General features: G+C 40.6%; 5 protein-coding genes across 6 annotated transcripts in view; 4 read left to right on the top strand and 1 right to left on the bottom strand.

Annotated features, from left to right (window-relative positions):
* MREG (melanoregulin) overlaps nt 1-5,722 on the bottom strand; it is a 13,589-nt gene extending 7,867 nt beyond the window's left edge. Inside the window, exons 1-2 of one of the 2 annotated variants that reach the window (XM_053471156.1) lie at nt 5,604-5,711; nt 3,083-3,157 (exon numbers count right to left, since the gene is read on the bottom strand). In XM_053471156.1, the coding sequence (XP_053327131.1) occupies nt 3,083-3,157; nt 5,604-5,670 (142 nt within the window). In that variant the 5' untranslated portion in view covers nt 5,671-5,711. Of the gene's footprint in view, nt 1-3,082; nt 3,158-5,603 lie in introns of both variants that reach the window. The other variant, XM_053471157.1, reaches the window with a different exon arrangement.
* Nucleotides 5,723-12,492: 6,770 nt separating this feature from the next.
* On the top strand, nt 12,493-19,614 carry LOC128501875 (putative methyltransferase DDB_G0268948). Its single transcript, XM_053471519.1, has 6 exons — nt 12,493-12,710; nt 14,724-14,884; nt 14,970-15,183; nt 15,767-15,867; nt 17,541-17,678; nt 19,229-19,614. Exons 1-6 carry the CDS (start codon nt 12,600-12,602, stop codon nt 19,314-19,316), a joined length of 813 nt encoding a protein of 270 aa, XP_053327494.1. The 5' UTR covers nt 12,493-12,599; the 3' UTR covers nt 19,317-19,614.
* Nucleotides 19,615-34,632: 15,018 nt separating this feature from the next.
* LOC128502226 (putative methyltransferase DDB_G0268948) lies at nt 34,633-40,600 on the top strand. The gene is made up of 7 exons (XM_053471983.1): nt 34,633-34,743; nt 35,726-35,728; nt 36,989-37,149; nt 37,247-37,460; nt 37,990-38,090; nt 39,393-39,530; nt 40,513-40,600. The coding sequence occupies exons 1-7, from the start codon at nt 34,633-34,635 to the stop codon at nt 40,598-40,600; spliced, it is 816 nt and encodes a 271-aa protein (XP_053327958.1).
* Nucleotides 40,601-46,511: 5,911 nt separating this feature from the next.
* On the top strand, nt 46,512-55,063 carry LOC128501695 (uncharacterized). Its single transcript, XM_053471263.1, has 6 exons — nt 46,512-46,737; nt 47,856-48,016; nt 49,093-49,306; nt 50,854-50,954; nt 53,670-53,807; nt 54,871-55,063. The coding sequence occupies exons 1-6, from the start codon at nt 46,627-46,629 to the stop codon at nt 54,956-54,958; spliced, it is 813 nt and encodes a 270-aa protein (XP_053327238.1). The 5' UTR covers nt 46,512-46,626; the 3' UTR covers nt 54,959-55,063.
* Nucleotides 55,064-60,669: 5,606 nt separating this feature from the next.
* On the top strand, nt 60,670-71,770 carry LOC128501694 (putative methyltransferase DDB_G0268948). The gene is made up of 6 exons (XM_053471262.1): nt 60,670-60,780; nt 60,917-61,077; nt 62,702-62,915; nt 64,630-64,730; nt 67,246-67,383; nt 71,563-71,770. Exons 1-6 carry the CDS (start codon nt 60,670-60,672, stop codon nt 71,663-71,665), a joined length of 828 nt encoding a protein of 275 aa, XP_053327237.1. The 3' UTR covers nt 71,666-71,770.
* The last annotated feature ends 319 nt before the right edge of the window (nt 71,771-72,089 follow it).

Genomic DNA, 72,089 nt, shown 5'->3' with positions numbered 1-72,089 from the left:
CTCTACTTGATTTCAATGGGACTGATTTCCTGCTGCTCGGTGATAAGAATCCTTACAAAGTACTAGACTTTTTTAAGAAGTTTTTTTAGGGGGCTCCTTGGCTCCTGTTAACCCCTTCATTCTAGTCATATATATATTCATTCTCATAATTTAAATCCTCATACTCACACAGTGTGTTTATTTCTAAATATTTTTATATATATTCAATATATTTATTTTTTATTTTCTATACAGGTAGTACATCTTGAGTAATATCTACAAAGATTAAGAACCTGTACTTGTATAATATGTGTTTTAAGAGATTTTGTTCCCCTAACTACACCTTGTAAAACAATAGCGTCCCTCTCTGTACATTTGAAATAATAGGATCTATGATCATGATATGATGTTTTAAGCTGTCAATACAAAAACTGTAGCCATAACAAACTATTTCTCGTTTTGTATTTTTCCAATAATTGTTTGACACTCGTGTCGATGCACCCCCCCCCACCGTCTAGTTTTGTTCTTGTTTCACAAAGACATGATACATTTCTAAAAGTGGCAGCATTCTGACAATTGAAGTCTTGTATTCCTGGTGGCTGTGGGCAGAAGGAAGCAGTGTCTGGCGGGTGTACCCAGTCGGGGTACGGGTCAGTCCCGTCATCAGTGCTAACTACCAATACGACGGTATTCAAATTACAATCAATAGGAAAAATAGGAAACACTAACAAAGAAAGTTTATAAAATGTATATTGTGGGGCTGCATGAACATGCTTACTGCCCTGCAATGTGCATATTTCCAAAGCATCCACAGTTAACCCCTTAATGACAATGCCCGTACATGGACGGGCTCAAAATGCATTGTTTTCAATGGGTTTAGGGACTGCCCATTGTCCTTAGAAGTGCCTTACTTTACAAAACATCTGTTGATTGGTGAGAGGTTTAACTCTTTAAGGTTTAGGTAGATAAACCTCTCATAATACAACTAGTTAAAGGTCAGGATGTTTCAAGATAATCTGCTTACCTACTACTTGATTCCAGTATAAGGAGGATCTCATCAGGCTTTGAACTTTACACATTCCCTTATTTGTGGAATAAAAATAGCAAATTCCACATTGTTCTTTCATAGTCTGCGTTTTGTAACAAGAAATCTGCAAAGCTTGTGCATTATTATAGCTAGAGGCACATTAATAGCAGCCACTTAAAACTAGAGAGTCTGAAAGGAATCTTTAACTTTTCCTTTAATCCACCGAGAGGTGAGCAGCACATTGTGAACTGCAAAGAAATGCAAAGCAGGTGGGTAGTAGCAGTGCTTACGCACATCTAAAAAAAAAAAAAAGAGGTCATGAGAACAGGTTACGTTTGAACCTGTTAACATTTTCTCTGCCTTAAGCTAGCTAGAATTGGTCAGGCAATAATAATCTTCCACAAAAGTTTTTGTAAACACAACCTAGAAATATCTATATAACAATGGTTTAATGAATAAAATATAAAAACTATATATATTTATATCTGAGAACAATCCCTCTTTCTCTCCATATGTGAAATTGTAAGGGGAAAAGCTGGACTGCATGTCATTTAGGGTGTCCACTGAAAGAAATGGGGCTAAATGTACCTAACTTGGCCCTATTGTCCTGACAAACAGCTGTTATACACAAATGTCTACATCAATTGAGTCACTGGGGTATATGGGGTAAATAATGAAATCCCTAAGTCTGCTGTTGCCTTTGCCCTGGATTTGACCCATCAGTACTATGCATTGTGTAGTGCAAGCTCAGTCCTTCTCATGGAGGATTTGGCCAGGGACGGTCGTTTATAGTGTGCAGGAAGGTAAAATCACAACTTTCCAGCTAACTCTTATTTTAGCGAATAAAATGAAAATGGTGTACTGTACCTATGAAACAGAAATCATTATTTATACTGATACTTCTAGTTATGCCTTAAAGGGACAGATACCTCCCTGACACCCTCCCTAAAGAAGAAGAATCTATATTATCCACTTTGCTCTGGAGCTGGAGCTGGAGCTGCAGCTCCTCTCTGGTCCGACTATCCTTGCCACCAATTAGTGGCAAGAAAGCACTCCCGCTGAAATTAAGAATATCACATGCAAGGAAATGTGTTCGGCTGAACAGATCTCTTGCACAGAAAAAAGCTTGGAGTGAGCAAAGGGGCAAATGCATATGGGGCAACAACAGCCCAGGGAGAAAGAAGAGCTGGTGCTCAGATTTCTTTAGTGTTCTATTATGCCCAGCTCATTATTGGTATTATATATTCGACACAACTGCGCAATGGGTTATCAGGACACAATAAGTAGTGCATAACATAACAATGTGGACTTACAGAAAGAAAAGGTAAGGAGGGCTATGCTCAAATGAGCTTACAATCTAGATGGGAGTAGGGCTATATTACACATGAGGTAAAAATACCAATGTAAACACATTAAATAAATAATACATCTGGGCATACAGTTGTGATCAAAAGTTTACATATCCTTGGAGAATTGGTAACGTACCATTTTAAAGAAAATAAGAGTGAGCAGGCAAAACACATTTATTTTATTTCTTATGGGAAATTCATAACTGTAGGTTATAACAAAATTGCACAATCATAAAACAAAACATGGCAACCAAGAAAAAAATGAAATGTTTGAAGTCTGCATACCCTTAGTTCTTAATACCGTGTATTTCCCCCTTTAGCATCAATGACTGTGTGCAGTCTTTTGTAATAGATGTCTATGAGGCCCCGAATTCTTGCAGGTGAAATGTAGCTGCCCACAAATATTACTCCCTCTTTTCACCCCTCGTTTTGTTTCAATCACCCCAACTACTCCCTTACATTTTAAGCTCACAAGTGGAGCCCTGATAAGCCCACCATTCCTCCCAGGAACTTTGTATAAACTACCAGATGGCAAGCTCACAGACAGGGTTCTCAACTCCTGATGTGTCTTTATGTATTAATGTATATTTGTTACAAATGTGTTAACTGCCCCAATTAAATTGTACAGAGCTGCGTCATTTGTTGGCGCTTAATAAAGGGTAATATAAAAGATAATATATATATATATATATATATATATAATGTCTCACTGCAAATCTGGACTCACCAGGAGCATCACTACGTCGTTGTTTGCTGATGATTTGCTTGGGAAAACCCAGGAGAGCATCTTGAAGGCTGAAACCTGGAAATAGTAGACCTGACGTCAAAACTGACCTTTAAGAAGTCTGAATTATTCTATTTTATGGAATTTGACAGGATATGTGCCATCTATTGTTATCAGCTTATATGTTTATTTTTGTTCATAGCAATATTTAAACACAATTATGTATCTATATATATCGACTGACTATGCATAGAATGGATACTGTTTCCATGGATACCAGCGAGCCTCAATATTTGTCACATACTGTGTTTTCTGAGCAATGCAGAACAATAGGATCCCTCTAGCTTTTAGCCTAATTAGAGGTCTGGACACTTGGTAAACATTTGACTGGAAATGCAGAGATGGAGGTAACAAACAACAATTATAACCCTTTGTTTCAAGATATTGGGAGGATATTCACCTATTTCACCATGAGAAGTACCTAATACATGTGTTTGCTACTAGAGATCTAGAAGCCTAGCAACATGTGGACGAGAAGTCCAGCAAAGTTGCCCCTTATTAAACCAACCTAAAACATATCTAGTAGTCAATATGCTCCATGCGCCCTTTCCAGTCCTGTCTAATGGTGCAGAAAAAAGCATCCAGTCATCATGCCTAAAGTCCTCTTTACTCCAGAGATCTAGGTGGCTATATGAAGAATTGCACAGAAAACCGCTCATTTGCAGAGAGGACTTCTACCTTCATCTGCATTCTTTGTGACTGCATAGGCAGAAAAATGAGTACCATGGTCATTTTGGATTATGTTATGCTAGTGGAAATAAAATATTCTTTGTTTAATATATTATAAATTCTACTGTCAGCATGTAAAATTTATCGGTGTGTCTACTCCTAAATTGTTGATCACTGCCCCGGTCATGATGATGAGGCTATTTCACCTTCCATCTCATGCCCTCACATACATACCATATTGTAATTCTCTATTCCATTCTGTACTCACACTCACCATCTAATGATCAAGTTTCCAACACTTCCTGAATCTTTTATTTATGAGGAAAAGAGATAATCTATTATCCCAAACAGCCTCACCAATGAGGAATGCATGCTAAGGTACTTAGTGAGTATTTTAGCATCGTAACAGGCTGAAGATGCTGCAGTTCCAGATATGAAGCGAATCGCCTCTTTCACTTTTTGACATTTGGGCCGTTTCCAGCCTATTACTCGGCTAAGTGCTCTCATTGAAATTCATTGGAGTACTTTCTGTGCACAATGCGCATGGAAATCTCAGCACTGGAGCTGGCTGATGGTGAGTACCAGTGCGTGTGCTTTACTGAGTATGAGATGCATGAGATGCATTTAGCAAAGACCTGTGGGGCACCATATTTATAGAGAGAGAACCATTCTATAAAATGTAATCCAAGATACTTCAAGGCTTGTAGATCTGACAGCAAAACTTTGACATAGCAGGTCATATCATGTCCTTTCACTCATTGTTACCACACTATAATGCAAACATTTCTACAGCTACTCAAGGCTATCTCTCTCTGTCCCCATCTCACACATCATGTGTACATGTCTCAGTCAACCTTTAACCTATCACATAAATAACTAAATGTACTAACTTCTTTACTGTGTGTTTTCATTCCTATGTAAAACTATTGTGCTCAACCTTGGATGATGGAGCATCTTTGTTACTACAATTATTTTATACTGATATTAAGTACTCCCGACTTAATGCAGGTTCAGACAGATGCCAGAATGAAGATGCGTAAGGATGAATAAAATGTTTGTCTAAAAATCCATATTCAACCGATATGTCCAAAATAACAGTTGTCTAGTCAGCACTTATTGGTATTACTTGTATTTTCTGTAGAGTTTAAACTTTATAGTAAAGATTATGAATTCATAGTACCTGGAATCTAACATTTGAGAGACCTAGCATTGGAGCATTATTTTACCATGAGCAGTCAGATGAGATGCTAGTCTTTTGTCATTATTTAATTATCTCAATCACTTTGGGAAAAAACAATATCCTCTGCTCCACTTGTCTCCGAAAGAGATCACAATTGTATTACAACCACTATATTGTGTATCATTTAAGCATCCATTGTTAATCTCAAACACACACAGATGTATAGCTATCCTGTAAATAAACGTCCATCCACACTGCTGGTTCTACATTAAATGAGTGGACATCGGAACACTATTGGTCCACATACATTTCAGATATTGACAGAAGCTAAATTATGGCATGATATGAATAATTAATCAGATCTTTACAAAATTAAGTGGGTGGTCAAGACACACTGATGATGTAGCTGTGTAGAATTATGCCAGGGAATCCTGTAGGTTATACTAAAAGGTTATTTCACACTAAAATGAATGGGATGTATGTTGCATTCCAATTATAGTATGCAGTGCCTGTGTTATGGAGGATGTATATGCTATACACATACAACCAGTCTATGTATGCATCTATCTATCTATCTATTATTGCTAATCATTATTAGATTGCATGCAATCATACCTTTAGATTTTGGATCAGAGACATCTTTCCGCAGAGCAGGAATCTCTGCAGTTTGTAAAAGCTTCATTGTTCCAAGATTGTACTGGTATCACTGATGATAGGTTTCTCTGCAAAACTGCACAAGCAGCAGCTAAAACCAACACAGGTGGGGAGAGGGAAGGAGTAAAATGACTGTGAGATACAGAAGGGCAATCAGACATATGGGGTGACATGCAGATGTTACCCAGGCTAATACAAAGAATAAGGCTGTCTGTTACATACAATTTAATAAATACACTGCTGTATTACAGATGAAATTTACATAATATTAACCAGTGAATGGGCTCTGATTAAAAACATATTCTCTTCATGTTACTACATTCAAGTCAACACACTATGATTATTATAATAATAAAAAAGCGTACAGCGTGTTTTTATACATTCTGCAGGGTTCTGAAGGGGGGGTTGTCTAATGAGACCCCCTGTTCGCAATAAGAGCACTTTCTTGAACCTGACTGGCTATGGTGTGGAAACAGTGTCAACACAACACGCAATGCATCCTGTGTCACGTCACTTGTTTAATGGGACCATCATCAAATCTGGACCACTGAAACAGTAAACATGACAACGTACATTGGGAAAGTGCATCAGGTGATTATTCATGTTGGCTAGGTTCGAGCTTCTCTGTTAATACTAACATTGGTGTTGCCATGGAAACACAATCCTGCACCTGACTGGCCTTCATGGCAACTTATTTTAACACCCTTCCTTCTGCACCACATACTCCCTGAGTTATTATCTAGATTCTTAGCCTACATTGGCTATTCCATACCAATTTAAAGATGTGCGATAAAATCAGTGATGGCTGGTTATTACAGCATCACCCTATGTTTACCCTACAGACCTTCTTCTAGAGTTCTCTGTCTTGTTTTGGCAAATCTACTTGCTGCTCCAATCTGGACGGCCCTTGGCAAATATATAGATGAGAAGCAAAGAAAAGACATCATCTGACCCTTCACTTATTCCCCTGTGGCTGGCATTTTTTTGTGTGCAAAGAAGGGTAGTTGGCCTTACTTTAACACTGATACTTCTTTTCCTAAATACTAGGCTAGGTACTGCCCCTGTGATTTCCCCTCTGACGAGGTCCACGAAGGCCAAAACAAAATTATTTTTTGTTCTTTTTTTCTTTGTGGAGAGGAAATTCGCCTTGCATTTTGAATAAGGACTGCCTTTATGGCTGAGCACTGTCCTGCTGATAGAAACGTTTCCTCTGTAATGGCACAAGTATGATAAAATATTGGAAATTATTTGAAGGGTTAATAAGGGATAATATTCAGGAATTCATTGGGAAGAACAGTGTTATTAGTAAAAATCAGCATGGTTTTATAAAACAAAGGTCATGTCAAACTAATTTAATTGCATTCTACGAAGAAGTAAGGAGAAGTGGAGATCAGGGTCTTGCAGTGGATGTAATCTACTTGGATTCTGCCAAGGCGTTTGGCACGGTTCCACACAATAGGTTAGTATTCAAACTGAAGGAAATTGGTCTAGATGCAGAGTACTGAGAGTTGTTATAAAAAGTAAATCTTCAAGCTGGACAGAAGTGGTAAGTGGTGTCCCTCAGGGTTCTGTTCTGGGACCAATTTGATTCGATATATTTATAATTGACCTTGCAATAGGCGTTGAAAGTCATGTTTCTGTGTTTGCAGATGACACTAAACGCTGTAGAATAATACAATGTGAGTAGGATATTACTTTGCTGCAGAGGGATTTAGACTGGGAGGCTTGGCACACAAATGGCAGAAGAAATTTAATGTAGATAAATGCAAAGTTATGCACTTCAGGGTAAGGAACGCACAAGCAACTTACACCCTAAATGGTAATGAATTAGGGATAACAACAAATTCCAGCACACCGAGGACGGAAGAAGAACCTCTCCAGGACCCCCGCTGCAGACCCCCGGCAGGAGAGACCGACGCTGCAACGGCCGAGGGCGGCGAAGAGGGTGATCCGCTGAGGACCCGACGGCGGGCACCATTGAGGACGCCCCCACCCGAGGGAGTGGGACGCGAGACGGACGCACGGCAGCAGCGGAGACCCCCCGGACAGACCCGCCGGCTAAAGGTGACACTCTGGAACCATGGTTGGCAGGTTTGATGTTATATTGCTTTTTCTTTTCCTGGGCTGTCTTCATTGTATAACGTTTTTCCTTTGCATTGTGTTCTTTGTGTAGTTTGCCATTTCGAGGGTCTTTGGTTTATTACAGTATTTTCATATGTGTATGGTAGTGGGATATCTTTCCAGTTTCAAAACCTTGGACTAATCAGTTCCACATCCTCTGTTTCTTTTTGTTCTTCCAGGTTTGGATTCAGGTTTGAGGAAGCGTTCTCTTCCCTCAAGAGTTTGCGGTTCTACAGTTGTGTTGAACTTTTCTGGATTGTGTTCCTTCACCATTTCCTGCTTTATGGGTCAAGTTGTGTAACAGACAAAGAAAGAGGAAGATTGTGGGTTGTGCTGCTTTGTATATATTGTTATGGTTATGATTATTATGTGGGAGGGTTTATGTATCCTCTCTTGTTTATTTGCTTTTTCCTATGAATGTTATTTTTTTCTTTGCTGCTGTTTTGAGTAAAGAAAGGGTTAAACGCACAATATTCGCCTCCGTATCTTTCATAAAATCATGACTTCACGTCATGTTTTAGTAAAATCTAATAATTATTCATACGACAAGTAGGGAGACTTGTGAAGTTGTTTTTGCTGCACCATATTTTCAGCAACTGTGTTTATTGGGATGTGCTTACACACACCTAACCTTGTTCTTTACGATTTTTTAATATATGCCTATATTAGGCTTGGTTTCCATTGGTTTTTTTTTGCTAAAAACGCCTATAAAAACGCCAATAGCGCCACCTGGAGTTTTTTTGTGAAAAACGCCTGCAGCCAGATGTTAGCTGTAATTCAATAGGAAATCGCAAAATGCCATTTCCACTTGGCGTTTTTCTGTTTGGCGTTTTTCTGTTTGGCGTTTTTTCAGTCCTCTTTGGCGTTTTTCTGCTTTTTTGGGCTCTGTGGCAGTTTTTCAAAACTGCAGCATGTTGACACTCTGGCGTTTTTTGCAAGAAATCTTGGCTTTTTTTCTCCAATAGAAGTCTATGGGAGAGAAAAAACGCCATGAAAAAGCCATGTGGGTTTATTGCCTTGGCGTTTTTTATGGCGTTTTTTCCACAGTTACAATGCAGAGGATGGACCCAGTATCTGTGTGTCCTACGAGAAATAGGCTGAAAACAAACAGTTTCACACAAAACAAAGTCCTGGACTGGTTCATATTGAATTTTACACCATTTGGAACAAACATGCCATTACAAACAAACATACGCGACCGGATCCTGCCTGCCAAAAGCAACAGCAAACAATTTGCACCATCATTTGGGGCCAATCTTCCCAGAGGAGCAGACATTCGAAATAAAGCATGCCTTACAAACCACAGAAAAGAGACAAAAGGGTCTACCAAGTAAATGACATCAGGAGAGGGCAGATACTTGCCATTTATCCTAATCCCTTTTAGCTGGGTGAAACTTCTAACTTGTAAAGGCTGGAAAAACTGCCTAAGGTCAAAAAAAGCAATTTCCACAGAAAGGCTAAAACGCCAGAAAAAACTGCAGAAAAAACGCCAAAACGCAGCTAAATGCAGTGGCAGTTTTCTTGGCAGTTTTCCTGGCGTTTTTCATCAAGAAAAAAATGCCGGACAAAAACCCAAGTGGAAACCTAGCCTAATTCCGGCAAAATGATGTAGTTATGCCTACCTGTAACGCAACAGAGATGTGGACCAACTTCTCATCAAACTTTAGTAACTTCCCATTAGTAAAGCAAATATCAAATGTTTGTATCACAGAATTCCTGGACTTTACACTATTAACAAACACAGTTAAATCTGCTTATTTGAACTGACGGGTCAGCAGTATAATTATAAACTTCATCACCTTGTATTTTCTGTTGCTTTGTGTGAGGGACACTGGAAATTTACTGTGGGTGTTGGCAAACGTGACGCAATTTGAAATAATTGACATGTACGTCTAGATGACTGACAGGTAAGCATAGTTTTTTCATCACTGCCTATATATAAAGTCCGCTTTCCTACACAGTTAAAGCAGGTTATCTTCCTTTTGCTTAAGGAACGCATTAAGCAGGTTCTTTGTTCCATCAGCTGGTATGTTCATTATGTTTTTATTTAAAATCTAAAAATGTACAATTTTTACTATGGGACTACAGACCATAATAAAGGAACTATTGCATGATTTTAAAGATATTTCATTTGACCGTCTCATTTTTAAAAGAGTGCCAGTGTTTGGTTATTATTTCAAGTTATTTTCATTGCAGGTAGTTCTACTTTGCTGAAGTTATCTAAGGTAAGATAGAAACTGACTAGAATATGGAGGGTTTATGTTATTGCGTGGTTACCGGTATATTAATAAGAAAAAATAGAGCAGTTTTTGGCAGATTATGTATTATTGTAGTTGACAATTCAACATAAATTAGTTTAATTAGTAGACATTGCAATCCTTTTAAAGCATCATCCCTACTGTTGAGAATGCTTAACTTCCTTAACCAAGTTAACAAAATTTGGCACAACAGAAGGCACTGACATGTTGTGAGAGGGAGAGGGAGAGTTGTATGTTTACATATTAGACATAAATGAGCTATCCTGCTATTGGTTAGTACTGTTTTTAAAGTGTTGTTTATACTACTGTAGTCTACTATACTAGATCACAGTGTATTTCTTTTAGAAAAGAGAGATGGTTTCACATTCACTGGCGTAAAAGTTTTAGTTTTCTAAATGTATCAATTATTCAAAGCTCAAGAGTAATAATATGCCCAGTTTGAGTAACAAATTATCTTCCACCCCTGATCAAAAACTTGAGTGGTGTAGAGAAAGTGATGTCACTAAACTACAGAAATAAAATATATGGGCATAACTGGAGGATTCTACTTGGACAATTTCCAGTAATTCAGGGTATCTTTTGTGGTCTTAATTTTGTTTTCTGCAACTGTCTTCTGGTGGTAGGAACATAAACATTAAAAAGTTGATTAAACCTGGTTATCTTCCTGCTTTACAGTTAATGCAGTCCCCTGCGTTTGTCATGCCCCATCCAGGGTGCGGAGCTGCATATCTCCGGTTTTCCCTTTTTCATTATAATCTGTCCCTTGATTTCCTTGTGCTCTGTTCTGTGCTTCTGATTCCTTGATTCCAGTTCTGTTCTTTGCTTCAGTGTTCCCCACCCCTTTGTTGTGTTTGTCTCGGTATTCAGTCTAAAGGTATGTCCTCTGTTCTGTGTATAGATGCAACGTTCAGTTTCAGCCTTTAGTTATTCTGTAGGCAGACCCACCAAATATTGGAGTACTTTGGCGTAGTGGTGGGCTCGACAAATCCCAGGCGCCAGGTCACCATGGCGACTGAGAATTTTGTCCTGGTGCCTAGGTGTTTGTCAGCCTGTTAAATCCCCAAACAATGTCGCCACAATCGTGGTGATCGCGGGGGCGCTGCTGTTGTCTGCCACCCCGAGCCCATCACAGCCACACAAGTGGGGGGACCTGACACAACATCCCCCTGCTGCCTGATCGCTCCATGAGAGTGAAAGTGCAGCGTTAACCCCTTCAATGCCGCGGCATTTTAGGGGTTAATTTCCGTTTTGTACGGGGCTCTGCTGCTGGTGGTCTGCCTGGAAGCCCAGGCAGACCAGCAACAGCAAAAACGACCCCCCACAAGCCCTTCGATGACTCCTGTAGGCATGGAAGCCTACAGGAATCACCAAAAAGACTCCGCCCTGCAACGGCTGGTCCAGCAATTGCGTCCCAGGCAGCTTCAGGGACAGGGGGAGAGGGTTCTCCGGTCTCCAATTGAGTGTGGAGACCAGCCCCAACCCTCCCCTGCTGCCTGATCGCTCCATGAGAGCGACAGTGCAGCATTAACCCCTTCAATGCCACAATTGTGTATGACACATTCGTGGCATTGTAGGGGTTAACATTTGTCCCCACAAGCTTGTGGGGACTACATATCAGTCAATGCTGTACTCCAATGGAACATCAGCATTGAAAGAGTTAAAAAAATAATGTATCCAAAAAAAAAAAAAAACAACAAAAAACAGCACTGATCTGAAAGTCCAGGGTGCTTCCAGGTCAAATGCTGTGAGTTTAGTAAGTGGGCTATGATAATCAGATCACTCCTGACCAACTGTTAGTTTAAAAAAACAACTTGCCTTGTTCCCTGTCCTTTGTTGTGTCCTGTACCATGTATGTATTGTCTGGTTATGTTTATTGCTTGGTCTCCCTGTTCCTTGCTCTGTCCCCCTTGCTCGCTCTGTTTCCCTTGCTCGCTATGTTTCAGCTGTTACTCTACTTAGCTTCCATACTCCCAGCCTGCAGCATCCTGCACATGATTCTAGTGTGATGTCTCATGCCTGATCCAGGGTGCCTGCAGGATATCACTTTGTTTTGTCGTGAACAACATCCGCTGCTATGTCAGGGCGCTGGTATGTGACTGCACAACCCTAGGTGCTCATCACCCGGGTGAGTGCAGTCGCCCTGCACCAGGTCCTGTGGCTCCGCTTCTGCATCCTGAACTCCTGAACACCATCTTTGGGTGCTCTGGGTCATTACAGTCGTCTGTATGGACCCAGTTCCTGACAGCGTTATTGGCCCAGTACCAGAATATTTACTCTCTTGTATTGATGTTACGCAGGCCTGTCAGTACCATGAGCCACAAGTGTGCAGTGTGCACAAGTGTGCAGGAATATGGACTAGATGAAGGGTCTTAGTATTTAAGACAAAGTACATGAAAGGACAAATATGTTTTGAGGTGAAGCGAAGAATAAAATCTACATTTACAAGTAACTAAGTGACTAATTAACTTATACAGACGTGTTATACAATAATAATAATAGTGATAATAATAAATGCCAACAATAAAAATATTATAAACATGTTAAATAATGTTTTTTATCTCAATTTACGCTTGATTAGATGGCTGTTCATTTATTTAAAAATGAGGAATTCTCATCTGTGTACAATAAGTACATGTTACCAGCCGCCAATGAGGTCATCAGTCTGATTTTATCATATATGGAGGAGAAGGTAAGGTTTTAATTTTTACTGCAGAAAGTAAAGAAAAAATGATAAATTGCTTGTAGATATATATATGTTTAATATAAGTATAAGCAAGAGTTAGAGTTTTATGGAATGCAACAGCCCCCTTAACATAACATTAAGTTATCCAAAATAAAATCATCTTGCTAGTCATTTCTCCAAGTCTTTAAGATTGTTGATATTGTAAATGTAGAAGAAATTTGGTTAGCCATTTTATCTCCAATATAATTTCCTTAAAATTGAGTGTAATATGTATTGGCACACTGGCCCCAAACTTACCTGATATGTCTCTTAAGAGGCAGACTTAATTCCTGCAGTGTGTAATGTGTAATGGGGGTCAGTGTGTATCCAGCTGGAGCCCGCATGTATGTAATTTCGCTGCCGCTGAACTTAAAGTGTCCAGGCCTGGGGAGTGCTGGTAGGGGGGGGCAAATCTAGTCAAGTGAGCCATTGCGCCATCGAATCAGCCCACCACCCATGCCCAGCCTGATTTTCTAACGCATATTGATGTAAAGTGATGGGATTGGAAGTCCATCAGTACACAAAAAAATGTCATCATACACAGGACGCTTGAAGCCACAATTTACTGCCACTAATCCTTTTAATAAGATTTGCAGATTGAAATAGAGTAAATACACAAAACCTTTACTTTTCCTCTCACTGATTTCTGGGGCTAGAAAGTTTTGTCTTCTGATGTGACTACAAATTCAGGAGGACTTTTTATCTCTAGATAAGTAAAAATTAAAAAGTTCAATTCATTCCTACAGTAAGTAAAGTGCCAGGAAACAGATGACCAAATATACAACCAGGACAGGCTCTGCCACACCGAAACCCAAACACATACATCAGGACAGGCTCTGCCACACCGACACCCAAACACACTCACACCAGGACAGGCTCTGCCACACCGACACCCAAACACACGCACAGCAGGATAGGCTCTGCCACACTGACACCCAGACACACATACGCACCAGGACAGGCTCTGCCACACCGACACCCAAACACACACACAAGGACAGGCTCTGCCACACCGAAACCCAAACACATACATCAGGACAGGCTCTGCCACACCGAAACCCAAACACATACATCAGGACAGGCTCTGCCACACCGACACCCAAACACACATACCAGGACAGGCTCTGCCACACCGAAACCCAAACACATACATCAGGAAAGGCTCTGCCACACCGACACCCAAACACACTCACACCAAGACAGGCTCTGCCACACCGACACCCAGACACACACCAGAACAGGCTCTGCTACACCAACACACACACACACCAGGACAGGCTCTACCACACCAAAACCCAAACACATACATCAGGACAGGCTCTGCCACACTGACACCCAAACACACATACCAGGACAGGCTTTGCCACACCGACACCCAAACACACACACCAGGACAGGCTCTGCCACACCGAAACCCAAACACATACATCAGGACAGGCTCTGCCACACCGACACCCAAACACACTCACACCAGGACAGGCTCTGCCACACCGACACCCAGACACACGCACAGCAGGATAGGCTCTGCCACACTGACACCCAGACACACATACCAGGACAGGCTTTGCCACACTAACACCCAAACACACACACACACCAGGACAGGCTCTGCCACACCGACACCCAAACACACGCACAGCTGGATAGGCTCTGCCACACTGACACCCAGACACACATACCATGACAGGCTTTGCCACACAAACACCCAAACACACACACACACCAGGACAGGCTCTGCCACACCGAAACACAAACACACACACCAGGAGAGGCTCTGCCACACCGAAACCCAAACGCATACATCAGGACAGGCTCTGCCACACTGACACCCAAATACAGGTACAATTATGTTGTACAACCCTTTAGCAACCAATACCTATTGCCCTCTGCTTTATACTTCCATGTAATTAAATATTGGACTCTTATGGGTCATAGATGCTATTATCTTAATATTTTTTCTCTATCTTGTCTCTGCAACAGAAATGTAAATCCTATGATATGGCAGTTGATATTGGTTGCGGTACTGGGAGATATACATTGCCTCTGGCTCCTCACTTCCAGAAGGTGCTAGGGGTAGACATCAGTGAATCTCAGCTTGATGAGGCCAAAAGATCTACTTCACTTGAAAATGTGACTTACCAGTGAGTGACTTGACAATATAATCAGCAGCAAAAGAAATAAGCAAGCAAGTTCTTATACTGATTCAGAAGAGTTTTTTTTCTTTAGAGTTTCTTCAGCTGAAAACTTAACACTAGAAGATGCATCTGTAGATCTTGTGACTGCTGGACTTGCTGTTCATTGGTTTGATGTGGACAAATTTGTGCATGAAGCAGTTCGGGTTCTGAAGCCCAATGGCTGTCTTGCTGTGCATGCTTTTTATCCAATCTATACAATAGACTACAAAGATTACTCTGAGATGCTAACAGCCATTATGAAAGAAGTGAGTATAGTCATGTGAAATAAAGGGAAACCAACTTCAAAATATAGATTTAAACACAGTATACAATTGCACAGTCCTCCATTCAAAAAATAGTTTTTGAATCAACCAAGTTTGCTCTTCCTCAGCATCCATTCACTGAGGGAAAAAGCAAAGTACTAGGGAATGAGTTACAGAGGATAGACCTGGCTGAAAATTAGAGGAAAAAGGTGTGTGGAGAGCACTGAAATTGAGGATGAGAAAGAAAAATGCTAGGCTAATGAAAAAGTACTATGGTTGGGAACTGTTTAAATGCTTGGGTGGGAAAACTTGAGTGGGCTATATAATGAGTTGGGACAGAAGGATATAGTTGAATTGAATGTCACAAGAAATGAAAGAATAGAGGAAATTGGAGGCAGATGGAATGGTTGGCTTCTGAATGTTCCCCAGGACCACGATTTCACCACAATGGGAGACCCCTGAAGGTTTCAAGTTAGGCCTTATAAGGAAAAGTGAATAAAATGCAGTGGTGAAAATACATAATAAAAGTTAGTTTGATTGTTTTCTCTTCTTTTTTGATGTTAAAATGCTTTGATTGCCTTTATAGATGATAGACACCACTTTCAAATATGCAGATGGAAATAATGAACTTTTGCTATCCCAGTATAAAGACGTATTCAATGCTGTACCATTACAAGAGAAACAGTGGTAAGTATGTTATCAGTGTGTTATTGTGATGATTATTTTATTCACTGGGGAATGTCTTATATTATATGTAAAGCATAATTCTAGTGCCGTGAAGTAAACAGTCCACTGTTTTTTTTTTGATGATTGCTCCACTTACGATACTTTTCGCCAGAACGGTTCTTTAGACATAAATCCTATGTTATCTGTTTGCCTAATAATTCCTTGTGCTGTAAGACAGTGGCTAAAATATTTAGCTGGGTACCTATTTGATGTAGTTGTGTAAGCATTGTATTCATTCTTTAGAATTTGTAGACTGAGCAGATTATTTGTCATATAATTTTGCATTATATCCAAATGAAGTTCACTTAGCGTTACAAAATATACTTAGGATGGTTCTCTGTGGACGCCCCATGGTTCGAAAAAAGACATAAACAACATTATAAGTGCAGTTAGATGACCAGCAGATCAACTCTTCCCACTGAATACACCACATCTGGTCTATATAATGCAATGTTTATCTAACAGTCAGCATTTAATTTTGCTATCCTTTTTCATATTTAGAAAATCTAAATACACTATATGGACAAATTTATTGGCACACCTCACCATACCACCGACATGGACTTTTGTGACATAGTAGTCTAATAGAATAGACATTAATGTGTAGCCCCCCCCCTTTGCAGCTATAACTCTCTCCACTGTTCTCTCTTCTGGGAAAGCTTTCCACGAGATTTTGGAGAGGTTCTGTGGGTATGTTTGCCCATTAATGCAGTAGAGCATTTCTGAGGTCCGGTGCTGATGTTGGATGAGAATGCCTGGCTCGCAATCTCTGTTCGAGTTCATCTCAAGGGTGTTCGATGGGTTTGAAGTCAGGGATCTGTGCAGTTAAGTTTCTCTACACCCAACCACGTCTTTATGGACCTTGCTTTGTGCATTGGGGCACAGTCATGCTGGAATAGAAAAGGCCCTTCCCCAAACTGCTCCTGCAAAGTTGGAAGCATAGCATTGCCCAAGGTGTTTTGGAATGCTGAAGCATTAGGATTTCCCTTCACTGGAAGTAAGGGGCCTTGCCCAATCCCCGAAGAGCAGCCTTAACTTTACAGTGCAGTCAGGCAGGTAACAGATCATGTTTTCACTGCTCCAGAGTCCAATGGTGGTGGTCTTTAAACCACTCGATCAGACACTTGGCATTGTACTTGGTAATGTGAGATTTTCATGCAGCTGCTCGGCCATGCTAACCCATTCCATAAAGCTCCCACCCCACAGTTTTTGTGCTGATATTAATGCCAGTGGAAGTTTGGAACTCTTCAGCTATGGAATCAGCAGCGACTTTTACTCATAAAGGTGGCATCCTATAACAGCACCATGCTTAAATTCATTGAGCTCTATAGAATGACCCATTTTTTCCACACTGTGTGCAGACTGCATGACTAGGTGCTTGATTATATATACCCGTGGCAATGGGTATGATTGAAACACCTGAATTCAATAATTAAGGGGTGTGTCCCAATACTTTTGTCCATAAAGTATAGCAGCCAAAGGACGATCTTTCTTAAATAGGACTGAATAGATTAAAAAACACAGACCACTCAGGCTATTCTAAAGAGTATATTTCTGTACCCATGAAGAAGTTTATAATTTTGTGTACTACATTTCACTCTTACTGTAAGACACTTGTTGCTTTTGACTTTCAGGGTCACTGATATACCTGTTGCGTTTGAATTGTCAGTTGAAGGTGTGATAGGGTTTATCCAGTCTATTTATATGTACCAGGATTTCCTAAAGAAAGATCAAGATGAAGCCACAAGATTCCTGCGATATATAGAGCAGAGGTAAAGTACAAAAATATACAGTAGGTGCATACATTTGCAGGCACATTTGGATTTGGCGGTAATTGATAATTGATAATGGTTTGAGCATGTCCTAGTCCTTGTCATATTCATGCCCCGGAATTCTTCTGATGTGCCTGTGGATCTGAAGTTTATTACTAAAGCTCCAGGGCAGCCCCTTGAAATATTCCACTGTTTCTCCTAACTACACCACTTCATTCTTCATTTTTGGGTGAACAATTTATTTCTAGATGCTCAGTCTACTGTTTACATGAGGTAAAAAGGTAGCAGCCCAAATGCCTTGATGTGTGCATTTAACAGTCCTAATTTAATTTATATCATTACCCACTGTAATGATGTGAGATAGGGCGGTAAGCAAAGATTAAGAAAAGTGTCTTGGGTTGTTCATTAACCATCGTATTATGTTTATTACTAACTACAGGGAAAAAAGAGCTCCCGAATAAACATACTCTGAAGCTGTTATAGCTATAATAATATAATATAATTTGAATTTCAATTACAATTTACTTTTCAATATATGTTTAGGGTGTGTAAAACTCACACTATATAGAGTATCCTCCAAAAATATTGGCACCCTTAGTAAATGTGAGCAAAGAAGCCTGTGAAAAAATTGTCTTTATTGTTTAACCTTTAACCTACTTAGTTTGCCAGACACTACTGGAACTTCAAATGGGATTATATGCTATGGTTAGATGAAACTAAAATAGTGATTTTTGGCATTAAACACCAGAGGTGGGTTTGGTACACACACAGAGAGGTAACCATATGGTGATGGCGCTTTGGGGCTGTTTTCCTGCCAGAAGACCTGGACAATTTGTTAGGATACATGGCATTATCATATATTAAATGAAAACCTGACTGCCCCTGCCAGAAAACTTAAAATGGCTGTGGCTGGATCTTCCAGCAAGACAATGATTCAAATCATACATCAAAATCAACACAAAAATGGTTTATTGACCACAAATTCAAGGTCCACCATGGCCATCCCAGTCCCCTGACTTAAACACCATAGAAAACCTGTGGGGTTTGAACTGATGAGAGTCCACCAGCATCAACCGTGAAATTTGAAGAATCTGGAGAGATTCTGTATGAAGAAATGGCCTCTGATCCCTGCCATGTATTTTTCAACCTTATAGTAGAAGACTCAGAGCTGTTATCTTGGCAAAGGGAGGTAGCACAAAATATTGGCTAAAAGGGTGCCAATAATTGCGCCACACATATGTTCTTGTGTTTGCAATTGTTTTCTTCGAGAGCAGAGTATATTTTTTAAGAAAAGATCAAAAGGTGCCAATATTTGTGGAGGGCATTGTACATATGTTTATATTAAATGCAGAATAACAATAATGGCAATAGTGGTTGTTTATATTCTATTTTAAACAGGTCATTGAATTGGGCCTAATATTTCAAAGAACACAAATGCCATCTTGTGGATCAAGGACTATAACCAGAGTAACATCTAGGATAATATAAAACTACATGTAATTATTATATACTCATAAGTCATTATGGCTAACCTACAGCTACTTCTGCAGGTTTCGTGAGGTTCTGGGCGAAGAATCAGATTCAGCCATCATGAACGTCCAAGTCAAACATTATTGTGTCCTTGCTTGTAAATCTTAATGTCAATTGGAGAAACCAAGGAAGTGTCTACACACCACATCTGAGCTCAATCTTGTTAATCAATGATCCATATTGTTCAAATAAAAAATATTTGTTTCAGGTGCAAGTTCATTTAAATGACAAGTATAAATCCCATTTCCATAGCAGAAGGATAAATGCATATGGCCAAGTTGAATACCAAATTGTTTTTCAGTTACATTCTCTGTTCTGTAAGCTAAACCATAATGCAACATCCCCTCCCTTTCTGTAAATATAAATTTAATAAAAATTGTGTTTTCTACAGAAAAAGCAGTAATAACCATGTTGCCTTTGTTATTTCAAAAAATGTTGGCATTCTAAGCTTACATGGCTCAAGGGTCCTCTCTACCCCTGGGAGACCATTGAGTCTATTCAGAAGTCAAGTGGTCAGGGCTTTTTATCTTATTTTAAGCCCACATCCCCTGCTAATGGAGCATAAAGTGGCATATACCCCCAATGGATTATTTAATTGCCACCATGTATAGGGGCCCTGGGGACAAATAAAGACGTTAGATTCATTATAAGCACATAAAGATGTATTAACCACTTGGAAAACCCATAAAACCTTCATAGTATTTCTGTTTTGGGGATGCTAAAATGCCTTTGACAGTCTTGGGTGGTACTTTATGTTAAGATTTGTGTCATATTTATGCTTTCCTACAAAATGTATGACTTCTATTCAGGCCAATGATCCACCAATACTGCTAAGGTGGTCAGCCTGTTCACAATCATAGATCCCATCAGTATTTATGATGGTATTAGACAGCCATGCCCCTTGTCCCCGCTTTTATTTGCCTTAGGATTGGAGTCTCTGCACCCCATTATTCGGTCCCATTATGACATACAGTAGGTGGCATTACTGCTAGGGAAATTTTGAGTATGTGTGATTAATGGAATGAATGAGTATTTAAATGTTTGTGAATGAGTGTGTGTTAGTATGGATGTGTAAGGGGGGGGTGGTGGTGGTAGCATGGCATAGGGAGGCTGTACTCAGACTCCTATCATCCCCAGGTTCCAGCATGTACTGGCTGCCTTGGCTTGATAGGAGTGTGATTGCTGTTAGCAGTTATATATATATATATATATATATATATATATATATATATATACCTCCAGAAATGCCTTTTAACCCCCTATATGCCACTCTGCCCCATGATATGCCTTTTAACCCCCTATATGCCACTCTAGTGGATTAAAAGGCACATCATGGGGCAGAGTGGCAAATAGGGGGTATAAGGCATTTCTGGGGGCAGAGTGGCAACCCTGGGGGCAGATGTGCATAACTGGGGGGGCAGGTTGGCAAATAAAAGGAAATAAAAAATATATATATTTTTCTCAATCATAGTTGTTATTAAATATGAAAATATTGTTTACATGAATTAATATTTACTAGTAAAACTTTTTTTCCTATAGGGTAGTCTTATATTCAGGCTTTTTGTTTTTTTCCTAAATGAATATTTAGATTTTGGGGGGTCGTCTTATAATCGAGCAAATACGGTATATTCTAATATTTAGTATGAATAAAACATGAAAATAGCCATTTGGAGACCAAACGTAGCTGTAACATTAATTTTCCAGTTCTCAACACACGTGTGACATGAAATGGATGATTTCCAGATTGCAGAAATACCTCACCTACATAAGTTTTATGTTTTTTTGGAAGTTACAAAGGGCTTTTTATCTGGGAATCTCATTTTAGGCCTTTTCCTTTGGTTTTCTTTTTTTTTGTTTAACAAGAACCTTAAAACGTTATCAATACTTCCACACTAGGAAAGGATGGTCTTAGCTAAAACTCAAGACTAAATGTCATAAATCAACGTACATGTTTTGGAAGCAACTGCCAATACAGAGACCTGGCAGAGATGGTTGAGAGGGTCAGTAAAATCTAGTGCTTTACCTTTTTTCCAGCAGATCCTATAGCATTTCTGTGGCTTATTTTTTGAGGCAGTTAGTCAAACTTTGCTTGGGAAATGTTTGCCACAGAGTTACTAGGACTACCTTTTTTGTTCCAAGATTTAGGGGAGGGTTGAGTGCCCCCCATATTGAAACCTTCCACCGAGCATGTATCCTCTCTCAAGCAATAATGTCTCATGCACTAGAAAATGCCCTTACTTGTGTAGAGCAAGAAAATGCACTTCTCTCTCCTTTCACTGTAGCGCAACTCCTCTGGATAAAGTGTGACAACCACACCCCACCCATCCTCCCCCCTACTACCAAATGTACCCTAGACATTTGGCATAGGGTAACTAAATGATTGCCAACCCTCACCCAACTTACGAAGGTCACCTACCCTCTCGTACTTCGAGTTACTGATAGCCAGTTTAAAAACAGGATATTATCTTCTGACCACAACATCACGTCTTTTATTATTATTATTTTTATCTTTTATTTATATAGCGCCAAAAATTTACACAGGGCTTCTTGCAATACATATATTGTACATATACATATACCAAACAATGCAAATAGAGAAACGTTTAAAGAGATGGGCTGGTATTGTGTGCACAGAAATACTTACAGCAACCTCCCTTTGGAATGATGGTGTCGCTGTGTTACTTCATCAAGGCCTCCAAAGGTGGTTGGGAAAGATAATTTCTTTGTCTGTTTAAGATATTTTTATGTTTTGAAAGGGACATTTGCCAAATAAGAGGAGGAAAGTATAAATGTTAATTTGCGTGCAATAATTTAAGTGAATTATATGACAGACTGTTTAAGCTTGGCATGATCCAAAGATCCTTCTTCTTTATTTCAAGTTTCAACAGGACTGTGCTTAGAACTATTATCTTGCTAAACATTCTGTACTTCAGTTGTTTAGTTTCAGACTCAGGGTACCCATATCTATCACATACATGTTTAAATTCTCCGTCAACTTCTAGAATTTCTGGGGGGACGTTCTTCAACTCATCTACCACCCTTGCAGTGAAAACAACCATTAACAACACGACTATCTCTCCTACTGACCAGGCTCGATGCCTTGGGGTCATCCTTGACTATAACCTTTCCTTCACCCCTCATATTCAGTCCTTCGCCAGATCTTGCCGCTTGCACCTAAAAAACATCTCTCGCATCTGCCCATTCCTCACCCAAGAATCCACAAAAACTCTGGTTCATTCACTTATCATTTCCCGTCTTGACTACTGCAACACTCTTCTGGTTGGCATTCCACGGTCTTGACTCTCTCCTCTACAGTCTGTCCTAAATGCTGCTGCTAGGCTTATCTTCCTTGCACGTCGCGCCTCTTCTGCTTCCCCACTCTGTGAAACCCTCCACTGGGTCCCAATTACCTTTAGACTTCAATTTAAAATCCTGGTACTAACATATAAGTCCCTGCATAACACTGCTCCTCCATACATTTCTGCCCTCACAAGCAAATACTCTTCTACTCGATCCTTACGTTCTTCCCATGGGCTAAGGCTCTCCTCCTCACTTATCACCCCTTCCTTTTTCCATCTACAAGATTTCACTCGGGCTGCCCCATATCTCTGGAATCTACTTCCACCGAACCTTCAGCATTCACTCTCCCTCCCAACATTCAAGAAACATCTCAAAGCTCACTTATTCAGAGAAGCCGCACCATCTTAGCTGCTAGAACTTCCTTGTCACTGATACAACCACCACACTACCTCTCGCCCTTTCTCTGTGCCTTATCACCCCATTCCCTCAAGATTGTAAGCTTGCGAGCAGGGCTCTCTCCACCTAATGTATCAGTTTGTCTTAGTCTGTCAATTCTCGTCTTGTCATACCCTTTGAATATATGTATTGTATTAAGCGCTGCATAGATTGTTGGCGCTGTATAAATAAAAGATAATAATAATAAGTGTGTCCCAAAAACAGCTAACCCCTAACATCTTATCAGTGCCAACTTTGTCTGAAAAAACAGCTTCCCAGTGCCAACCTTGTCTCCTAACAGTTTATCAGTGCCAACTTTGTCCCCCAAACAGCTTCCTAATACCTACACTGCTTCTCAGTGCCAATGTTGTCCCAAAAAACAGCATCCCAGTGCCAACTTTTCCCCAGAAAACAGCTTCCTAGTACCAACCTTGTCCCCTAACAGCTTATCAGTGCCAACCTTGTCTGAAAAAACAGCTTCCCAGTGCCAACCTTGTCTCCTAACAGTTTATCAGTGCCAACTTCACACTGCTATCCCTGTGCCCACCCCAGTTTGGCAGCTTACCTGGCTGAGCCTCGCTTGATCCCTCCACGCAGCCTGTGATTTTCTCAGTTTTGCGGCTCCCGCTGCCGCGCCACGTCCGCCTGAAAGCCACCTGCTCACTAATTTTTCATGTAAAGTGCCACCCGAGAGCTCTCATTACAAGACTGTTCAGGACGCGAGACATGAAGTCCCAGACTGTCCTGGCAATCCGGGACATGTGGTCATCCGACACTATAGCATTAAGATGGCAGCTGCCATAGACTACATTTAACTATACACAGGTGCAGATCATTCCCTTATACACTATAAATATTGGCATTTTTGTACAATAGATAGATAACCCTTGAGAATTCCTGTGGGCCTAAAATGCTGGGGCTCCACTACTCAAATTTCTGCTCCTTTTGATCATTGTATTAAATTTATTTTTTTTTACATGCTGTAATAAAAGCTTCTTTTTGTTGTTCATTAGCGTGTAGCTCCTTTACATCATTTATCAGAACTAAATAACCCCTATTTTCCTTATTTGATGGTAAGTGAATCATGTATAGTGTAATTGAAAGGCATGTTGTGGCTGAGTCATCAAGGTCCTGGAAAAACATTGTATTTACCTATTACTACATTTAAAAAAAAACTAAGAACACAATGTTGTGCAGTATATATCAAATATCCTGTCACATGCTGTTTGCAATCAATGTTTATTTAAGTTAGATGCCAGCCATGGCATGCTGAAAGCACACACTTAATTCAAAAGTACTATCCCAAGACCTTGCTACCCACTTCAAAGACCAGAAAGTATCAGACAGGACCTCTCTTCTGTGCAACCTCAGTCTACACCACCACTCCCCCTTACTTATCCTACATCAAACATAATATTATAAAAAATAATTATTGTTCTCTTTAGATGAGAAAACCCTTTAAGATGGCTGTCGATTTTGGTTGTGAGACAGGAAGGTCAAATTGGGCCCTGGCACCTTACTTTGTGATTGGAATAGACACTAGTGAGCGTTAAATACATGAAGCCAGACAATTTACTTAAATGGAGAATATTACACATCAGTGGGTAACCTTTTATTTTTTTTATATCATTTCGCTATATGTAGGATTATCAAGCTTATTGAGGCTGAAAATATTTACATGTCCATGAGTTCACCTACGGATTATATCAGCAAAACATTATGTTATATAATCTAGTACTACTGACTTGGCTAAAAATGTGTCTAAAATGTTATAAAAATAATTTCTGCTGATGATGTGTTTGGTACTGCTAGTCGTGGGGTATGAAGGTTATGGATTTGAGTACTGCACTGATAGCCTTTTCCCTTCTACGGAAATGCTTGGTTGGCCACTGGTGCCAGTACTTAACTGATCTGCCGATACAGCAGCATACGGCCAGTGGCTGGATATGCCTGGCCTCATGCTACGTGAGTATAAAAACTTAGTGTTCAGCTGCGCATATCCAGCCGCACCTACATCAGATGGCTGCTAGCCTTAAAGAGACAGGGCTGCCTCGTGATTGCCAGTAAATGCTTCTACAACAATATCATGTTCAGCAACAGTACATATCAACATGTTTATTTAGTGATTTAGAAAGTGGTGAAGACACAGCAGCAATGATTCTCCCTCTGAAAGGGCATGTGAGTTTGCAGCAGCAGCAAGCTCGCTTTAAATTGACTAAAGTACAACTTGGAAATTCACTAATTACAAATTGCTTTTGCACTGGCAAAAATCACTTTGTAACTCATATGGCCTTGCAAATAACTATATTAATAAATATTCAAGTTGTTTTGTGAGTGTTGGCATGCGAGGACCCATGACTGAGGTATCTGGTCACAAAAGATTATTCTAAATGACTATGATATCAAACCCTGAGTTCCAGTAATGATTACATATATTTTAACTCCGCTAACAACAAACTAAATACCATAACCTGCACACTTAACAGAAAACAGGGCAGGAATTAAATTCTAAATTACCATATTTGCTCAATTATAAGAAGACCCTGATTATAAGACAACCCCCCAAAATCTGAATATTAATTTATGAAAAAAAGAAAAAGCCTGAATATAAGACGACCCTATAGGAAAAAAAGTTTTACCAGTAAATGTTAATTCATGTAAACTATGTGAACAATTGTTTGTTAATAAAAGCTATGATTTAGAAAACTATTTTGTTTTTATTTCCTTTTTTTTCACCCTGCCCCCCCCCCAGTTATGCACATCTGCCCCCAGGCTTGCCACTCTGCCCCAGAAATGCCTTATACCCCCTATATGCCACTGTGACCCATGATATGCCTTTTAACCCTCTAAATGCCACTGTGTCGCATGATATGCCTTTTGACCCCCTTTAAGCCATTCTGCCTCCAGAACTGCCTTATACCCCTATATGCCACTCTGGCATTTAGGGGGTTAAAAGGCATATTATGGGGCAGAGTGGCATATAGGGAGGTATAAGGCATTTCAGGAGGCAGAGTGGCGCGAATCGCGTAGAGCTCTACACCCTGCCCAGACTAAGCATCGGGGACTCAGAAGCACCGGTAAGTTGGGGGGGGGATAACACAGGAGGATCCAGCTCCCCTGCATCGCTGCGGGGGATCTGGATCTTAGTCTCAGACCTATTTGAGGTCTGATTATAAGATGACCCCGATTATAAGAAGAGGGGTATTTTTCAGAGCATTTGCTCTGGAAAAAACCTTGTCTTATAATCGAGGAAATACGGTATATGAAATTGGTTCGAGAGCAAAGCAAAACTGTTTACAATGCAACTTTTAATAGGAATCAAATAAAATCTCGTAAAATAACTCCTGGCAGTGATACAAGGATTTACAATTCAACTGATTTTTTCTTGCATAAACATCATAAATAGAGATAATGAGTAGGGAGATCAGAGAGAAGGAGGATCAATGTTTAGGAGATAAATAAAGAGAAAAAATAAAGGAAAAGGGAAGCAATAAAGAGAAAGGCGGTGGAGAGATAAAGAGAAAGTAGAAAGCAGAATTAAAGAGAAATGGGAGAATAGCTGGAGGGCTATTGTTAACCAAATATAATATCAATATATAATGGAAAGAGGCTTCTACCTCAAGAATAAAAAATTGGATACATTTAATAAAATTTGGCATTCTTCAAAAGCGCATGTGTCCGAAATGGAGAATAACAATATCGATGTATACTTAAATATATGTATGACTTTAGTATGAATTGTTGTATGGAGACAAAGTCCTGGGCATTATAAAATATAAAACCCATAATAAAATAAATATAAGATGCAAAGTTGCCCCTATAATTCCCCTTATTTCTCCCCTGGAAGATGTATGGAAGAGTATGAATGTTGAATGTTATATTTCTTAATGTCAAGCGGTTAATGCTGGACAAAAATGTATCTGTAGCATGTTTATATTTAAATATTAATACAATTGTTGTTAAATTTACATTATATATTTAAAAATATGGAAAGTAAATAAACCTGGCTGGATATGTATGTGAAATATCTTGAATACTGAATAAAAGAATAATACATGAAAAAAAAAAGAATTAGGGGGCATTTTGATTTATCTAGCTATTAGCAATATTTTTGCTTTTAGAGAACTAGTAGGGCATTTATCAGTATTCGACTCTGAGAAATATCAGGCCTGTTCTTTAATTTTATTTTTGTATGGGCCCTTACCTTTGGCTGAAAATGAGAATTCATGGATTTGTGGACAATTGCAGAATGGCCCCTGAAAAGATAAGTGATTGTTGTTTTTCCCCCAACATGTTTTCAGCCTTTGAGTGCCAAGTGGACTTTCACTGTCCAGCCTTGTGCCCCCTAAAGGACGCTTGAATGGCCCCCATCTCCCCTCTACCATATATATATGGTTTGGATTCACAAGTCACTTCACAACCACCTGGAGCTGCAAGGAGAATTTTGAACTTTTTGAACTGCTTTTTTTTTGAACTTGCATCAACTAGCATATATTTGACCCTCTTGTAGACAAGGACAGGTTGCAAATGATTTTTTTTTTGAGAGTGGGCTTTAGTGAACTTGTGACCTGGAATTTTGCTGCTGCAAACTTGTATTCTTTTTGGCAACTTGCAAGCACTTACAGTTAAGTGAATAGATCCATAGGACTGCTATCTAATAGCTGTGATTTCAGTGATACCGAACTCAGTCAGTATTGTGCTGCAAATAAATATTATTTAAGTTTTAAGTAGAGAACCCGCAGCGTACCTAGAAAACACAGGGCCCTGGTGCGGAAATTGCCCAAGCTCCCTAACAGCTGGTATGTGCCATCACCAGTGTTCCCTCTAAGCTGTGCGCTTGTGCGTGTGCACATAACTTTTAGAGAGAGCGCACACGTCCTAAAATTGTGCGCACAGTACCTAACGGGGAGCTGGGGGGGGGCGGGCAGTCCGTCCAGGGTGACGCTGGCACTCCTCCAGAGACGGACAGTAATGTCCGCCGCTGCAGGAGCAAGCTCGGTTGGGGAGATCAAGGATCTCCCTCCAACCAGCTTAAAATCAATCAAGGGAGCGGGAGGTCTGTTAATGCAGACCTCCGATCCTGCTCCCTTGCGATGAGCGCGACATATATAGTATAGTATATAGTGATAGGTGTTATGCAGCCTGGAGCCCCCGCTCGTGATTCGCTCATAATTAACTTTTGCAGTGAGAATTTCACCTTTAAAATAGACCATGGAGTCAAAAGGGTTGGAAATATATAGCTCCACCCCCCTTGCAATGTGATTTTTTTTTCAGCTCCACCAACTTTGCTTTATATGGACTGTAGAAGCATATTGTGCGCACAAAATTTTGGCTGTGGGAAACATTTTTCTGCGCACACCACCCAAGAAAAATTAGAGGGAACATTGGCCATCACTGCCCCGAAACAGCTTGTCTGTGCTTTCTTTGCCCCTTGCCCCCCTTCCAATATACACTCTGGCACATATATGCAAACACACTTACACAAATTACACACGCTCATACTCACTGACACATACACACACACACACACAATTAAACATGCGTGCTCACACACAATTGCACATCCATGCTCTCATACACAATTACGCATGCATGCTTTCACGCACACAATTACATATCCATGCTCACACACCCACAATTACACATGCATGCTGAAACACACAATTGCACATGCATGCTCACACACACACACACACACAATTGCAGATCCATGCTCACACACCCAATTACAAATCCATGCTCACACGAACAATTACACATTAAAGCTAACAAACATATATACATACATAAAAAAAAAACATTCCCACACCCACTTACTTCTCACCGCTCCTGCAGCGTCTCTCACAGACACAGTGCGAGCAGCCTCGGTTTCACCTTGGGCGTCACATAACACTGATACCATTTTGTCTCCCTGTGCTGGTTCAAAAGAGTTTAAAATGGGCCCTTCTGTCACGTTCTACCCAGGCTGTGGAGCTGCATATCTCAATATTGCTATAGTTTCTCTGTTTTGCTTCAATCCGTTTGGATTCATGTTTGGTTTGTTTCGTACCTCTGTAAGCAGGCTTTAGCGTTAGGACCCACCGTTATTGGTGTACTTTGGCGTAGTGGTGGGCTAAGCATACTATGGCCATAAGATGTGACGGAATCTCCAATAGTTGTCATATAGTCCTAGGCTAGTTCCTGTATTTATGTATCTGTGATGTAACCTGTGGGGTGTCCTGTCCTGTCATGTATCCCCGGTAGAGGGGTGCCCTGTCCTGTTCATGTATGATCTTGAGTTTTCCTTGTCTTGTTCCATGTAGTGCCCTGTATCATGTTTATATTGTCTGTTATGTTTCTTGCCTGGTCTTCCTATCCCTTGCTTGCTATGTTTCAGCTATTATTTTGCTTAACTTCCACACTCCCGGCCTGCAGCATCCCGCACATGAGTCTAGTGCAATGTCTCATGCCTGTTCCAGGGTGCCTGCAGGATTTATCTTCTTTCTGGACTACATCCGCTGCTATATCAGGGCGCTGGTATGTTGCTGCACAACCCTAGATGCTCAACACCTGGGTGAGTGCACCCTGCACCAGGCCGTCCTGTGACTCCGCTACTGCATACCGAACTCCTAAACTCGATCTTTGGGCGTGCTGGGTCATTACAGTCGTCTGTATGGACCCAGTTCTTGACACCTTCCGACCTGGATCGCTGCGGTCCAGGTCGGAAGGGCCCTTTCTAAACAATTTTGAACCGGTACCAGGAGAAAGGATGAAGGGGTCGCTGTGACCCCTGTAGTTACGCCACTGCAGAGAACATTTCTTGCAGGAATGGTGTCAATGCTCTGTTCCGCAAAGGCTTCTTTCTCTACTGTCATGAGCATAAAGGCCTCCAAATGTGGCTGGGAAATCTAAGTATTTTCAAGATATATTTATATGTGTTTTGAGACGGAGCTTTGCCCCTTGAGAAGTGTCAAATGTTAATTTGCATGCAGTAATTGAAGTGTATGACTATTGAGACTATATGGCAGACTCAACACCTTGTAGCAGCCAGTTATATTAAAGTCCTTGTAAGTCTTACACTTTCTGGTGTCATTGCCAACATTTTAATGTTCTTTGGCTTCAGTGATAAGAAGAACATGGATGGCTTCTTCATCTGGTTCATTATTGTTGGCATCAATATACACTTCATCAAGAGACATCTTCAGTCTTTGCCATTTGTATTCATAATCTGTAAAGTCATTTTCAGTGTACCATCACTAGCAGAACACGCTGTTGAAGTTGAATGCCATGGGTCAGTTTCTGGATGAATATACAACACTGGCAAGGGTTCCAGTTGAAGGGCATCAGTATAATGCTCAGCACTATGAAGATTTTAGCATTTGTGTGATATCAGTCATCAATAAAGAAAACATAAGTCTACACCGATAGAAGGCCCCAGACGTATTTTACCAGGTTTAATATATGATGTGATTATCAGTGTATTCTTTGTGGGTTTTTTTTCAGTTAAATTCTTCCCTTAAGTACAAAAGAATGTATTAATACATGTAGCCTACAGAAATTTTGAGACATACCTGTAGCACATCACGTGTGTCTGTTATGTCACACATATTATCATATAACATTATAATAAAGGCGTGATCCACTGATCCTCTGTGCCAGTAACATACCTCCATTATTTCAAGTTTCGGCAGGACAGTACCTAGCACTCATTTATTATCTTGCTAAAGAAAATAATAATTGTAAGTATTTTCTACTTTAGTTATTTGTCTTTTCTCAGATTCAGGATAGCCATATCTATTGCATGCATGTCTAAATATTTTTACTCTATTAACCTCTACCATTTGTACTCTACCTCTTTCGCTCTACTGATCTACCACCCTCTCAGTAAAGTGAAAATGTTGACCTATTATTGTCTCTTTAAATGTTGAATTATTGTTTTAATGATCTCCTTCATGTCAAACTCTATAACCCTTTATGTATCATTGTGTTTTAACCCCTTCAGTCCCAGTTCTTTTTTTAACCTTAAGTCCCAGAGCTATTTTGCCATTTTAGTCAGTTCAACCAATATTCCCCTTTTGTGTGAATAGTGTTTCCATGTAAACTATATATTGTTTTTTGAGCAGAGATAGAGCCTTCTTCTGATACCATAGAACATTTTGTATGGGTAATTTAGTAAAAACTAGAGAAAAATTGAAAAAAAAGAAACATTTTCCGTATATTTTCTTCTCTGAATCCCCACAAATGTAGTTACATTGACAGTAAATACTCTAAAAGCATGGCAATTTAGGTGTCCTGATTTTGGAAATACCTCAGTCATATATAATTTCCATACATTCCTAGCAGTTACAGGGCAGATATTATGAAGTGTACATTCAGGTTTCAAAACTGTTGAGTTTTTTCATTTGTTATGCTGGAATTGCAACTGTAATTTTAAACAAAGAAAAAGCAGGCAGCAGAGAAAGTATTTCTCCAGGAGCATTTAAACACTTTTCATGCTGTTGTTTGACCATAGAACATCCAGATTAGCGAAATACCCCACATGGGCACGTTTTTTAAATGCAATTTTTACATATTGCTTTGGTGGCCTTATGTAATTGCACCCCCTAATTCAAAATACACCATAAAATTATGTATTATGTATTTCTGTAAGGCAGACAACCCAGACAACATCAAGAGCATTTGAACACTTCATGTGGTTATCTGGTTACAAAATCACTGACAAATTTAGCTGTAACCACAACTTCTTTTTACCAACACTTCTTTGTTGCTTAGGATTTTTTGCACAGGTTACATGTTACATGGCAGGGAAATCTCGTTAAACTTGTGCATCTCCTGATTATGAAAATACTTCCCATGTATATGTTTTTTTGTTTTGTGAATATTACAAGGCACAAGTTGAATAATTCCACACGCTGCAGGTGAGCTAAGAGAATGTGAGAGGAAGGGATGGTGTATGTATAAGAATGTATGTATTAGTGTCAGGCACGTACCTCACGGCAGCAGCCTGCTCCCAGGGGCGTACTTCACGGCGGCGTACTTCACGGGACCTTATTCCACCTTCTCTATTGCTGCCTGAACTTGACCTTGGATTGCCTACGGACTTGTCTATGTGATTGCTGCCTGAACTTGACCTTGGATTGCCTACTGACTTTGCCTATTTGATTGCTGCCTGAACTTGACCTCAGATTGCCTACTGACCTTCCTTATTGTATTGCTGCCTGGCTCTGACCTCAGATTGCCTTTGACCAAGTCTTCTGTATCTCTGCCTACAACCTCAGTTGACCTCGTGTTCTTGGACATTTCCAGTCATCCCTGCATGTTGGCCTCCTCCTCCTTACGCACCTCAGGTAACCCCACGGTGCCTGTCAATTAGTATGTATGTATGAGAATGTATGTATAAGTGTGTGTTAACATGAATGTGTATGTATAACAGTGTGTTAACATTAATGTGACTGTGAACATGAATGTGTGTGTTATGAATGTTTTTGTGTAAGTGTATGTGAGCATAAATGTGTATGTGAACATGAATGGTTACGCTAGGCTCTACAACACTACCTTTCTTCCAACCTATGTTGCCTTTTTTCACCTTCAACTCCCTTTCTCTGTCCCTTTATACCCATACCACAAATCTCTCACACCCTCACCAAGATCTTGCTATGCACTTCAAGGACCAGATTGAAACACATGGGACATCTCTTCTGTGCAACCCCCCTCTGCACCACCCTCCATCACTCTTCCTACTTATCCCACATTAACTGCTTTTTCCCCTACAACTGAATAACTATCGACTCTTCTTTCTTCCTTTCACCCAACAACCTGTCCCCTTGACCCAATCCCATCACATCTTGCAAAGTCTCTCTCTCCCTCATCCGCCTATTTAACCTTTCCCTCTCCTCTGGAACTGTGCCTACAACCTATAAGCATGCTGTAATCACACCCATTCTAAAAAATCCTTTCTTAGCTTTCACTTGTCTGACTAATTACTGCCCTATCTCTCTACTTCCATTTACATTTAAGTGGCTTGAGCAGATTTTCTACAAATCTAACTAACTTTATCTCCTCAGCTCTTCCTTGACCCTCTACAGCCTGGTTTCAGACCCCTTCACTCTACTGAAACAGCTCTAACACAAGTATCCAATGACTTGCTCTCAACCTGTACTCACACTTCTCTGTTGCTTAGGATTTTTTGCACAAGTTATATCTAACAGCAGAGAAATCCAGCCAAACGTGTTCAGTTGCATCTTCAAATTACAGAAATACACCATGTCACAAAACTAGGGATGCAGAAGACTTTTTAAACTGTTGGAATTAGTTTCCCCAGGGAGCATAATCACACCCGGTTGTTACCAACCCATTGGATCATCATTTCCTGTGCCCTGTGCCTGAATGGCTCTTAGCTGCAATGCTCTGCAACTTTGTAGCGGCTAGAAACCGTAGGAGTGCCCGCTGAATTTAACTATAAGTATTCAGGACATCGGTAGCCCCACCGGAGCACTCTTTTGTATGTCTATCAACTGTGGTGTGGAGGTATGAACGAGGGGTGACTGGGAGAATGAGCACAACATTAGTGCTATCTGATGTTTGGGGTGGGCTGCAATTATAACTTGTAGTCCTTTGGACTATTAAGAACCTCCCAATGCAGACCAGACAGCTGAACTGGTGGACCAATACATAGACTCTCCACATCTATCCACACGGATGCTTCTACTTTCGGATTGGGAGCAGTGCTGAGTCAAATGGGAGCCAACGGCAGTGAGCGCCTTGTTGCCTAGATCAGACAAAAGCTGCATCCCAGACAGCCAAGTCTCTGGTTTTGGGGTGTTCCCAGTGAAGCGGCGTTGATCCTGTGTTATGGACAGCAGTTTGAAAGTTCCCCAGAGCAATTCGCAATGCACCCAGGTGGAGGCTCCACAGCCGCTGAATCCCGAACTAATGGATGTGACAGATGTGATAGAACTCCTTCTCCCCACCACCCCTCGTTCATAACCCCACCATTCAGTTAATAGGCACACAAAAGTGTGTTCCTATGGGGGCTATGGGTGTCCAGAATACTTAGGGTTAAAGTCGGCAGGCACGCCTACGGTTCCTAGCCGCTACACAGTTCCAGAGCATTGCCGCTAACACCCGGTCAGGCACAGGGCACAGGAAACGATGATCCAACGGGTTGGTAACAGTAGGATGTGATTATACTTCTAGGGGAAATGATAAAACGGGGGAAAACAACTCCAAACAGTGTAAACCTTCGAGGAAGTTATGTAGACTTGAGGTCTATTTGCCAGGAAAGGCCATCTGCGTTCTCATTCTGATTTCCTGGCCAATACTGCACCGTAAAACTACAGGGCTGCAAGGTGAGGCTCCATGGCAAACAATTGTCCATTGTCTCTGGAAACTCTGTTAAGCCAAATTAATGGGTTGTGGTCAGTGAGCCTTTTTTTTTTTTTTTTTATTTGTGTATATGAATAAATCATGACACGGTGTAATATGTCCTGTATTGTAGTTCACCTGAGGTTGTATTATGTTCTGATATGTAAAACAATAGAATTCAGAGGGTGTACCTTTTCACACGACAATATATAATCTCCATACGTATATAAACTGCATCTTGTGCATTTACTATCATGCATAACTAATTCCACAGACTGTAGATTGTAGAACAGATGACAAAAATATTAAACCATTTTCTTATCTCATCTTATTAACATCTGATTAGATGGCTGTCGAAATGTTTAAAAACAAGGAATTCTCATCTGCGTATGAAAAGTACATGTTACCAGTCGCCAATGAGGTCATCACTCTGATTTTATCATATATAGAAAAGAAGGTAAGATTTTTCGGGGGTTCTTACTGCAGATTGTTGGAGAAAGTGTGCACAAAGTAAATGTAAAACAATATAAGACAAGACAAAATAACATAACAAATTATGTTGTACTATATATGTATGTGTCCCCTCCAGCATACCAAGACATTTTGGACAATGGTATGTTTCCAACTTTGTAGAACAGTTTGGGGATGACCCTTTTCTATTCCATTATCACTGTGCCTCACAGAAACACTCCAAAATCTCTTCCCAGAAGAGTGGATTCTGTTATAGGTGCAAGGGGGGGGGGGGCAACTACATACTAATGTCTATGTATTCAGAATGTGATGTCATAAATATCTGTTTCTGTAATATTCAGGTGTCCCAATACTTTCCCAATATAGTGTATTTAAATGTTGTCTTTGTACAAACTCAGCCAATGATATATGGTTGTATTGGTTCCCTTGTGCAAAAAAACCTTGATTTTAAATTCTATTATCAAATGGATTGGATATGCATTTTTAATTGTCATGCAATTGAGACCCCTGTAGTCAATACAGGGTCTTAATTCGCCAGCCTTCTTCACAAAAAGAAGCCAGCACCGGCAAGGGAGTAGGACTTGCAGATGAACCCCGGAACTTGCAGAAAAGACCTGCGACAAGCACAAGACCCTAATCACACACTAAGATGACCATGTTAGTACTTCAGCTCTTCACCGCTAGAATGTGGGGTTATGCAACTAAAGCCACAGGTATCCAATGATAATGGGGTCAACGTATTACCTGAAACTGGATCACCTCATGGGGTCTGCCATCAATTGCTTCGATGGTGAGTGGAGAGGCTCTCAATTGCAGCGGAATGGAGTACCTCACCACGAAGGCACTGACGATAAATAACCCAGTGGCCCTAGAATCATTCAGTGCCTGTGGGAAAATACAGCCATAAGAGCCTCATTGTTCCAGCCTAACTCTACCCCAGGGTACGGAATTCAATGGTATAATCAGAGACAGTTCGGGTACCCTGTCAAATGGACATGAGCTGCTTGGCAGCCGAGGTGGCACAACCAGGAACATCGAACACCTGTTTCAATGATGCAACAAATTCAGGGGAGTTCTGGACTATCCGCTTCTAGGTCTCCCAGAAGGGATTTGCTTACGCCAGAGCCTTATCTGAGAGTAAGGAAATTATAAAACACTTTTACTTTCGGTAGGAAAGGCTTAGGGCACCATCTCAAGTTGATCCCCCACCTGACTGAGAAAACCTTGGCATTAGTTAGGGTCGCCCCTATAGGGATGGGGAAGTGGGGCTCAGAGGTGACTGCCAGAGGAGGAGCATCTGCGGCAACAGGATGAGCCAGATGAGCAGTGCAGATCAGAAGCCTGAGGGGCAAGTGCAAACTGGTCCATATGCTGGTCCACCAGTCTAGAAACAACATAAGTAATAGGGTGGCTGGCAGTACCCTCTGGATTCATGGCCCTTGTGTGACCAGTGAATAAACAGTACCAAAAACGTAATGCAAAATGAAAGCCTGTAAAACAAGTTGGTGGCAGGAACTAGAACAGGTAGTCAGGCGAGCCAAAGTCGGGAATACAGAAGTCAACGGTGTTAAGGTACAATAGCTAGGAATCAAGGAAAATCACGGACACGGGAACGTTCTTGGTAGCCAGAGCAAAACCCAAAGGCAATGGAATCCTACAGGCTTATATAGGTCAGAGCAAGTCAGAGTTTCAAAGAGCAGCACACAGTGAAAAGGCATAGAGCTAACAACACTAGAGAAATCTCAATTGTGGCTGTGAAACCATGACAGTCTGGTAATGACTGTATGTATATTTTTAAATCTGAAATAAATGTGGTTCCCAAGGCTTCCTAATAAATTATATAATGTATAGTGTATTTTATGCATCGTGTGTATGTGAGATCTATCCTATATATCTTGTCAGTGCTACCAAGCAGCCTACCTGTGCCATCTTTGTCACCAAAAAAAAGAGAAAATCCTGGTCTTGTTGCAGGGGTTATCTGGGGAGAGAAGGGGTCCAGACCATTTGTTTGATAAGGGCCTCCAAAATTTCTGATGGCAGCCCTGTTTAGTCTACGAAAAAACATTGGCACTGAAGGTGGTCAGCTGAGTGAGCACACTGTGTGTTTTGTACAAATGCAAGTAAGCAATAGTGAATTTAGTTTTGAACTTTAGTGCGTATTTGCACCCGCAAATGGACACATTAATGACTTTGTCACTATAAATATTTCTTCTATCTGGTCTCTTCAACAGAAACCTAAACCCTATGAGATGGCAGTTGATATTGGATGTGGTACTGGTAGATATACATTACCTTTGGCACCTCACTTCCATAAGGTGCTAGGGGTAGACATCAGTCAATCTCAAATAGATGAGGCCAGGAGATCTTCTTCATTTGAAAATGTGACTTACCAGTGAGTGATCAGCATGAATAATAAAGAAAAACAAGTTTTTACATATTCAGAAAACCTAATAATTACATTAGTGTGTCTAATTGTTTCTTGTTTGTAGGGTTTCTCCAGCTGAGAACTTACCACTAGAAGATGCATCTGTAGATCTTGTGACTGTTGGACTTGCTGTTCATTGGTTTGATTTGGACAGATTTATGCTTGAAGTTGTTCGGGTACTGAAGCCCAAAGGCTGTCTAGCTGTACATGCTTTTTATCCAGTCTTTAGAGTAGAGTATAAAGGTTACTCTGAGGCACTAACTGGCATCATGAAAGAGGTGAGTATAGTCATGTAAAATAAACTTAATCCAAAATCAAAACATAGATTTAAACACAGTATACAACAACACAGTCTCCCATTCATGAAACACAAATGGTTTGTATCAACCTAACTAGTTCTTCTTCATCATCTTTTTCATTGAGGGAAAATGCAAAATATCTGGAGGTGTCAAAAAGGGGTAGAGCTGGCTGAATATAAGGGATCTCTTGTTGGCGTTAAGGAATAATATAATTGAATCTTGCTCATTTAAGGTTATGGTTGCCAAATTAAAAACTAAACTACAAACATACATGTCATGCACCCCAGCATTGGAGGAATCACACACAAACACATAGGTTTTGAGTTTCAATGTCTGAGAACTCTACTCACCAGGCAGAATTAATGCTTTGTTAGCTGTGCTGTAGAGATTGCTTACAATATTACTGTTGAAAACACAAGGGATGAACATACTAAAACACTTTTTTATTATTATTTTCTTCACAATAATGATTCTCCCTACAATTTGAATGAACTGTTTACCTTTACAGATGATGGACACCATTTCTAAATACTCTGACAAAAGCGATGCATTTTTGCTATCCCAATATAAAGACATATTCAATGCTGTACCATTAGAAGATAAGAAGTGGTAACTATATGACCAATGTGTTGTTTTTTTTTTATTCTATAGGCCGCTTTCACCAGAATGACCCTTTAGACATAAATCCTACATGTCAGTAATTGTGCTGTAACACTTGCTGGATTTCTGATATGGTTGAACTTTACTTATCTTAATTAAACTCACTGTAACTATAGTTGTATGGTCAGCAGATTAACTCTTCCCATTTCATGAGACCATCTGATGTATAACATTATATAATAGACTTCTTTTCATATTAGGAATGTCTAAATAGCAGCAAAAGGGTTAAACAATAAATCCCTATACATGACGTGACTGGGTAGTTTTTTAGCATGTATTACCTCAGTCTGTTGTGTGAGAACAACAAGCCTCCGGGCTTGTCTGTTGGTTCATGTTTAATAATGCCTCTGCTACCCCCTTAATACTTCATGTATTGCTCTAAGCCTCAAGCAATAGACCAGTATCCAAGCTCATGCTGATGAGTTTCATTAAGGATGAAACAGCTGTATATGAGTGGATGTCTGGCTTTTACACCTCTGTCCTGAGCTCTGTTTCATGGCTGTCTAGTACAGCATACATTGGCTCCAAGGGGTCCATGTATAAAGTGGATATAGAGGCAAAAAGGTGATCATTGCTAAACTAAGTTGCACATGCCTACCTGGAATCCCTTGCAGTGGTGGCAGCCAGGGCCGACCTTAGGTGTTCAGACACCCTGTGCGGACTACTCTTCCCCAGAGTCCTTTTGTCCTCTCATTAACTAAGCCACACCTCTTTTCCTTCCTCCATGTAGTTTGTTGTCCGTCGCCAACTCCGTTGTCCTGCTCTTCACTCCTCAAGTCCACACATTCGAACAATGTGTTCCACACATTACTTTATTCATTATTTTACTCATTTTCAATCTTTATTTATTTCAAGATTCTTACTACCCACCTTTCTAACAATTTCTTCCACCTTTTCACTATCTACCCCCTCTCCCCCCTTTTTACTATCTACTCCCCCTTTGTGGTGGGAGCGTGAAGCCTCAGTCTCGCTGCCCTGCCTTGGCGCACGCAGCTTCACCGCTCATCACCACTGCTGCCATGGTGCCCTGTGCGGCCGCACAGCTCGCACACCCCAAAGGCCGGCCCTGGTGGCAGCACTAAAATACTTTTATGGAAATATCTGGTGTTTGTAGATTAGTGTTTAATAATGCTTCTGATACCTCCTCATTTTCAAGTGGAGGGGTTTACCATCACCTTATCCCACTACAACTTATAGTATGTTGCGTGCACCTTAGTCTATTCTCAGTTTGTTTTTACCCCTCACTTTTAGGGTCACTGATATACCTGTTGTGTTTGAAAGGTCAGTCAAAGAATTAATAGGGTTTATCCAGTCTATTTACATGTACCAGGATTTTCTAACGAAGGATCAAGATGGCGCCACAAGATTCCTGAAATACATGGAGCAGAGGTAAAGTACAAAAATGCATTATATTATTTACTATGTTATGTCAGATCATACACACAAATAGGGAAGCTTCTGAAACTTGGATTTGGTGGTAGTTTTGAATCAATTCTATGTATAGCAGGAATAACACATCATATGGACAACAGAGTGCCTGGTAAGCTTAAACCTTTATCAGCAAACAGTGGAACTCTTCCCATTTGCTCCAGGGATCACATCTGATTACTGAACCTTCAGGACAGTTATTCAACCTCAAGTCGATCCAAAGGATTATTAATGTTGACTCTAGAAAAACTATGAGATATTTTATTGATGTAGTGGCATGTGTATTTTACTAATCACATTGTGATTAGGAAGCTGGGTACCATTGACTAGCATGGTTGAATGCAGTGCCTGTATTCAACTTGTAAGGGGAGTCAGAGTTCTCAGCGCAGTCTGGAGAGTCCCTCTTGGAAACTTTGGAAACTTTTAAATTTTTTTAAAGGAGTTGCCGCCATCTTGCGAGCGGCAAATCTCTCACAGTGGCGGTTGTGACCATTCTCCGGAGTACGTCCAGGGGTGGGTGTTCAGTGTTGTTGAAAGCCTCAATATCAAGGCATTTCAGCAACACTATTGAAGCTTAGGAGGTGATCAATGACTGGATATGCATGTTTGCATGTCATGCTATTAAAGTTGCACTGCATGTGGCTGCACATTAAATCACTTGATCTGCCACACAAGGCATGGAAAAGGTAAGTGATCTGCGCCATCTAGCCACAGTCCAGAAGGCAAATGCCCAGTCTGTCAGATCGCCCCCCCGGCTTGCCTCTTCATCTTTTAGTTTAGTTGCATCAGTTTGTGAATAGACCTATAATATTCTTTATACTCTATACAGTTTAATCCAGTAATAAATAATATTTCCAAGGAATGTGTCATTTTGTTTGCCAGAGAATATCACCAGTAATGTAGTATAATCTTCAATACAGCTAACCCATAGTTTGTTCTTCAGGTTCCATGATGTTCTGGGTGAAGAAACGGATTCAGCCACCATGAAGGTCCAAGTCAAACATTATTGTGTCTTGGCTTGCAAGTCTTAATGTGCACTGGGTGAATTAATGAAGAGACTACAAACCACATCTGAGCCTTATCACTTAAATCAACAATTATTCAAAGGAATCAAATATCAGATTACTGTCATATGATGTGATCAGCTACAGTACTCCATGACCACAGTGCATTTCTTTACTATACATTTTAGAAAATTAAGATTGGTAATGAACCAACACACTTTTCAGGTGGATTGATTCCACCTCATGCTAGTGGCCAAGCAGTGGAGCCACAAAACATCAATCTGTTAAACCGTAGTTCCTCTGTTAAATACATTAAAGTCATTGTTATCTTTGTTTTAAATGGGCTACCATTACTGTTGCACGTAATGTGACTGTACAGCTGGAGCTAATAAAGTGCTTGTAAGTAATAAAGCTGCTGTCTGACTGCTCTGATATTATTGATACTGAACCAGTGGCAAAGAGAAATGTAATTATATCTCTAATTTAGAATTAGGGTGCATTTTGATTTTTTTTAGCTATTAGCAATATTTTTGCTGTTAGAGAACTATAAGGGCTTTATCAGAATTCAACTCTGAGAAATACCAGGCATGTTCTTTAATTTTATTTTTGTATGGGCCCTTACCTTTGGCTGAAAATGAGCACTAATTGATTTGTGGACAATTGCAGAATAGTCACTGAAAAGATAAGTGATTGTTGTTTTTTTCCCCCCTACATGTTTTCAGCCTTTGAGTGCGATGTGGACTTTCACTGTCCAGCCTTGTGCCCCTTAAAGGATGCTTGGATGGACCCCATCTCCCTTTTATTAGGTACACCTGTTCAGTTGCTTATTAACACAAATAGCTAATCCGCCAATCACATGGCAGCAACTCAATGCATTTAGGTATCAGAATGGGGAAGAAGGGTGATTTAAGTAACTTTGAACGTGGCATGGTTGTTGGTGCCAGATGGGCTGGTCTGAGTATTTCAGAAACTGATGATCTACTGGGATTTTCACACACAACCATCTATAGGGTTTACAGAGAATGGTCCGAAAAAGAGAGAATATCCAGTGAGCAACAGTTGTTTGGACGAACATGCCTTGTTGATGTCAGAGGTCAGAGGAGAATGGGCAGACCAGTTTGAGATGACAGAAAGACAACAGTAACTAAAATAACCACTCAACCAAGGCATGCAGAATACATCTCTGAACACACAACATGTCGAACTTTGAAGCAGAGGGCCACAGCAGCAGATGACCACACCGGGTGCAACTCCTGTCAGCTAAGAACAGGGAATTCTTAGCTACAATCCGCACAGGCTCACCAAAATTGGACAATGGAAGAACATTGCCTGGTCTGATGAGTCTCGATTCCAGAGGCAACATTCAGATGGCAGGGTCAGACTTTGGCGTGAATAATATGAAAGCATGGATCCATCCTGCCTTGTATCAACGGTTCAGGCTGGTGGTGGTGGTGTCTATCGGTATGAGGGACATTTACTTGGTACATTTTGGGCCCCTTATACTCCAATTGTCTCCACAGTCAACAGATCTCAATGCAATAGAGCACCTTTGGGATGAGGTGGAATGGGAGATTCACATCACAGATGTGCAGCCGACAAATCTGCAGAAACTGCGTGATGCCATCATGTGCAAATGGACCAAAATCTCTGACTATTGTTTCCAGAACCCTGTAGAAAGTATGCCACGAAAAATGAAGACAAAAGGGGGACTACCTAATAAAGGTGTACCTAATAAAGTGAGCAGTGAGTTTATATATATATATATATATATATATATATATATATATATATATAGTGTGTAAACATAGCATTGCAGGTATAGAGCAACAGAACACACAAACACTATTTAAGGGGGGACCCCCACCAATAATTTCTAATAGTATAGCAATGTGGAAAATGTATATTAGCCCTTTGTATGTGTTTTAGATCTGTCATCTTAGACCTCGCCTACTTTTAAAGTAACATCGCTAGTTAAACTCTGCATTGTTCAAGTTCAGCTCATCATGAGAAATTCATAAAGGCTGACCATTAATAATGTATTTTCAATTCTCCTGTAAACCCACAGCTCTGTTACTACACATATCTGTCTCCTTTTAAATAGTAACAAATGTCAAATGTAAAGCCATAGTACATGGGGTGTAAAACTCTAATCTTTGTGGGCAAAAGACACACCAGCACCATGGAATATATTTACCGCTTAACGACCAGTGCATGCAAAAACAGTCCGTTAATGACCAATGATGTGCCTGGCATGTCATTGCATTAAACAATGATTAAACATGATTATAGAAAATGAACCAACCTAATGCTATTTCACGTTATTCAGAGGCCAAAGAAGACGGGTCGTTTTGCAATTATTTGAGTCATAAAGAAGAATTCATCCATCATGTGCCCAAAAATGAGTTATTTTTTTTTTTTGTTTGTTTTTTTATTAACAAAGTACAAAATACAAAAGTCAGTTTAAAAAGAAAAAATTTAAATATATAAGCATATACACTTAGACATATAGAGGAGTTACATAAGTTTAGTTGAACATATAAAGATGAAAAAGTATATCCCAGGCGAGCATAAACTTCCATTCTAGAGCTTATTAAATTTCTGTTATAACTATTTTCCATGAGAAAGAAGCTCGATTAGGTCTATCTTCTCAGTTGTTTATATTTAAACTCTATAGGATCTCCCCTATTACATAAATAAGACAGTCAAGGCGCGAAGCGGAAGGGAACAGAATATGTATGGATAGATAGGCTATTTAAGGGGCGAGTTATTTATTTGGACTGTTAGATCCCCAAACTATTAAATTATTGTACGCAGGCAGTAAAATCAGACTTTGTTATGCAAAAACAAAATTGACTTATCGAAATCTGAAGTGCCTGGTGCTTCATATAATTTAAATACGGCTGAACACTTTGGACCAGTTCTGACATAGTCAAGACTCTTGTGCTTCAAGAGAAACTTGGACACCTCAAAAAAATAAAACATGGAAATTGACTCTTTTAAGGTCCTATCCCAACAGAATAAGGACTGTAAGGAAGGCATGGTGACAGCTTATTGACTACTGACATGACTTTTAAATTAGGGATGCACCGATATATCATGGTCGAAACGTATCGGCCGAAAATAGCATTATCGACAAAATGCTGAAACAAAAAAAAAACAAAACACCGAAAATAATCATCCGCAGGGGCCCTGCCGCTTCCCTCTGTGTTTCTCAGCAGGGTCTCTTGCTCCGTTGAGAGGACGCAGGAACCCAGCGGAGTCGCGTGAATGCACCTCACCTCACGTGACTCCTCTCTGTTCCTGTTCCCCTGGGCAGGTGAAGAGAAGTTCAAACAGACTGCGAGCAATGCAGAGGGAGACAGCGGCCCCTGCGTAAGTCTGCGAGCGGCACCGGAAGATCTGCTGTTCAGGTAAGGGTGGGGGAGGGTGTATGAATGAGTATAAGTGAATGAGGGAATTCATGTTTGTGATGAATGAATATACATGTGATAGCATGGATGTATAAGTAGTGGGGGCAGGGCACAAGGAGGCTGTAGGTTATGTGCATGTATTAGCTGCTTGTGCATGATAGGAGTGTCATTGCTATATTAAATATATATGATTGCTAACATCAATAACACTCCTATCGTGCCCAGGCATTCCCAGATCCCAGCATGTACTAGATGACTTGGTGTGTTGCCTTCAGCTAGCTCCACATTGTAAACTTATCCCACCCTAGTATTGATTGTTTTGAGACGCTCCCACCCCCCTTGTAAAGTAATGCCCCAACTTTAGTATGTCAACCCTGGCACCCTGATTGCATCCTGATTGTTTTTCCAACAGCCAAATTGAAAGCACAGGACTTGCTATCTTTGCCCCCAAACAGCCTGGCTGTGGAATCCTAGCCTCAAACAACTTCCATGTGACTCACTGTGCCACACATATTCATTCATTTTCTCATTCACAAACATTAATTCACTCATTAATTTACTCATCCACAGATATTCATTCACTCACAGATACTCAATCATTCCCTCAATCACGCATACTCATTCATTCACCCGCTCGCAGACTTCCATAGGGGCAGCTGCTTCCCTCTGGGTTGCTTGTACAGTGTCAAGCACTTGAGAGGTTCAGACATGGTCAAATAACTAGCCGAGGTCAAGCACAAGACCACTTCTTAAAGGCACAGTAGGCAGCATTCCCAGGTGTACAAAATTATGTTCATCTTAACATCAGAGGGAGTACCCCTCCCTCCTTCCTATAAATTTGTGTCATTTTGTACACTCAGTGCTCAGATATACTGTGCTTTCTGGGTATACACTTCTGTGCTTCCTTACTTTTGTTGAATTGGATATTGACCCTTCACGTGCCTTATCGTGTATGAACCTTCGCTGCCTGAACTGACCTCTGCTAATCCTGACTTTGTCTAAGTCTCATCCCTATCGGTACCTTGCTTTTGATTCACCCATGTCTCCAGTCTTGCATACTGGGCTCCAACTACTAAACCCGACAGGATACATTGTGTGAATGAGTTAATGAGAATGAATTAATGTGTGGATGAATTGTGTGAATGAGTGAGAGAATGATTGAATTAATGTGTTGATTAATTGTCTGAATGAGTGAGGCAAGGAAGATTGTTAACGTGCATCGTGCAGATGTGCCGGCAGCGGAGGTTGTTTACACGCATCGCTGCAGCCGGTGAATGTCTGCACGATGCGCTTAGACAATCTCCCATGCCGGCATTCCCCCTGTGGAAAGTGCTGGCAGGGGAGGCTGTCTGTGCGTATCAGAGAGCAGGATGCAGGTCCCCATGCAGTGCTGCGGGGGATCTGTATCCTAACCCTGCTGCCTGCCCGGCGCCCGGAACTGCATGTCCCGGGCGTCGGGCGATAAGAATTGCGCATTTCTGCGCTAGACACCTAATATAGGCCGCACCCCCACTTTAAAGACTTAAAGTGGGGGGGGGGAAGTGTGGCCTAAATTCAGGCAATACGGTATATATATTGGCAGCAGGGTCTAATTATAATATATATTGGCAGCAGGGGCTAATATTAATATATATGGGCAGCAGGGGCTAATATTAAAGAAACTGCACAGTTCATCTGTTATTTTGAAATCATATTTCAATCACAGTATTTACTTCAAAGAGATAAGTACATATTATGTAGTTACAAATGCATGCTTAACGTGTTGTTAAAATGTTGTATTAATATACTGTTTTTTAAATTCTTTTTAAATTTTAAATTTTGTCACTTAACCATCTCTGACAGGGAATAAAAAAACAGTATGTATGATAAGAACAAGTAACCAATTGGATTAGCTCAGAGGGAAAGGTAAGCCGAGATGAGTAACCAATAGCACATTTACACATTATATTAAGAGATGAGCTGAAATAAGCAACCAATACAATATTTACACACAACCGAGAGGTGGACTATCAGTAGTAAACCTGCGCAGTACACTAAAAGGTGGGGTCTAACTAGTATAAAACATGTACCACTCTTACTTTGTCTGTTACCTCTGAAGAAGCCAGATCCTGTTCAAGAAAGGTGCTTTGGCTAACTGATCACATCCTCTCTTGTGACTGTGATTCTTACAGGGTGCATGATCATTTTCTCTTGCCAGTATAAACTTGAATATAGCCCTCTGGCATTAGGAAAACAATACAACCGTGTAGAACCTATACTTGTTATGTTGGTTTTTAGTTGGGTAAATATTTTTCTGCACAAAACTGGAGGTTGTTTTCTACTTTCCCCCATCTTCTAATTATCAGAAGAGTAACCCAGTCATTTCTGGGGTCCATGAAGTTTACTGGGTCTGGATTTCCTGAGAATCTTTTTCCTGGATTATAGGAAATGTGACCTTGTGCCACACTGAATGTGTGTCTACCCATACATTCAGCCCCCAAATCTCACTTGATAAAGATTATACTGGATGTTTGAACTGTGTTCAGCAGGTTTTAATGCCGCAAGGTTGTTCTTGCTGTTTATCAACATGAAAACAAACCAAAAAATGAAAAGTAAAATTGTCCTTGGTTTTAATTTTACTTTCTGTGTTTGTAACTTGCATAGATGACTGCCAATTTGTTTAAGATCCGAGCATTTTCAGAAGTCTATCAGAAACTGATGATCCCAAGTTCACCAGAGGTAACAAATCGGATTATAACCTATTTGGAAAAAAAGGTAAGTGTGGTAACTAGCCTTTAGGTATATTGAATAACAACTGCTATATTCACTGCCTATGCAGATCACAGTGAAGAAAAAATATATATTTGATCCCCTGCTAATTTTGTACGTTTGCCCACTGGCAAAGACAAGATCAGTCTATAATTTTAATGGTAGGTTTATTTAAATAGTGAGACAGAACAACAACAAAAAAATCCAGAATAAAGCATTTCAATAAATAAGTATTTGACCCCCTATCAGTCAGCAAGATGTCTGGCTTCAAGGTGTCTTCTCTGAAAGGGAGTGTCCCTAATCCGAGCTTGTTACCTACATAAAAGACAGAAGCAATCAATCATTCAGATTCCAAACTCTCCACCATGGCCAAGACCAAAGAGCTGTCCAAGGGTGTCAGGGACAAGATTGTAGACCTACACAAGGCTGGAATTAGCTACAAGGAGGAATGCTGCCTATGACCCCAAGAACACCATCTCCGCCGTCAAACATGGAGGTGGAAATATTATGCTTTGGGATGTTTGTTTTGCTAAGGGACAGGACAACTTCACCGCATCAAACGGGCAATGGATGGGGCCATGTACCGTCAAATCTTGGGTGAGAACATCCTTCCCGGGCATTGAAAATGGGTCATGTATGGGTAATCCAGCATGACAATGACCCAAAACACACGACCAAGGCAACAAAGGAGTGTCTCAAAAAGAAGCACATTAAGGTCCTGGAGTTGCCTAGCCAGTCTCCATACCTTAATCCCATAGAAAATCTGTGGAGGGAGGAGAAAGTTTGAGTTGCCAAAGTGGGACAAAATCCCTCCTGAGATGTGTGCAAACCTTGTGGCCAACTACAATGAACATCTGACCTCTGTGATTGCCAACAAGGGTTTTGCCTCCTCAAGTACTAAGCCATCTTATGCAATGGGGTCAAACACTTATTTCACTTAAAATCTCAAAAATGCAAATCAATTTCTAACTTATTTGAAATGCGTTATTCTGGATGTCTTTGTCAGTGCCAAACGTACAAAATCAGTAGGAGATCAAATATTTTTGTTCCTTCACTGTAGGTATCTGCATTTGTTAATCAGCATTGTACCGTTTATGGTAAATATTTATTCTTTTTGTCATCAGAAGGCAAAACCCTTTAAGCTGGCTGTTGATGTTGCTTGTGGGACAGGAAGGTCGACTCGGCCACTGGCTCCTCATTTTGAGAAGGTGATTGGAATAGACATTAGTGAGAGTCAAATACAGGAAGCGAGAAGACATACTCAAGAGCAGAATGTTACTTATCAGTAGGTTATCTGTGATTTTTTTCACATGTATGTATGTATGTGTATATGTATATAATGAAAAAAGTACTCAGTGAGTTCAGAATACCCTTTCATCATTTTAAAACACCTGCTCTGAATAAGACTTCTGTCTTTTTTGTTTTTGGTTTCTGTCATGCTGTAATAATAGCTCATATGTGTGTGTTTGTGTGTGGTTTGTGCAAGCATAGTTGTGTGTGCTACAAGTATTTATAGACTTTAGTCAGACATATCAGGGAGGCACAATGGCATATAAGGGGATATAGGGCATATCTGGGGCAGAGCAGCAAGCATGGGGGCAGATGTGCATAACTGGGGGGCAGGTTGGCAAATAAAAGGAAATAAAAACAAGAAATGCATTTTTTCTCAACCATAGTTTTTATTAAATATGAAAAATAGTTTACATGTGAATTCATATTTACTAGTAAAACATATTTCCTAAAGGGTAGTCTTATATTCAGGCTTTTTTTTTTTTTTCTTCTAAATTAATATTAAGGTTTTGGGGGGTTGTCTAATAATTGAGCAAGTACAGAAATTGTATTTAAAAAGCAGAGATTTAAACAATAAAAATAATGATAATAAGTATTAAAACATTAATACTTTTATTTTTTAAATTGTCACAATATTTTTCACGTTTCCACATTTCTCAATTGTTTTCTGTATGGCAGCATTGAACCGTAATTGAACTAAGCGTCTAGACGCTATTTGCCCTGGAAGGTAAATTTAGCAGTTTCTTTTTTCTAGAAACTAGACAGGGCTTTGAATGAAGCCCACTGTCTTTAACGTAAGAGATGAGTCTCTGTAGGATAATGTCCTATCCAATTGCTGTCTGTAATTTATATTATCACTATTAAACATAACATTATTTTAAATATGATATAATTAAAAACCCATCAGTAAATTCATATTCATAAATACATTCAAATGGTATGTGAATTACAGTGGCTAATTGATAGCTGGATATCAGCCGGGAGTCATCATTCCCCCACCTATTTATGACCCTTATTCACATGGACCCGGTGTTTGCATATCATACTTTAATTATTCTTCTCTCATTACAGGGTTGCATCAGCCCATAAAATGCCACTGGAAGATGACTCGGTGGATCTAATTAATGGAAATCTTGCAGTTCACTGGTTTGACATAGACAAATTTATGGAGGAAGCAGCTCGTGTTTTGAATATTAATGGCTGTATGGCCTTGCATGCCTTTGTGCCAAAATTTGAGATTCACTATAAGGACATGTCAGAGACTCTAACAGCCATCATTAACGAGGTGAGATAAAACTGTATGCTCTTTGCAACAGTTTTATAACTAGGTTTGGATCCTTAGCTGTCAAAAAAACACACAACAGTAAACTGTGAATAGATCACTGGATAACCCCAAAATATTTGTCAAATTAAGCTATGTTCAAATTTTTAAGTTAAATGTTGGTATGTTTGCCATTATGGTCAATAATTCTGTGTATCTGTAAGGGTTACACCAGGAAATAGAAATGAGCCTCTCTACTATCATATACTTTAAAGTGCATATGATGGCTGGAGTGTCCCTTTAATAAAGCACATCATCTGTAAATGTACGTTAACTAAGCCACACCTGTATGCTATTCAAGTCAGGAAGAAACACACTATGAACAACCAAAAATCTTGGTTTATTGTGGTCTTTGTAATATTAGTGTCAAGATGTATTTCTAGGAAATGTGGTTTCATGGAAATTTCCAGCATGTAAATTTGAACCATTATACTGCATTGTACACTACACAATACCTAGTTCCCCACTTTAAGCTTCAGCTTTAAAACAAAGAAAACACATTAGCAGAGACAATAGGTCAAATGAGAATAACAGACCAAAACCTTAATTTCTGCAGTAATAAAGGCTTCGAACAAACAGTACAAAGTATCACTGGAATTCTGTTGCCACAGGTTGTTTGTAAGAAAAACATTAATCTGTGCCTTGTGTTGTAATGCTTTGCATGCCTGTGTGCACTTAAGTGTATTCAGTTGTATCTGCAATGTCTACATAGGGATATGAAGGGCTACAAAAATAAGTGACCCTGTCACAATAATGTTAAGTCAACAATATTCCAGCAAAAAATGTCCCGGTTTACTTGCGATGTTCCTGTTGCCATCTTGTATCTATATCTGTAATCAAGCATAAGTAGTTATTTGATACATGCCCCTTTACCATGGGAAAATGGAAAACATGGGCCTAGATAAGCTATATGCTTTTATATGTGCAATATTCCTAGGTACAACATCTATAATTTGTCTCTTAAAACACATTTTTTAATCTTTAGCTGAGGGCTTTGGCTGGGTTTGTTGCTGAAGCTTACTCCAAAATGGAACATTTCACAGCGTCTCTTTTAGATATACTTCTATTTCTGTTGTCAACTATATTTCTAGCTAGAGAAGACTACACGACAATGAAGTACACGGACTTCATATTGGGAAAATGTAAGATCTTAAAAGGTTATGAGCCTCTTTTGATAACCTACACCAAGGGTCAGTGATGTAAGGAAGGTTTGAAATGTACCTATATGTCCAAAGGGAGCTGTTTAGTGATAGCTCTTTCTACTCCCAACCATGCCCACCTACTTTGTTCATCGTCCTTTGAAAAACCAGAACTTTTGGGGGAGTTGGGCTGTATGTCTGAGGTTGTTTCTCTACCAAAGAAAATTTGCCTTGAATTTGATTACTATTGACGGAGATTTTTCAGGATAAATGAGGGAAAATTAAGACGTGTATATGTGTTTTCCATTTAGGTTTATTTGCAATAGTTTTAAGCTAATTACATTAATTAATTCAAGTACTTTCATCATGCAGGGATTTAACAATATTTTCAAATATGGAGGAAAGGCACTTGCTCTTATGTGGTCTGAATATAAAGAGATATTTGAAGCTGTACCATTTTCTGATAAACAGAGGTAAGCACAACACACAGTGGGTTGTGTAACATTCATATTCTAGAGCTATGAATATTCTTTGTTTTTTATTTTCATTTATACAACTAGAGAGTTCAAATTAGTCAGTCTTTTCGGATGCGCCACAGTTCATTCTCAAGGTAGATCCATGTGGGTTGTTCCTCCAATAGGCTTGATTATCAACACATGTAACAACCAATGAATTGTATATACCGTATTTGCTCGATTATAAGATGACCCCCCAAAATCTGAATATTAATTTAGGAAAAAAAAGGAAAAGCCTGAATATAAGACGACCCTATAGGAAAAAAGTTTTACCAGTAAATGTTAATTCATGTAAACTATGTAAATTATTTTTTTAAATAAAAGCTATGACTGAGAAAAATATTTTGCTTTTATTTCCTTTTATTTTCCAACCTGCCCCCCCAGTTATGCACATCTGCTCCAGAAAAGCCTCATACCCCCTATATGCCACTGTGCCCCATGATATGCCTTTTAACCCTCTAAATGCCACTGTGCCCCATGATATGCCTTTTAACCCTCTATATGCCACTGCCTCCAGAAATGCCTTTTACCCCTATATGCCACTCTGGCATTTAGGGGGTTAAAAGGCATATTATGGGGCAGAGTGGCATATAGGGAGGTATAAGACATTTCTGGAAGCAGAGTGGCATTAAGTGGGTTGAAAGGCATTTCATAGAGCACTCTGCCTACAGAAATGCCGTATGCCCCCCATTTAACACTCCCCCAAACTCACCGGTGCTTCTGATTCCTGTTTTGGTTCCTGAGTTGCGGCCAGCACCCCACTAGTGGACTCCCAAGTCGAGTGCCCTGCATCCGGACTCCCAAGTCGAGTGCCCTGCAAGTGGGCAACCTGCCGTGTGCCCCATCCAGAGGGCTTTCCTGTCATGTGTGCCCCATCCAGAGGGTTCTCCTGTCGTGTGTGCCCCATCCAGAGGGCTTACCTGTCGTGTGTGCCCCATCCAGAGGGCTTACCTGTCGTGTGTGCCCCATCCAGAGGGCTTACCTGTCGTGTGTGCCCCATCCAGAGGGCTTACATGTCGTGTGTGCCCCATCCAGAGGGCTAACATGTCGTGTGTGCCACATCCAGAGGGCTTACCTGTCGTGTGTGGCCCATCCAGAGGGCTTCCTGTCGTGTGTGCCCCATCCAGAGGGCTTCCTGCCGTGTGTGCCCTATCCAGAGGGCTTCCTGCCGTGTGTGCCCTATCCAGAGGGCTTCCTGCCGTGTGTCCCCCATCCAGAGGGCTTCCTGCCGTGTCTGCCCCATCCAGAGGGCTTCCAGCCAAGAGACTTTCTATCATTTTATGTTGTTGTACCATCATTTGCAATACAACTCTTATCAGCATCTTCTGTCTGTGATTTATTTCCTGCGCCTGTCTGTAACAACCCCAAGCCTTCATGCATCATGGAGTTCAGACAGAGCCCCTCGTATCCCCTGCACCCGGGCTCCTATCAGACCTGTTCACCTGGTCCGTGACAAGACGTCTAGACAACTTCCGCTGCAGCCAGAAGGAGGTGCGGTTAGCAGCGGGGGTTATCTGCAACCTTCTACACGCTGCCCCGGCTACACACCAGGGAATCAGAAGCACCGGTAAGTTGGGGGGGGGTCAGGAGGATCCAGGTCCCCTGCAGCGCTGCGGGGGCTCTGGATCTTAGTCTCATACTCAGACCTCTCTTCCCGATTATAAGACGAGGGGTATTTTTCAGAGCATTTGCTCTGAAAAAAACCTTGTCTTATAATCGAGCAAATACGGTATATGTATGGCATATACACTCACTGGCCACCTTATTAGGTACACCTGTTCAATTGTTTAACACAAATAGTTAATCAGCCAATCATATGGCAGCAACTCAATGCATTTAGGAATGTAGATGTGGTCAAGACAATTTGTGGTTCAAGTTAAGTGACTTTGAACGTAGCATGGCTGTTGGTGCCAGACGGGCTGGTCTGATTATTTGAGAAACTGCTGATCTACTGAGATTCTCTAGGGTTTACAGAGAATGGTCCGAAAAGGAGAAAATATCCAGTGAGCGGCAGTTGTGTTGACGGAAATGCCTTGTTGATGTCAGAGGAGAATGGGCAGATGACAGGAAGGCAACAGTAACTAAAATAACCACTCGTTACAATCTTGAAGCAGATGGGCTTTGATTGAGAAGGGCATCAATTTCACTCTAATACCCAATTAGCATTTTTCTATACCTAAAAAAGAAAATGTATTCATACATTTTCTGGAGCTTACTTAAGTTTCATGATTTTTGGTACTTTAATATATGTGCGATACACAGGTGGATATTTACATATATATATGTATTCAGTGTTTTATGTACAATTCATTGGTTTCATTTGCATTGGCTACATGTGTAACAATAACACATTGGCTGGTTGATTGGCTGGTTGTTTTTTAAATATCAGCCTCTTTCTGAGAACCATCTGTCTATGATTAAGACATGGATTCTCGGTCTTGCTCGTATGGTTACTTCGAAGATTTATAAAGCTTTTAGGTTTTAAACAGATGTATTGACGTGTTGGCCTAATTTCCATTCTGAGTATGCTGCAATATCTGCCCATGTTTTTTTTCTCACTAAATAGATAAGGTCACATTTTAAAGTGAAACGTAAACATTGTTTTTACCATCAAATTTGTATTTACCAAATTACTTTTATAACCCTACTAGACTGTAATTCTGCATTTTTCAGGATCACTGGCATACATGACATGTTTCTGGTTACAGTAGAAGATGTATTGGGTTTTTTTAAAGCAAGTTTTTTGTACCAGGATTTTCTGAGAAAGGACAGAGACAGAGCAATTCAGTTTTTGCAAAATATAGAGGAACGGTGAGTAAATCCAGACATGTTAGAAATATAGAAAATATAAGATCATAACTGACTGACGACCTGGTACAAATAAGAAAACAAAAGTATATGTTAAGGAATATAAGATTTAAAATAAAAAGATTTAAGTCTTTTGTCCCGCATTAAAGACGGCCATGGCGGTCATGCAGCCGCACCGGCCACTTAGCCGGCCGTTTTATTAACATTTAGGGCGGCCTGGGAGGCAATAGCCCCCGGCCCAACCTGCCCTTGTTCAGGGCCATTTGGGTGATATCTGTTATCATTATTATTTAAAAAGGAGCCAAACAATAAATGGCTTCATATGATCACTAGCCTTAAATAAAATACTTTTTTTTGCAGTAATATTTTCTAAATCAATGCCAACATTTTACCATTTCTGCCAGGATATGCAAACTTTTGAGCACAACTGTATACTTCTAAAATAAATAATTTGGTTAAGATTGTAATTCCTTTATTATTCATTTTAATATATATATATATATATATATATATATATGTGTGTGTGATTATTATTTTAGTGTGTGGGCCATTCAAGATTTCCCACATCAAACTCTTCCAGTCGTTTTTTTTATAGACCTTGCTTTGTGCACGGGGACACAGTCATACTGAAATAGAAAAGGGCCTTCCCCAAACTGTTCCCTAAAAGTTGGAAACATAGCATTGTCCAAAGTGTCTTGGTATGTCCCCTTCATTCCAGCATGATTGTGCCCCAGTGCACAAAGCAAAATCCATGAAGACATGGTTGGATGAGTGCCTGACCTCACAAATGCTCTACTGGATGAATGGGCAAAAGTCTTACGGAAAGCCTTCTCAGAAGAGTGGAAGCTGCTATAGCTGGAAAGAGTGAACCAGCTTCATACTAATGTCTATGTATTTAGAATGCAATGTCATAAAAGTCCCTGCTGGTGTAATAGTCAGGATCCCCAATAATTTTGTCCATATAGTGTATGGGTATGTGTGTGTGTATTTATATATATATATATATATATATATATATATATATAATGTTTCATTCAACACTATTATGTATGTTCCATTTTCACAGGTTATTCAATATTTTGGGAGAATCTGATAATCAAATCAATATGGAGTTTCACTTGGAATATTTCTGTGTTCTGGCGAGCAAAACATGAATACAATCGAACAAGGCTAAAGGCACATAAATTTGGATGATAATGCTTTTGCAAAAAAGGCATAAAAAGCATGATTACAGCAAGTGTGTATTTACTTTATGTTACTAGCAAGTCTGTAGATCTTGGTTTGCATCAATTCTGTCTACTCTAAACATAACTTTCAACAGTTTTGGTTTATACAGGCAGTCTATTTTTATGGACAGTCTTGTAAATGGGCATGTAGTGGAAATCATTTTTACTACTTTTCTGCCTTTTAATTATCAGAGGGGCAACATTAACTGTGTCATTTCTGGGAATCCATGATGTTTACTAGGTGTGAATTTCTTGAGAATTTTTCTCCTAGATTATAGGAAACTGACACAGCTGCACTGAATGTGAGTCTACCCATACAATTAGCAGCGGCTTTATTTTCTCAGATTAGACATGTGCAAATGGCCAAAAAAGGGTTTGTTTTTGGCCAATTCATTTTCAGAAAACAAATTCTCGAGAGGCACAAAATTCTTTGTCTGACGCCCACATTTACTCTCACCCACACTGTCACATAAATGTACACCGATCAGCCATAACATCATGACCAGATGCCTATATTGTGCAGGTCCCCCTTTTGCTGCCAAAACAGCCCTGGTCAATCGAGGCATGGACTCTACTATGCCTCTAAAGTTGTGCTGTGGTATCTGGCACCAAGACGTTAGCAGAAGATCCTTTATGTCCTGTAAGTTGTAAGGTGGGGTCTCTGTGGATGCATCATGGTGCCGTGTGTTCACCAGGTAAGCAACACACCAGGCCATCCACGTGATGTAAAAGAAAATGTGATTTATCAGACCGGCCAACTTCTTTCATTGCTCAGTGGTCCAGTTCTTATGCTCATGTGCCCATTGTAGATGCTTTCAACTACGCAACCCCATATTGACCATATGGTCCAGAGGCATCATTACCAGATTACCAGAAGGAAGGTACAGAGAGGCAAAATTAAACACACCACAGGCTAAATCATATGAGATGGTTGGAGAAGCTGGTGAGTCTCCGTGTAGCGGACACTAGAGTGATCACATTTTATTTCTGCCATTATGAAGGCCACTATGAAGAACATGAGATCAGCACTGCAACACATGGAAACAGCACTGCAGGTATTGATCAACTGAATAAGATATACAAACCCTGTATTTGCAGGTATACATAAATAATGTATAGAAACATAGCATAGCTGATATGGATCAACAGAATAACACACAAATGCAGCTTTGCAGGTATAGAACAATTGAAAATCACATAAAAACTCGCTATTAAATGTATAGATAAAACCCCCTTAATTACAGGCATGACCAGCACCCAAATTACACACATAGGACATGCAATCTTTGTCCCCAAACAGCCCAGCATGAGTCAACTTTGTTCCCAAACAGCCTGCCTGTGCCATCTTGGTCCCCATGGCTCTAACACCCTGTTTATGCCAATTTTGCCTTTCCACAAATCAATTATACACCTATGATACACACTTTTACAGTGACTCACCAATTCACACAATCATTTATTCTCTCACTCATTCACACAAATAATTTACATATATTCATTAAAGCATTCTCACAAATTCATTAATTCTCTCACTCATTCACATAATTCATCCACACATTAATTTGTTTATTCTCTCTTTATTTCAATATTCTTACTACCGCCTTCTCACTATGTACCCCTCTCCCTCACATCTCACTATCTACCCCCACTCCTCACTATGTACCCCCTCTTCCCTCCCTTCTCACTATCTACCCCCTCTCCTCCTCTTCTCACTATATACCTCCTCTCTTCCCCTTCTCACTATCTACCCTCTTCCCCTTTTGTAGTTCACTTACCTTGCAGAAGTCCTGCGGTGGGAGCATAAGGTTTCTGAAATGCCAGTATTGCATTTATCATTTATGGCAGGTAGTATCATTTATGGCATTCAAAGATGCCAACAAAGCCTGCAAAAAGGAGATTAAAATGGCTAAACTAGAAAACGAGAAACGTATTGCCAAGGAAAGTAAAACCAATCCCAATACATTTTTTAAGTATGTAAATAGAAAAAAGTTAAAGGTAGAGAATATTGGTACGTTATTATCTGAAACTGGAAATTTGGTTAGTGAGGACAGAGAGAAAGCCGACATCTTAAATGCTTTTTTTTTCTTCTGTTGATACCAAGGAAGAACCAATGACGGAGCCCCTGCTGGCTAATTTTAAGGAACCGTTGCAGCAAACATGGGATTGGCTGACACAAGAAAAAGTGCTCAAGCAATTAAATACTGTTAAGGTAGACAAGGCCCCTGGACCGGATGGTATATACCCAAGGGTATTGAAGGAGCTAAGCTTAATTTTGGCCCAACCATTATTACTAATCTTTAGGGATTCTTTCAGCTCGGGCATAGTTCCATTTGATTGGCGCAAGGCAGATGTTGTGCCCATATTTAAAAAAGGATCAAAATCTCAACCAGGCAATTACAGGCCAGTAAGCTTAACATCGGCAGTGGGGAAATTATTTGAAGGGTTGCTAAAGGTATACATTCAAGATCATCTCTTGATCCATAATCCAATTAGTAGACGTCAACATGGATTTGTGAAAGACCGGTCTTGTCAAACCAACCTATTAGCATTCTATGAAGAAGTTAGTAAAAATATAGAACAAATTCTGGGGATACAGCTTTAAAAGTACTCTGTAAAAAGAATAAAAACCACAAATGGTGCAATAACGTTTAAAAGGTTTAAAACAGCCCCCACTAGTTGTGCCACACTCACAAGATTGTAGTAGGTACTGCGCCTTTAAGATAACCTGTATCTTAGGAATCTGGAACTTTTGCTGGAACTTTTAAAACCACCTTAAAGTTTTAAAAACGGTCATCTACTGGATACAAACGAATGGGAGGCAGGGTATCTTCCAAAACTTCTTATTTACAATAGCCCATTAACAACACTTAATGCTTTAAGAAACTATGTCTTTTAAGTGTTTTAAAGACTTAGTTTACCAGATACATTAGATGCCTTCAAAAGGGGCCTCGATATCTTCTTAGAAAGGCATGACATACAGGGATATAAATAGAATAACATTAATATTTTAGAGCTTCTTGATCCAAGGAGAAATCCGATTGCCTCTTGGAGTCAAGAAGGAATTTTTTTCCCCTGATGGCAGAATTCGAAGTAGCTTAATTAGGGGTTTTTGCCTTCTTTTGGATCAAGAATAGGAAGGTTAGGTAGAAGGGTTGAACTTGATGGACTTAGGTCTTTTTTCAACCTTATGAACTATGTAACCGAGCTAGAGGCCTCGCAGAGGAGATTGAGGGACACTGAGCGGTTGCTCAAGACGTATCTTTGAGCAACCTGTTGGCTCCCCTGTCTCTCTCTCCTCCGTGTTTGGCATTTTCCCTGATTGAGGCTGCAGTCGGTACATGCGGTCACTGTAGTGGACACACAGGTGGAAGCCCTCTGACAGGGAACATAGCTGGAGACACAGATGAAAGCCCACAGAGAGGGCACTGGACACATGACAAGGACATTGGACACTTGGCAGGGCACCCAGCAGGGAGCCCTAAGGCAGGGCACACGGCAAAGCAGATGCAGTCAGGCAGGCCAGGTCAGAACCAGAAGGACAATATCAATATCGAATCAGAAACCAGGAGGAGAGTCAGAACAAGCTGGGTTAATTCAAACCAGACCGCTGCTAGCAGGAGAACAGGGCCAGGCAGAAGGCAAATACACCACAATGTAAAGGCCCGGAATCAGCAGGTATTTAACAGGGAGTGTTGCAGCCAGATGCAGCTGGACAGGCCGTTAGTCTACACAGTGCTGTGATCTGACAGGTGACCTCTAGAGGCTGCAACGCATACGACTGAGGGTTTGGGATGAGGATGCAGGATAATCACCGTCAAACAAAAACAGGCCGGGGTAGATCCACTAAGTGCAGTGAGGTCCAGGAATGAAGCTGAGTCAGGTTCACGCAATGGTTCACAAAATTTTTGTGATTGGGGGTCATAGTAATGGTATTATTCTGTCAAGCTATCATTGTCTACCACATAGCTGCCTCTGTTTTAATGCAGCCCCTTGTACTGGGAACCTGCCAGAAGTGGTTTAGAACATCCCATCATACCATAGTGGTCACTGCAATCACTTTTATCAGGACTTAATAGTGTGTCATGAAGAGGTTAATATGCTTTTATCACTGAAAAAAACAAGAATATGATTTAATGTGTAACACTCTACCTGTGCACAATCTGTACAGTCAATATTTGTTTTTCTTCTGGTAGAAGGCAAAGGTCATCAAGGTTGTTCAGCTAGAAAGGCCAACTCAAGGATATACTTAATAGAAGAACATTACCTATCAGTGGATCATCTAATATGTATTTTTCTTTAATTATACATATGATCAGTTAAAAACTTCTGAGATTTTATATCTAGTTATACAGCTGACCACCTCCTTCCAAATGCCTGCTCAGATTTCATTTTCTAAACATATTTGAGAACTGCTGCAGAAAAAAGTTAATTAAAGTACCCAAAACCAACAGAAAAACTAGAGTAACATCTATCATTGAAGTTTTTTTTTAATTATTATTACATTTGAATGATTAAATCGAGGTCAATCTATATTACATTCAATATAATCATAAGCAAATTATACCATCTTTCATACTTCAACGATTGATCTCCTATGTAAAAAAAAATCTGCATCAAACTGATCAGCTACACAAAACATCTCCTGCTAAACTCTTTATCCTCCAACCCCACTTCTTGCCATCTGCGCTTTGTCCATGGTAATAGTCAGGGTTCAATATTTTATTTTGGTCAGTATTTTATACTGGGCGGAATGTGTATGCTATTATGAGTATGTATTAGTGAAAGTGTATATGAAGCATAAATGTGTATCTGTTAAAGTTTCTGTAAATGTATGCTAGTGCATGAGTGTGTGTGTAAATATGAGTAATAGGGCGTATGTTAGTTACGGGGGCAAGGGGTCAACGGGGCCACTTGGTTTTACCTCCTTTCCCTGCTTGTACTTTGTAATTAATTTCAAAAGTTTGTGACATCTATTGCTCCAATTTTGCTTTCCTTTGCTAATAAATTATTAACGCGTATTTATATCTTGGTGTTTTTTGCTAGTCGTTATTAATACATCACATATTCTTGCTATACGTGATAGATATCCAACAATTGTATGTATAAATCACAACAAGTGACAAAGAGAGGGAGAGGTGAGCCAAGGTGATTAACTGATAGGATATTTATACACCAGACTAAGACACAAGCTTAAAAAACAACCAATTTATTATTGACACACAACTGAGAGGTGGCCTTACGCAATTAATCACTAGGACGGCCGTGCATATGAGGAAAAGGTGGGGGTCCAAGTAGTATAAAGCATGTACCTCACTTGCTTTTGTCTGTTACCACAGATGAAGCCGGATCCTGTATGATGAAGCCGGATCCTGTCTGATGAAAAGTAAGTTAGACTAGCTGATCACAACCTCCCTTATGACTTTTATTCTTATAGGTTGCATCATCATTTAAGAATTCTGTTTTTCTTTCCAGTATGAACATGAATACAGCCCTTTTGCATTAGGAAAAATGTAGTAAGGTAGAACCTATACGATATGTTGATTTTTAGTCAGTCCGTTGCACTAAACTGGTTTAAAAAAAAAAAGGTGAAACGAATAACTGCCATTGATTTTACTCTATCTGTTCTTGAAACTTGATAGATGGCTGATGAATGGTTTAAGCAGAGCACATTTTCAGAAGTCTATCAGAACTATATGATCCCAAGTTCAACAGAGGTGACAAATCACATTTTAACCTATTTGGAAAATAAAGTAAGTGTAATTGCAAACCATCGCTAACGTTTTGGACATGTTAAATGATTATTCACTGCCTCATCAGATTATGTATCTGCATTTGTTAATCAGCATTGTACAGTTTATGGTAAATATTTACTCTTTTTCTCATTAGAAGGCAAAACCCTTTAAGCTGGCTGTTGATGTTGCTTGTGGGACAGGAAGGTCGACTCGGCCACTGGCTCCTCATTTCGAGAAGGTGATTGGAATAGACATTAGTGAGAGTCAAATACACGAAGCAAGAAGACATACTCAAGAGCAGAATGTTACTTATCAGTAGGTTATTTGATACATCTTTTGATTCATATTTATGTATGTGTATACTGTATATATATATATATATATATATATATTGTGGTAAAGTGTATGGGAGAGTGGTTGATGGGATATATATCTCACCTGGTTTCCTCAGCCAGGCATGGTAGCAAACCCAGGAGCCCTCAGGTGAGGCTTCCTAAGCTCATTACTGGGGAGGACGCCTTAAAAGAGAGGGTTGTTAGGTTTGCAGGGGGAGGAGAAACTGAGTGAAGGAGCAGCTACAGCCAGTGCTGCAGCCCACCAGGTATGAAGCTTTACCTATGGAAAACCTATTACTTTGCTTTGTGCCAGACCTTAGGCTTGTAGAGAGGTATCCGGATGTTTAGTTAGAGCCAGACAGGCTTAGAGTTTGTTTTGTTTTCAAGGTGCTCTATGCCTACAACATCTAAATAAACACGCTTTACGTTTGAAACATGTGTGAATACTGTCATTGCCACCCCATGCGTGAGCTGTTCCCTACAATTATATCATATATATATATATACATATATACATATATATACACATATATACATATACATATATATATATATATATATATATATATATATACATATATAATTACTTAACTCCATTAGTTCAAAATACCCTTTATCCGTTTATAATAATCGCTTTGAAGAAGACTTTTCCTAGCTTTTCATGTGTTTTTAAATATTATAATAGCTCCTGTTAATATCTAAGTGTATTTGTGTGTGTGCTGAGTGCAAGCATGTCAGCGTGGGCTTATAAGTGTTTTTGGTGCACGTGGATGAGTGTCAGTGCGGCATTAAGAAAGAAGCGGTAATGGAACTTTCTTAAGAAAGTTGCCTGGATTTTAAAGTTTTTAGTATTTCTACATTGGAATGATCCTGTGTACATATAAACATGCACAGTTACCCAATGCTGCTGCCTGAGCACCATTTGTAGGCAGATGAATGAACAGCATGTAGAGATAATTCAGTTTCCAACAATAGTTGGTCCTAACTGCCCCTTTATACATCCATGATGCACTATCCGCACGATGCGTTTTACCTCTGCCCCCAAGACTTACCAGAGCAGACTCCCAGGTGTCTTGCGGGGCCGGCGGGGGACATCTACGCAATACGCGTATACAACTTCCGGTGCCGGCACATCTGCTGATGTTGTATACGCGTATTGCGTAGATGTCCCCTGCCGGCCCCGCAAGACACCCGGGAGTCTGCTCTGGTAAGTCGGGGGGCGCAGAGTGGCAGCATATCTCGGGGGGGGGACAGTGGCAGCATATCTCGGGGGGGCAGTGGCAGCATATCTCAGGGGGGACAGAGTGGCAGCATATGTTCGCTGCCTTGGTGTCACCCTTGTCTCTGCTCTCTACCAGTCAATGCTTGTCACTGCACATAGTTATCTTTGGCTTGTGTGCAGCTGCTCAGCTATGGAAACCAATTTCATGAAGTCCCTGACACACACAGTTTGTGTTGATATTGCTTCTAGAGGTAGTTTGGAACTCTGTTATGAAAGATGCCGTAGAGTTTGGTATCACCATTTTCCACCTCTTTATTTTCTCTTTATTCTAAGGCAGCATGGACCTCCTATTTGCATATAAAACATTATTTTTTAATTACAGGGTTGCATCAGCACATAAACTGTCACTGAAAGATAACTCGGTGGATCTAATTAATGGAGATCTTGCAGTTCACTGGTTCAACATAAACAAATTTATGGAGGAAGCAGCTCGTGTTTTGAACACTAATGGCTGTATTGCCTTGTATGGGTTTCCACCAAAGTGTGAGGTTCACTATAAGAATATGTCAAAAACTCTAACAGCCATCATTAACGAGGTGAGATAAAACTATATGCTCTTTACTTTGCAACACTAGGCTGGGATCCAGTCACTCAAGAGGACACAAATCATCAAAGAGTGAACAGCGCTCTGTGTGAACACAAAAACTGCATCTCATAAAGAGAACAGCTGGTGAAGCAAGAGTAACGATAATATTGCCACCAGTCTTAGCTATAAACACCTGGGGCATGTACCATATTTGCCCAAATATAGGCCGCACCCCCCACACACACTTTAGGTCTTTATATTCAGGGTTTAGCGCTGTTATGCACAGTTCCGGGTGCTGGGCGGGTGCTTTTTTTTTTTATTTATCCAGGGGACCTCAATCCTCCTTCCGCCGGGGCTTCTATGGTGGAGCACCGGCATGACATAACCTTCCGGTGCTCCACCATAGAAGCCCGGCGGAAGTGCCGGCAGCGGAGGTTGTCTACGCGTATCGCGCAGACATTCACCGGCTATGTTCGTTAAACATAATTTTTTCTTTAAATTAGAACCAAACTTTAAGGGTACGGCCTATTTTCGAGCCAATACGGTATTTATGTTTTAACATAGTTCCATAACTGATAAGACTCTACCACTGATAATTAAATGGATACTCCAGTGTCCCAGGGAGGATGCATATTACCGTATTTGCTCAATTATAAGACGAGGTTTTTTTCAGAGCAAATGCTCTGAAAAATACCCCTCGTCTTCTAATCGGGGTCGTCTTATAATCAGACCTCAAATAGAGGTCTGACTATGAGACTAAGATCCAGATCCCCCGCACCACTGCAGGGGACCTGGATCCTTCTGCCCCCCCCCCACACACTTACCGGTGCTTCCAATTTCCTGCTGTATACCGGGGCAGTGGGTTGACGTCCACGCGAACCGCGTAGACAACTTACGCTGCAGCCGGCTAGCAGCGGGGGTTGTCTGCGTCCATTGCGCAGACCTTCCCCGACTGTCAGAGATCAGAGTTCCCAGCACCGGTTAAATGGGGGCATAGGGCTTTTCTGGAGGCAGAGTGCTCTATGAAATGCCTTTTAACCCCCTGAATGCCATTCTGCCTCCTGAAATGCCTTATACCTCCCTATATGCCACTCTGCCCCATAATATGCCTTTTAACCCCCTAAATGCCAGAGTGGCATATAGGAGTATAAGGCATTTCTGGAGGCAGAGTGGCACATAGGGGGTTAAAAGGCATATCATGGGGCACAGTGGCATATAGAGGGTTAAAAGGCATATCATGGGCCACAGTGCCATATTGGAGTGGCAAGCCTGGGGGCAGATGTGGGTAACTGGGGGGGAAGTTGGAAAATACAGGGAAATAAAAACAAAAAAATATTTTTCTCAATCATAGCTTTTATTAAAAAATGTAATAGTTTACATGAATTAACATTTACTGGTAAAACTTTTTTCCTATAGGGTCGTCTTATATTCAGGCTTTTTCTTTTTTTCCTAAATTAATATTCAGATTTTGGGGGGTTGTCTTATAATAGAGCAAATATGGTAATTTTAGGATTGTTTCTCACCAAAGGAAATTTACCCTCCATTTGGTATATTGACTGCCATTAATGGAGATTTTTAAAGATGCAATAGTACATCCAAAGGGGGGTTAAGAAGTTTACGTGATTTAGAATATTTATGTTTTCCTTATTTAGGTTTGTTTGCAATAGCTTTAGGCTTATTTGTTTTAAATTAATTCAATTGCTTGTAAATCTTTCCTAATGCAGGGCTTTAATACTCTTATCAAATATGGAGGAAAGGAATTGGATCATATATGGTCTGAATATAAAGAAGTATTTGAAGCTGTACCATTTTGTGATAAACAGAGGTAAGCACAACACACAGTGAATTTTGAATTGTTCATAGGTTAGCGATATTATGAACATAGAAATTAGCTTATTTTTTATTCCCATTTATATGATGAGGAAGTTTAGATTAGTCAGCCTTTTGGCACTTCAGCTGCAACAAAGTACATACTCATAGTCGGTCTGTATCGGTAGGTTGGGCATTTTCACCAAAGACTTGCACTCCCCATAATGCAGACTTGTCACTCACTAAAAACACCTATTTTTCAGGAATGATTTGCAAGATAAGTGAACATGAAACAGCCATAACAAAAGTTGTGCTCAGGGCAGGGTTGAAGGTCCTGTCCAGTAATGACAGCACATCTGCTTCAAGGTGGGCAATAAAGCCACATGAGGGTATAGGAGCATTGCTGTCAGAAAACTGTAACACACCCCTCATCTTGCAGCTCCAGGGAAAGCTGCCCCTTTTAACCCATGTAAATTACTGCCCTGGTGTATATGCACTAACTTTTGGCCATAGACCACACACCAGAATAATGTTCTACATAGGCATATTTACATATAATGTTCTAAGTTTTCTTTGATGGTATACCAGTAACCTTTGAATCTTTTATATCACTATTGTATACAAAAGAGTTAATTGGAATAGTCTGCATTACAAGGTGCTGTGCGTCTTTAACATACAGAGAGTAGGGATTTGATGTATGAGGGCACCGCAACTCCAAAATTATTCAATCCAGACAGGGAGCGACTAAATGCGCCAATAATAGAATGTAGCAATGCATTCAGGGACTGGGACATGGGAAGACCCCGGGTCCTGATGGACACCCCCGTGAAGTTATATACAATGACATGTTGCATGGGGATACTGAGATGACCTCTCTTACCCTACCCAGGACTATTCTAATACCTAAACCAAATAAGGACTCCATGGTGGTGACTTCATATCTGCCTATTACGTTACTCAATCAACATGTCAAGATATTTACAAAAATGTTGGCAGACAGGCTTTAATACTTCCACATATTCTTCACCACACTCAAGAGATGTTTTATAGAAAGCCATAGCCCAGTGGCTTTTTGGAATGTCACAAATTGGGGGAAATTTGGCAGGGGATTTTTGTTCTCAAATGGGCCTGCCTTTACAGAACCTTTACAGGGCTACATTGGAATTGTGAATAACTAGTAGATCACATTGTATCCTTTCCATGCATGCTAAGGCATAGCATTTCATGCAGTTCCGGGCGCCGGGCAGGCAGCGGGGTTATGATACAGATCCCCCGCAGCGGTGCAGGGGACCTGCATCCTACTCCCCGATACACTCAGACAGCCTCCCCTGCCAGCACTTCCCCCGGGGGGGTAGTGCCGGCACAGGAGGTTGTCTAAGCGCATCGTGCAGACCGTTCGCACGATGCGTTTTACCTCTGCCCCCCCCCCGGACTTACCGGAGCAGACTCCCGGGTGTCTTGCGGGGCCGGCGGGGGACATCTACGCAATATGCGTATACAACTTGTATTTCGTAGATGTCCCCGGTAAGTCGGGGGGGGCAGAGGAGGACAGTGGCAGCATATCTCGGGGGGACGGGGGACAGTGAAAAGAAAAAATGTCGGTGCGCTAAGCTAGTCACAGGCTCAAATACAAATGTATAATACGAGGCCTACCAAACAGGTGTAAGCATGCTGCAAGAAACAGTGTATTGGCTGTACAATGTATACAAAAAACAAAAACTGTCTGCGCTTCTTACCCTAATAAAGTTGGCAACAAATATATAAACATAATATAAATGAGAGGTTTTGGTTATATGAATTGGCCAAAGCATAATTAAGCTCACCCACCACGTCAAGGCACACTCTCAATAGGGTGAGAACCTACTCTCACCTCCTACGTAGTGGACACACAAAGCAGTTTATACTGCTACCAAAACCTTATTAATGTGTTGGGGGAGGTGCAATTAAACCTCCTCCCTATTAACCCCTGGACAGCAAGCTGCAACCAGACTGATGAGGCGCAAACAACCTCAAATATGTGCAAACAGGGAAAAGAAAAAATGTCGGTGCGCTAAGCTAGTCACAGGCTCAAATACAAATGTATAATAAGAGGCCTACCAAACAGGTGTAAGCATGCTGCAAGAAACAGTGTATTGGCTGTACAATGTATACAAAAAACAAAAACTGGACGGGGGACAGTGGCAGCATATCTCGGGGAGGGGGGGGAGGACAGTGGTAGCATATCTCGGGGAGGGAGGACAGTGGTAGCATATCTCGGGGAGGGAGGACAGTGGCAGCATATCTCGGGGGGGGGGGGGGACAGAGTGGCAGCATGTTTTTTTGGTGCTTTTTTAAAGAAAAAAACTTTTTCTTTAAAAAAGCACCAAACTTTTAGGGTGCGGCCTATATACGGGGGCGGCCTATATCCGAGCCAATACGGTATATCTCTCCCTGCTTTCGCTTTAAATGAAGAAAATCATTAAAAAAAGCTGGGTGGAAAAGCTATGTTATTATAACCCTATTTGACTATGACACATTGTGGTATTTTTCAGGATCACTGGAATACGTGACATGTTTCCGTTTACAGTAGAACAGATACTGGGATTTTTTAAGTCCTCTTATATGTACCAGGAGTTTCTGAAAAGGGACAGGAATGGAGCTATGGCATTTTTGATAAATATGCAGAAACAGTAAGTAAATAAAAAAGTAAGAAATATAGGAAGCATAATATAACTGATGAAGAACCAGGTGCAAATAAGATTAAAATATAATATTTTATTTAATTATTGTAGGACCACACCAATTTGAGTAAAAATTGTTTCTTAATGAATGTTCATGCAGTTTTCACCTTGTTTCCAAGAAGTAGATTTAAAAAAAAAAATGGTTTAGTGGCTCTTTAAATGTTCATTTAATAGCACCAGTGCATACTTTTTCCAGACTTATATTGAACACTTTGATTAATATATATATTTGCTAAACAGCTTGAAATTGTTCAAAGTGGCTTAGTAAATGTACTTATTTATGCGTGACTGCCTGAGTCTCTGTGTGTGAGAGAGACTGCCTGAGTCTCTGTGTGTGAGAGAGACTGCCTGAGTCTCTGTGTGTGTGAGAGAGACTGCCTGAGTCTCTGTGTGTGAGAGAGACTGCCTGAGTCTCTGTGTGTGTGACAGAGACTTCCTGAGTCTCTGTGTGTGAGAGACTGCCTGTGTGTGTGAGAGAGACTGCCTGTGTGTGTGTGAGAGACTGTCCGAGTCTCTGTATGTGTGAGACTGCCAGAGTCTCTGTGTGTGTGAGAGACTGCCAGAGTCTCTGTATGTGTGAGAGACTGCCAGAGTCTCTGTATGTGTGAGAGACTGCCAGAGTCTCTGTATGTGTGAGAGACTGCCAGAGTCTCTGTATGTGTGAGAGACTGCCAGAGTCTCTGTATGTGTGAGAGACTGCCAGAGTCTCTGTATGTGTGAGAGACTGCCAGAGTCTCTGTATGTGTGAGAGACTGCCAGAGTCTCTGTATGTGTGAGAGACTACCAGAGTCTCTGTATGTGTGAGAGAACGCCAGAGTCTCTGTATGTGTGAGAGACTGCCAGAGTCTCTGTATGTGTGAGAGACTGCCAGAGTCTGTGTGTGCGAGGCTGCCTGAATCTGTGTGTGTGCGAGGCTGCCTGAGTCTGTGTGTGAGGTTTTTTATTTTTTAGTAAGAAAGCTCAGAAGTGGATACTAAAAAAAATGAATCCCACTACTGGGTGTAGATCTTTTTGACCAGTGTCTACAGCCATACGTGATATTGAGGCCATTTACCTCACCTATGTACATGCTGTACAAGACAAGTGGCACTGGAAGATCTACACCTTCCTAGACCCTCTCTTTCCTGTCCCTCTTTGCCAGGGCTCTGTGTCGATGAGTGCTTCAAGATCTACCATACCAGGGTAGGTTATTAGATTCCTTTTATTTCTTTTTTTACGTTGAGTTAGGGTGACTCACAATGGGAAATGGGGTTTTGTTTCAATTAGCACAATTCCATACATTTTTGCAAAAATAGAAACATAAAAAACATATGCACGTGGGGTATTTATGTAATCTGGAGTTGCAGCTAAACAATTTTGGCTGGATCTCTCTGCCATAACACATAACCTGTGCACAAAAATCCGGAGCAACACAGCACTATTGAGCAAAAAATTCTAAGCAGCACAGAAGTCGTGGCACAAAAACTGCAGGAGTTTTTTGCAACGCCTGATTTACACAGATATTAGCGGCCAAAGAGCTGCATGGAAAATGTCCAAATTGTCCTGGCAAAATACTTTAGTTGACTGTTTTCCAAAAATATAATTCCCTTTTATGGGAACATGTTCTCCTGGGAGACTGCTAAGCTGCTTCATTGATAGCATAGGCCTAGGAAAACACCCTGATCTAATGTGCTGACATGCTCCTTCTTGTGATGTGTAATGTCCATAAACGATATGCATTTGAGGTATTTTCATAAACTGGAGGTGCGGCTGAACAATTTAGGCTGTATATCTCTGCCATAACATATACCATGTGCCAAAAATCGTAAGGAACAATTATTTCTACGGCCAACTTTGGAAGTGATTGGTGGCCAAATGCTCCTGATAAGATACTCTGGGTTGTCTGCTTACAGAAAAATATAATTTTGTGTGTATTCTTTGGCTTCTTTGTTCAAAATTAGAGTTGCAATCCCATCATACTAAATGTAAAAAGAGTTTTGAATCCATTATGTATGTTTCACATAACTGTTGGGAGAGTATGGAAATTCTATCTAAATGAGATATTTCAGAAATCAGGACACATGCATTGATACATTTCAGATGTATTTTTCTGTCAATGTCATTATTTTGCTGAGGATTTGGAGGGCAAAATATATAAAAATGTGTTATTTTTTCCTAGTTTTTACTAAAATAACCCATTCTAAATTTTCAGACAATCATGTAACTTTGATATCAAAAGAAAGCTCTACCTCTCCTTGAAAAAATGTATAGTTTACATGAGTTAACTATTCACAGGGAAGGGGTTCATCAAGATATTACCATATTTGCTTGATTATAAGACAAGGTTTTTTCAGAGCAAATGCTCTGAAAAATATCCCTCGTCTTATATTCAAGGTCGTCTTCTAATAAGACCTCAAATAGAGGTTTGACTACAAGACTAAGATCCAGATCCCCCCGCAGCGCTGCAGGGGACCCGGATCCTCCTTTCTGGTAATCTCCGCTCCTGCCAGCACTTCCTCTGGGGGCTTTTATGACAGAGCACCGGCATCACATGACCTTCCGGTTCTCCACATAGAAGCCTCAGCGGAAGTGCTGGCAGCAGCCGAGGTTGCCTGTGCGCATCTCGCAGCCGGTGGCCAGCAGAAGCGGAGGTCTGCATCACACAGACCTCCAGAGGCTGCCCCACTAGACACCAGGGAGTCTGAAGCACGAGTCACAAATAAAGGGATGCACTGGTAAATCGGGGGGTGGGGTGTAAGAGTGGCATGGGGGGCATTAAAAGGCATATCAGGGAGGCAGAGTGGAATATAGGGGGTTAAAAGGCATATCTGGGGGAGGGAGTGGCAATTAGGGGTTTATAAGGCCTTTATGCTAATGAAGTCTTTTTCTCTATAGACTTTTAATAGTAGAGTATCTTGTTGGGTGATTAGGACTGAACAGGGGCGTAACTAGAAGCCTCAGGGCCCCGGTGCGAGAATCTGTTAAGGGCCTCCCCAACCCAATCTACCCTCCTCTCGCACCATCTCCCCCCTCTCCTCAGGCTACATTTTTGTTTTTATTTCCTTTTATTTGCCAACCTGCCCCCCCCCAGTTATGCACATCTGTCCCAGGCTTGCCACTCTGCCCCCTGATATGCCTTTTAACCCCCTATATGCCCCTCTGCCTCCAGAAATGCCTTATACCCCTATACTTCCACTTTGGGGCTTTTTCATCTTGTCCTCCGCCCTCTGGTAGCTGCAGACTGCTAACAGGATGTCACTGACATGACATCCGGTGCACCAGCAGCCTGAGTGCGAGGGGGCGGAGCTTTCACCCCTCATCATCACTAGGCGGCCATCAGATTGCTGGAAATGTAAATCTAAACGGCCGCTGCGTGCTGATGCCGCTGGCCAGTGCTACTTTAATCCTTTTTTTATTTATTTAATATGCCGGATCGGCTTGCCATATTAAAATAAGTATTAAAGTAGCTCCGGCCGGCGGCATCAGCAGACAGCGGCCATTTAGATTTACATTTCCAGCAATCTGATGGCCGCATAGTGATGGGAGCAGCGTGAGGGGTGAAAGGTCCGTGCGAGGGGGCGGAGCTTTCACCCCTCACGCTGCTCCCATCACTAGGCGGCCATCGCACACGGCCGATGGGTGCCGATGCGGCCGGACGGCGCTACTTCAATACTTTCTTTTTTTTATATTTAATATGGCAAGCCGATCCAGCTTGCCATAAAAAGAATTAAAGTAGCGCCGGCCAGCTGGCCACAACGGCACGCAGTGGCCGTTTAGATTAGATTTCGGCAATTGTCCCCCTGCCCAGCCCGCTCCGTCGGCCGCTGGGCCCACGAATCTTCGGGCCCACCGGGAAATTTCCCGGTGGGCCAGTCTGGCCCTGCTTGGGACCCCCTGAGTGGCAGAACTCCAGGGCCCGGTTGCAGTCGCGACCCCTGCGACCCCGGTAGTTCCGCCACTGGGACTGAACCATTGTGTTTGTCTAGTAGACTGAGCTGTGATAACAGAGATATAACAAATTTATATATAAAGGCTAATATGAAGCTCTATAAGAATTATGCCAAACAAATTCTAAAACCAACTAGTAATAAGAAATGGTGTGAGTTTTCCTTAAAGTTTCACTTTGCTACCTCTGTTTTATTTTAACAGGTTTTTCAATACTTTGGGAGAATCTGATTATGAAACCACTTTGGAGCTTCAGTTTGAATACTTCTGTGTTCTGGCACGCAAAACATTAACTTGTGGAACATAATTATGTATGAAAACACAGGTATCAAAAGAACATGATTAGTGAACATTCTAAATTTTATTTCATACATTTACTGTTGCAATAAACGCATGTGTTTTCAATACAAAACTTGACGACCCTTGACGACAATTGACGGTCCGGACACATCACACAAACACATTTAGTTAACGACAACCCCTTTGACCCCTTAAAGACAATAGGTTGTCCTTAAACCCATTAAAAACAATGCATTGTGAACCCATACATGTACGGGCTTTGCCACGGAGGGGTTAAATGGGTGTAGAAAGTGATCTACGTTTGCTTTCTTCACCCAAACGGTGTTGCTGTAATGCCTCAATGTCCAGGCATTCAACAACACTGAGATTGGCATTAGGGGCCATGTTCCCTCCTGTATGGCAGCTGACACCGTTTTAAAAGAGTTTAATGC

Source organism: Spea bombifrons, chromosome 7 (genome assembly GCF_027358695.1).
Source record: "Spea bombifrons isolate aSpeBom1 chromosome 7, aSpeBom1.2.pri, whole genome shotgun sequence".
In the NCBI taxonomy this organism is placed as follows: Eukaryota; Metazoa; Chordata; class Amphibia; order Anura; family Pelobatidae; genus Spea; species Spea bombifrons.
This window is presented reverse-complemented; position numbering and strand designations above follow the sequence as displayed.

Excerpts from the sequence above, each read along its gene's own strand:
- LOC128501875 (XM_053471519.1), top strand. The coding sequence starts at position 12,600 with ATGGCTGTTCATTTATTTAAAAATGAGGAATTCTCATCTGTGTACAAT. Across the intron at positions 15,184-15,766 it reads TAACAGCCATTATGAAAGAA|ATGATAGACACCACTTTCAA; the intron begins GTGAGTATAGTC and ends TTGCCTTTATAG. Across the intron at positions 15,868-17,540 it reads CCATTACAAGAGAAACAGTG|GGTCACTGATATACCTGTTG; the intron begins GTAAGTATGTTA and ends TTTGACTTTCAG.
- LOC128502226 (XM_053471983.1), top strand. The coding sequence starts at position 34,633 with ATGGCTGTCGAAATGTTTAAAAACAAGGAATTCTCATCTGCGTATGAA. Across the intron at positions 37,150-37,246 it reads TTTGAAAATGTGACTTACCA|GGTTTCTCCAGCTGAGAACT; the intron begins GTGAGTGATCAG and ends TCTTGTTTGTAG. Across the intron at positions 38,091-39,392 it reads CCATTAGAAGATAAGAAGTG|GGTCACTGATATACCTGTTG; the intron begins GTAACTATATGA and ends CCTCACTTTTAG.
- LOC128501695 (XM_053471263.1), top strand. The coding sequence starts at position 46,627 with ATGACTGCCAATTTGTTTAAGATCCGAGCATTTTCAGAAGTCTATCAG. Across the intron at positions 46,738-47,855 it reads TAACCTATTTGGAAAAAAAG|AAGGCAAAACCCTTTAAGCT; the intron begins GTAAGTGTGGTA and ends TTTTGTCATCAG. Across the intron at positions 48,017-49,092 it reads GAGCAGAATGTTACTTATCA|GGTTGCATCAGCCCATAAAA; the intron begins GTAGGTTATCTG and ends CTCTCATTACAG.
- LOC128501694 (XM_053471262.1), top strand. The coding sequence starts at position 60,670 with ATGGCTGATGAATGGTTTAAGCAGAGCACATTTTCAGAAGTCTATCAG. Across the intron at positions 60,781-60,916 it reads TAACCTATTTGGAAAATAAA|AAGGCAAAACCCTTTAAGCT; the intron begins GTAAGTGTAATT and ends TTTTCTCATTAG. Across the intron at positions 67,384-71,562 it reads TTGATAAATATGCAGAAACA|GTTTTTCAATACTTTGGGAG; the intron begins GTAAGTAAATAA and ends TTATTTTAACAG.